This window comes from Humulus lupulus, chromosome 9 (assembly GCF_963169125.1).
Source record: "Humulus lupulus chromosome 9, drHumLupu1.1, whole genome shotgun sequence".
Classification (NCBI taxonomy): Eukaryota; Viridiplantae; Streptophyta; class Magnoliopsida; order Rosales; family Cannabaceae; genus Humulus; species Humulus lupulus.
In genome coordinates this window covers 18,610,283-18,682,371 of record NC_084801.1, presented here as the reverse complement: position 1 = coordinate 18,682,371, position 72,089 = coordinate 18,610,283, and the positions used below count along the sequence as shown (strand labels likewise).

Sequence of the window (72,089 nt, the reverse complement as noted above, 5' to 3'; positions counted from 1 at the left end):
TCCAAAGGCTTACCTCAAGTATTGGTGTGATCCTTCTAGCCCCTTGCCAACCCTTCAAGCTTAGCTTAGTATTCTTGTTACTCATCTTAACCTAGCGCCCTTCTGAGTTTTGCTCCAAGAAGAATGAAGAGAAATGGTGAGAGAACCACAAACCGACCCTAAGAAAACTACTATGTTTTCCTCCCTTTTCTTTTTCTTTCTTTTCCTTCTTTTCTTTCTTTCCTCAGCCTTCTACCTTTTTCTACAATTCCCACTAAGTATAAAGCCTCAACATACCTATCCCTTGCAAGCCAAATGACCATAATGCCCTCCCTTTTAATTTTAAACCTTTAAGTGCATGTAGGGCGTTTTTGTCATTTCACCCCAATTCCCCCTAATTCCTCGAGTGTCTCTAATATTTTCTGCTTACCTCTCGATACCTAATTAATCACCAATTATATTCCTCATTATCAAAATTAACCTCAATATATTCTCTAAATTCCCATTTATACCCCCAGGCTTGCCCCGAGCCGGGTATAAATCTCCGCCGTGACTTTTTCGCTAATCTGCTCACTAGGATCATCTCGAATCACAAATCATAGATATATCCACATAATAATGTGGTCTCAACAATTATCACATATATATACAGTTATGCCCGCAACGGGCCAAAATTACGATTATGCCCTTCTAACCTAATCAGGGCCTACATGCATACTAATACACATAGTCATGCATCTCAAGTATTCAAATAGTCATATAACATGCTTTAAATCATTAAATCACATATATTCCAATTATGCCCTCCCGGCACACTAATCAAGACCCTTAAGCCCTAATAGTAAATTTGGGTCGTTACACTAGTTTTCTTGTTTGTTAGGGTGTAGACAGATCTCTTGATATGATTCTATTTCTATGATTTAATCCAAAGTTTAATTTAGTCCAATATTGTTCTTGTGTTCTACTTTGAATCATTGTTTCTATAATTGTTATTTTTATATTGTTTTTGCAGTATATAATTATAATTAGGGCTATATTTATATTGTGAGAATTATTAGTCGAGAGGGGAACATTTAAACAATCCGCCAGCGGGGATAACAACTTAGATTTTGTGAGATCGAGAGATAAGCATGGATCTAGGTAACCGAAATAGTTCTAGACTGTAAAATCGAGAGTTGGAATATTTAGAATTGTTTCTAGGGTGGAACCTAATGAAGGTAAGGATAATTGGTCGTATAGAAATATAGGCTAGTTGTCACTTACACATTCTTTATGCGACACTCGAGAAAGGGTATAGAGATAAAACAATTCTCTAGGTTCTTGAAAATATTGGATTGAATTAGACACATTAATTATTAGGATTACAATTATTAGAGAGTGAAGTTGAAACCTTAACAATTGTTCTTATCTTGAGTTTATTCCTATTTAATTATTTATTCCTTAAAATTCATATTTTATTTTAAGTTTTTATTATCTTTCGAAACTGATTTTTGAGATAAAGTTAGAATTCAGTATTTGTTGTACTTAATTTATTTAATTGATTTTAATCTTTGTGGGGTGATATCAATCTTTGGACTACTTTACTACGTATTCGATTTGTGGACTTGTAAGCATACTATTTATTTTTCGCAAAAAATACCAACTTACACTCTTATAGTTTAATTATTTTCTCTTAATGATTGCAGTAGTAAAACATCTCCCCTTTTGATATCTTCCAAGACTATACAGCTTCATGACTCACCCTCCATTAATACACTGTTGTTGTTTAATTAAATTATGGGAATTCGTTATTAGAATTTTTGGTGTGTGGAAGGTTAAGAATCCACGACAACATCATCGATAAAAAAATCTTATACAAAAAATTATAGTATAAGGGTGGCTACCCTTTTATAATAAAAAATTGGCGCCAAAATTACACAATCATAATTGTAAACTAGTTAAAAAGAAAAAAAAATTATACAAATTTTATGAAAAAATTATAAATAATGGATTATTAAATAGAATTCATTTTTAACTTTTTATAAATTAAAGTATAAATATTTCCTTATATCTTTTGGATGTGGGACTATTCTAATTTGAGATATCTTTTTATATAAAAAGTGTGTAGATAACGAAAATTCTTAATTTTAACGGTTTTTTATTAACTTTAACGGAATATTCTAAATATTTAACAGAATATACCTTTAAAACTAATTAAAAATATATATTTATTAATTATATTAATATAAATTCAAATATTATTATTATAATAATATTTAATATAAGACTACATATTTAATAATTATATTAATATAAATTCAAATTCAAATTCAAATATTAGAAAATATCATTATTATAATAATATATGATACAATACTACATATTTAATAATTATATTAATATAAATTCAAATTCAAATTCAAATTTAAATATTATAAAATATCATTATTATAATAATATATAATACAAGACTAGATATTTAATAATTATATTAATATAAATTCAAATATTATAAAATATTATTATGATAATAATATATAATTCTAATTGTTTTACTAATTATATTAATATAAATTCAAATATTATAAATATATTATATATAGATATCGTATACATATAAATAGTATGAATATGTAACTACATAAGAAATTAGAATAACACTTATCTTCTATAAAAAAAAAATTAAACAAGATTATTCTCCAATCATTAAGGTCTACTTTGAATAATATAATGAATATTTTGTACCTTGAATATGGTAGTTTTTGATCTAAATGATTATCATATTATATGTTGTTGACGTTAGGGCTGTGCATAAATTTTTACAACCCGCCCAACCCGAATAATCTGCCCAAACCAACCTGAAAAAACTGCCAAAAAACGCAACCCGAATAAACCAAGAAAAATTTAAACCGCCTAATTGTTACATTGGGCGGGTTGAAAATAATTATCAACCCTCCCAATATAACCCGACTCGTCCAATTAAGAACTTACTATTTTTTAATACATTTAAATATATTAATATATTATCTACATAATTAAATTTATATATTTTTTAATTGTATTTGGAATTTAGTTTGTAATTGGACTTTAGACTATATTAATTTTCCTTTTCATTTTAAGGATATATGTTTGTTACTTTGTTTAATACTTTTAATGTTGATGCAATTTGTTTACCCAAAAAATGGCTCTTGATGACGTGGCAAGATTGACTTACACGTGGCTGGCACGTGGTAGTTTCAAGTGAACGAATCCTGTTCGACCATCGACTAGAGAGTTATTGATTTATCAAGCCTCATGCTAGGGTGCGACCAGTCTGGTCGCATACTTTCGTTTACTTCCTTTTGGATATGTAATCTTTTTTTTTTTTTTTGATCAAGAAGAATAAAAGAACTTCATTGAACAAATGAACAAAGCAGATTACAAAGACTCAATCAAAAGCAGAGACACCTGCCTAGAACAGAACATACCAGCAGCTTAGTACAATGAAGATGCCGAATATACATTTGGTTTTGAACCAAATTCTGTCTATGGGACACTAAGTAAAGTCTATATTTGGTTGTATATTTAACTTCCTAAACTAGAGACATTACAGATGAGGAATAACCATCATAAATGCATCTATTTCTGTTTCTCCATAAACTGTAGATGACAGCAGCAAAGACCATATTAACAATGTTAGATTTTATTCCACTTCGAGTTCTAGTCAGCCAAACCATCCAGCAATCAAAATCCAGAGGCCAAGCTACAAACCCCAACCATTTAAAGATACTGTTAACCAGCCGAGTAGAGAGATTACAATAAAAAAACAGATGAGTATGACTCTCAAGACAACTCTCACACACCGAGCATAACAGTGAAGTCATAGGAATATGCATCCTATTGAGATTGTCCCTTGTTAACAACTGTGAGTTAACCACCTGCCAAAGCATAAATATGTGTTTAGGGAGAATGTTTTTACTCCAAACAGTCCTAGAATACTCAACTCTTTGCTGGATTAGAAGACTATTATATAATCTCGATGTCTGAAATTTCCCATGCATACCAGCAGATAAAATGGCAGCAGGTCTGAAATAGTCCTTGAGACGACAAAGTTTCCGCCAGTACCAGCTACAGTCTCCTTTCATTTCATAATTCCAGATATTGTCTCCTTTCAGATAAATGGAATTAATCCATTTAACCCATAACAAATCTGGTTTGGAAGATAAAGCCCAAACATACTTTGCTAGGACAGCTCGGTTCCAAATTGCTCCATCTCTGAATCCTAAGCCACCATAAGCTTTAGGGAGGCAAACCTTTTGCCAAGAAGGGATGTGTAACTTGCTTCTCTGCCCATAAATTCCCCACAGAGAACCTCTACAAATTTTTGCGATTTCTTTAACTCTACTTTGAGGCAGCACAAATATTGTCATCCAATAGTTCCGAAGCCCAAGTAAAACAGAGTTTATAAGTTGAATCCAGCTTGCAAATGAGAGATGTCTACTAGCCCAAGTCTGAATCTTTGACCGAAACTTCTGAATAAGCACCTCACGATCAGCATCCATTTTGTTGGCCACATTGGAACCCCAAGGTACGTTAGCGGAAAAGTACCTTCTGAAAGATTAATCTCAAGAGCAATCTGGGCTCTATCCGAGCTTGAAACTCCACCAAAAAAAATTTGAGATTTTCCAGAATTGACAAAAAGACCAGAGGCAATAGCAAATTCATCAAGAACCACCTTAACACTTCTAACAGCTGGGAGAGTACCCTTACAAAAGATAAGCAAATCATCCGCAAAACACAGATTAATAAGCTTAAGACTTTTGCACATCGGGTGAAATCTAAAGGGGGAATTAAGAGCTACATGTTGTAAACTTCTAGTCAAATATTCCATGATGAGAACAAACAGTAGAGGTGACATAGGATCACCCTGTCTTAGCCCTTTCTCACCTTTAAATTTTCCTTGAATTCTCCCATTCATCACCAGAAAATAGGAGGTACTCCTATCACAAGACATAACCCAACCTATGAATTTCATAGGAAACCTACGAGCTTTTAACAGGTTCTCAAGAAAAAGCCAATCTACAGTATCATAGGCCTTGCTTAGATCTATCTTAATGGCACTTCTCGAAGAAGTAGAAATTCTCCCATAGTTTTTGATAAGATCTTGACATATCATTATATTATGGGCTATGGTGCGACCTTGAACAAATGCTCCCTGATTGGTCTGAACAATATCAGGAAGAACAGCAGCCAGCCTCTTACAAATCAACTTCGACATGCATTTTTACAATGTAGAGCAGCAGGCAATAGGCCTATAGTCTACAGCCCGAGATGGATTAGCTACCTTAGGAATCAATGATAAAGTAGTTCCATGAAGCTCAGAAGGGAACCGACCAGACTCAAAACACTGAGATATAGCATCACAAACCTCATCACCTATATCACTCCAGACAGCTTTGAAAAAACCTGAACCATACCCATCAAGACCTGGGGATTTGGTAATTGGAATACTAAATAAAGCCTCCCGAATTTCCTTTTTAGAGAATGGTCTCAAGAGCATCACTTGCTGCTCCACTGATAGCTTCAAGCCCATCTCTATGTTATGAATATTAACCCTGCCTGTAGCCGAGCTAGGACTGCCTAAACAAGCTCTGAAATGACCCAAAAAATGAGAAAGAACTTCTGAATAGTTTTCAACTAACTGCCCTTCTGCTGTTATGTAAGAGACTATCCCATTCTCTGCTTTACGTTTCTTTAAAAAGGCATGAAAGAAAGAGGTGTTCAAGTCTCCTTGTCTCAGCCAAGTGATTCTACTCCTCTGAATTAAGAAACTCTGGTACAATTTTACCTGAACCGAAAAATCTGCTGCTGCTTTCCTCTCAACCTCTTGATAGCATAAATCGTGGGGATGAGCTTGAGCAAGCATCTGAGCATCTTGATAAGAATCTTTAGCCTTATGATAATTAGACTTAAGATCACCTATTCTGTCCATATTAAAAGCTTTCAAGCAATGTTTTAGTCTCAATAGCTTGAGATAAATCGCACTGCAACCAGTAGCTTTAATCGGGGTTCTCCAGCTTTTTAACACCTGACCAAGAAATTCATGATGTTCTACCCAATAGTTGTAAAATCGAAAAATTTTGGACCCTAACTTCTCTGAATTTTGAACTCTAACAAGACAAGAGCAATGATCTAAGATGACTTCCCAGCTGAATACGGCTGAAGACTGAGAAAATAAATCATACCATTTTTCATTGATCAGAGCATGGTCTATTTTAGAGTAGATCCTAGCTGCACCATCTTGGTTGTTAGTCCAAGTAAAATATGACCCTATATTCTTTAATGGCTCAACATGAGCACCTGCCAGCCACTTAATAGAATCACTTAGCTCTAAATCTGTGTAATGACCCAACTACTCTAGACTTTTCCATTAACGAAACTATACATACTAATCCTTAATAAAACTTACATTGTGAAAATACCATAATTTTATTAGGAAACTTGTAGACATAAGAGTTACTTACATAAAATATCAAGTAGGATATGGGATCCCATTGTTTTAAAAACAAAACATAATTTAAAATAAAAAGGAGTTACATAGCAAATGCGGAAAAATACATGTAAAACCATAAAAACAAGACCACATCCTCGAAAATCGAACTCTCGACTCCTTGAATCCATTCACCACCGATACACAATCCCCAAGCATCCACGAACCTTACCGCCACTACAACTATTTTCCTGCACATATAAACAAAAAGGAATGAGCCTAATGCCCAGCAAGGAAAATCTACCACATAGTTCATATACATAAATTTCATAAGAAACATAAAAACATAACATTACACTTATTTCATACACATACTATAATGGCCATTATTACTTGGGGTCCCATAGACTAAACAAGTCATATGCCCATTAGATTAGTGGGGTCCTACTAGCTAAGCAGGTCATATGCCCATAATCTATTTGGGGTCTTGTTAGTCATATGGGTCATATGCCCAAGCCTACAAACATACATAACATAACATATTTCATAACATAAGATAACATATATAAAGCATATAACATATAAATTCTATCCTATTTTCCTTACCAAAATACCGGGATAAGAGGACAGAGGTGGGACTTTGGAACACTCCTAAGAACCATTTGAAAAAGAGTGAGTATAGAGAAAAAGAGAATTGAAAGGAATGGAAGGACTAAACCATTGAGAAAAATACTTACCAAAAACTTATGTGCAAGTTCTTAGATTTCCTATCCAAAATAAAGATTATGGTTAGAATAAGTAGAAGACTATGAGAAAGAAAATAACATAATACCAATGAACTAGAGTGTGGAAATACCTTGAAGACTTGTAAGACCAATCTAACCCTCGAACCGAAATACTATGAAACCTTACTTCCCCAAGTGTTTGATAAGCTTATGATGATCAAGCTTATGATTTCCCCACCCAAGTGTTTTAACTCTCACACTCACCTAGCAACTTGCAGCCTCCGAACTTAGAGTAAAAGGTGAATAATGGCTGGGTACTAGGTCCTATTTATAGAGTTTAGGAATGAAAGGATCTTAATTTCACTTGAATAAAAATAATGGCTTTTTAGGTGAAAATAATTTGAATAATCGTTCAGCAGAGGTTGAAGACTCGTTCAAAAAGGTGCTGGACTTATTAAGAGGTTGAATGGCTGAATGGAAAAAAAATTCAAAAACTTTCAAAATATGCTGAAGGAGGCGATATATCGCCCCCTATAGGCGATATATCGCCTGGACCAATATGCCCGAGGCAAACGTGCATCGTTTCGTGTTTTCCGTATCTACGTGCTGCGATATATCGCTCCCTATAGCTGCGATATATCGGCATTTGCTGATTATTTAAACACGAAATTACACATTTTTAGCTAAGTTTGAATGGAGTAAACAACCTTGACTAAGCCCTCAAACGTATTCAAAGCTGCTGACTGACCTTAGAGAATTCAAACTTTACCCTTATTAAATTTAATCCTCAAAATACTTAATCCTTAATCACCCATACATAACATGTGCTTAAAATCCTATTGGTTCTTATCTAAACCTTATAGTATAATAAATATTATCCTTAATATCAGTCATATTAATCAAACCTTAGGTTAAAATTAATATTCTTAAACTATAGGTTAAACTTAGAAAATCTACAAGTACTACTATGAGTGTCCAAATAAATCCCGGTCTGAACCATAAATCCATAGTCATAAAGATAATACTATAAATACTATAATACTACTATCTAACTAGCTAAGTAAAGTTCTTGGACTCTACAATCTAATATTGGCTTGCAACCTGTTCTGTCCTTGCCTGAAAAAGGGGCATTAAAGTCCCCTAAATATAACCAAGCTTTATCCAAATGATTTGGCCTTTGTAACCCTTCCCAAAGACTTCGCCTACCTTCAATTGAATTAAGGCCATAAACAAAAGTGACACCAAAATCCTGTTGCATTCCAGTCATCTTCACCAAACAATGAACAGCCTGAGTGGACTCCTCTAAAACGATGACTCTAACAGATAACCTTCTCCAAACGATTAATAAACGGCCTTCAATGACAGAACTGGTGTAATAATCCCAGTTCGGAAACTGACTTTCCATGAACCTGCTTATTTTGCAACCCTTCATTTTAGTCTCTAAAAGACCACAAATTCCCACTTTATTTCTACTACAGAGATCACTAACTGGGCTATGTTTATTAGAACTATTTAGCCCTCTTACATTCCAACTTAAAATATTGCAGCTATCCATTGGAGAGGATTGGAATAGAACTACCTTCCTTACCATTCACCAATGGCTCTTGAAGCACCACAAACTTGTTTTAGTTCTTATTTTTATGACCTACTTTATTAGCCTGAGCTTCTAATCTTTGTCCCTCCTTAACTTGAACAGCAACACATTTTGGGGTAAGCCAAGGTTGCTTAGCCTTAACTCTAGTATCAGTCTCAACCGAATCCTCTTCATTTGGTAATATAGCCACATCTGGATCTGCCTGAACTTTGCTAACTTCCGAACTTGCCTGAATCTCACTTTGTTTCATCTTTCCATCCTTACGATCACCAGGTCCCTGCTCCTCCTCCAGATGAGGTTCTAGTTCCTTCCTAGCCCACTAAACTTTCCTATCTTTCCTACACTCTGCCATTGAGTGACCGAAACCAGCACAGGTCTTACATTTTATCAGTAACCATTCATACTCAACCCCCTACTCCATGATTTGGCCATATTCATTGATGAATTGTATGCTTTTCGGAGGATTGTCAGTGACTTCCATTTCAACCAAAACTCGGCAAACTGAATACGTGAACGCTCCCTTGTAAATTTGTCCACCATTATTGGCTTACCTAATGTGCTTACTAATGCACTGAGACATTTACTACCCCAATATTGGAGCCCCAAATCTTGAAGAAGAATCCAAAGAGGAACAGAATGCACAAGATGAACCGCACTCAGATCCGCCGTCCAAGGCCGAACTATTACTGGTTTCCTATCAAAGTGGATAATGCCATTTTCCAGGACATGATCCCTTGTTGCAACATCATTGAATTTTACCATAGTTAAGCCCATCATCATTCTTGCTATCTAAGCTATCCCTAGATGACCCCAAACCCTCTTTATGAAGCCTTCAAAGATAGCCATAGGTGGGTTGGCACCTAGCACCATGCATATAACTGCTGAACTCCAATTTGCGGACTGCAATTTAACCTCCTCAGCATCAACTTTAGCAAACTTCTGTCCTTCTCTATACATCGGTTCAGTGAATTCAAGCTTCTGGTTCGAAAATGAAAGATTACCTGCCTTGAATTTTTGCCATTGTTTCTGAGCGGAAACTTGAAAGTCGCCCTCATCCACCTTGTCCTCCCACGAGTTCTGCTTAGAGGTCAAACCAACCTGTCCGATCACTTCAGTTTGAAAACCCTGGGTATCGATGTCTCCCGACCCAAAGATCTCGTCAAATTGACGATTCAAATCCTCTTCTGTAGCCTTTTCTTCTTCACCAGTTACAGCAAACTCACTGCCCTCATCCAATCGATTATTGTCCAAGCCACGAATTGGAGACTTCTATTCTAGACTAAGCTGTTGATCTTGCTTTCCTACCGGAGAAACTGGCTTACGCAATGGCTTCTTCCTCTTTTCCATGGGAGAGAAAAAACCAGCACTCAGCCTTTTGGATATGTAATCTTGTAATATTAGCATTTATTATATTTTCTTTTATTGTCTTGATACGCAAATATTAATTGTAATTAAGGCCCATCGGCCCATGTAACCCCCTTAAGCCTATAAATAAGAATCAAAGGGCTCAAGGAGGGGGCTTTTGGAACTTTTGAATCTTTGTACTTAGAGAAAAGCATACAGTATAATTATTCACTGAAATTGTAATCTTCCCAAGGTTTGTGAAACTCGTGAACCCTAGTTCATTGATCATAGTGTTGGGATTCAATATCAATAAGAACACTAAGTGGACGTAGGTCATTACCATCCATTGATGCTGAACCACTATAAATCCATTGTGTTGTTTAATTTCCATTTGATTCTCTTCTTGTTTTCCTCTCATTCTTATCGTTTATTTGACTACATGTCGTTGACCAATTTGAGGGTCAACATTTTGGTGCTTTCATTGAGAGATTAATCTAAAAATTCAAGAAGATAAAATGGCTAAGACATCCAAGAGGACAGGACAGACTTCCGACGCTGCAACCCTGAGGAGAAGGATGAGATGGATTCAGAAACCCTGAGGACAACACTGAGTGTGTTGCAAGAGGAGTTGGTCAATCTGAAGGCCAATCAACAGAATGCGGCTGAGACGTTGGTGCTGCAACAAAGAGAAATCGAATGACAACGCCAAGAGCTGAACGAGCGGCAGGCAGACATCGACCGCCGGCAGAGAGATGCCATTGCCGCCCTTGAGGCAGCCATTCAGCTGGCCCAGGGGCAAGCAGCGCTGGCTTCTCAATGGGATCAGCCACCAAATGCACCACCACAACGGGCCCCAAATCCGAGTCCTCCGCTTCAGCCAGCGAGCCCTCAAAGACCGGAGTAACCTCCTGCTGCTCAACAGGATGTCCCAATTCAGGATCTTGAGCAGCAGCCACCTTCTCACGCTGGTCAATATAATCCTCAGCGCCAGAGGCAGAATAGGGTCGGGCAGCCTCCTCGAAGCCCTAGACGCCCAGTGGCTGATGAGCCAAATCCATCGAGCAGGGGGCAACATCCTTCTGCCAACAGAAGGTACGCCGATTCAGGATCTGCAATCAGGGAACCCCCACAGCATGATAACGCTCGGGGACCTACCGACCAACGCAGGTCTCCCCCTAACGCTCGCGAGATGCCAGCTCAAGGAGGGAACAACATGACAAGCCGGTCGCGTAATAGTCAGTCGTAGTTTAGGGACGACCATGACTATAATGAAGCTGACTCCGACAGAATGAATGCTGGTCGAAGGCAAGAAGAAAGAGGTGGAGAAAGAAATCCCCCACGAAGAGACAATAGGCTTGCAAGCCAGAACACTGGAGGGTAGCCTAGACAGCCTAACGTCTTCGATCGGTTAGGCGCCAACGAGCAACGACATAGGGATGATGACTTAAGGGACGTGCTCAATGACAAACACGAAAGGCACGATGAGAATGCCTCTCCAGATCCAGTTGCCCCACGATCCCAGACGATGTGCAGGCCCAAATCGATGCATTAAATCAGGCTGTGTAGCAGCTGGTGGGAAGCCGAACATCCCACATTGAGTATGATAGGAGAAGAGGCACTCCATTCATACAAAGGATAGTTGTGGCCAAAACCCCCAGCAAATTCAAAATGCCAGTGTTACCAAACTTTGATGGGTATGAGGACCCAGTATCTCATGTTAATAAGTTCGAGATACAAATGGACATCCAGAAGGTGTCGGATGATGCCCGCTGCAGGATTTTTCCGGCCACCTTATCTGACACTGCTCAGGAGTGGTTTTTTAACGTAAGGACCCAACTAATTCTAGACCTTGGACCATTAAAACTACTTATACATATCCAATATTCTTAAGAAAACATACATATGAAATAGTCATAACTTTATTAAAAACTGTAAAGCAAAGGTTAACATACATAAAATTCGGGTATGATGTGGGATCCCATTGTTTGAAAAGAAAACATATCTTAAATTATAAATAAATTCGTTACAAAATTAGGTGCGGAAAATACATAGAAAACGTAATTGAAATGACTAAAAACAACTTCATCCTCGAATCGTTCACGCAGTCCACCGAATCCATCATTCCTCAATACACAATCCCAAGCCGCCAAGAATCTTCCCGCCACCATAATTATTTTCCTGCACATATAAAATAAAGGAATGAGCCTAATGCCCAGCAAGGAAAATCTACTACAAGCATATAAACATATAACATATACTATAAACATATGCATACCACATAAGACTACACTATTAATGGCCATTATGACATGTGATAAACCATCTATGTCCCCTGTCTAATATTTGAGGTAGGTTAGATCACATGGTAATATATGATAACCCATCTAAATCCCCTGTCTAATATTTGAGGTAGGGTAAATGATATGGTAGTATATGATAACCCATCTGGATCCCCTGTCTAATAACTAAGGTAGGGTAAATCATAACTACAAACATAAAAATGATAAACACTAGGGCACTAAGCAACTATGAGCCCTAGGTAAAACATAACATAATGTACTATAGCATAAACATATTATACATAAACATACACATAAGCATATAGAAACTATCCTATTTTCCTTACCAATACCAAGATGTGAGAACAAGGACGGATTTTGGAACACTCCTAAAACCAACGATAGAAAGGTGAGTACTTCTAAAAGAAAAGAGATGAAAAGGAATGAACTAAACCACTGAGAAGATACTTACTGACAAGAAACCTCAAGTTTAAAAGAACTTAGATGCCTAACCAAGAATGGAAAATATTAAGTTAGGATTCGAGTAGAGAAAAACTATAAAAACTAATGAAATATACATAAATGAACTAGGAATAGGAATACATTTGATTGCACTATAACTGAACTACACCTCGATATCGAAAAACACACTATTAACCTTACTTCCCAAGTGTTTAATAAGCTTAAGATGATAAAGCTTATATGTAGAGTCCAAGAACTTTACTTAGCTAGTTAGATAGTAGTAGTAGTAGTAGTAGTAGTAGTAGTAGTAGTAGTAGTAGTAGTAGTAGTAGTAGTAGTAGTAGTAATAGTAGTAGTAGTAGTAGTAGTAGTAGTAGTAGTAGTAGTAGTAGTAGTAGTAGTAGTAATAGCTAGTAGTAGTTATAGTATGTTTATTACTGTGGATTTTGGTTCAAGCCGGGACTTAGTTGGACACTCGTAGCAACACATATAGATTTTATAAGTTTAACCTATAGTTTAAGAATATTAATTATAACCTAAGGTTTGATTAATATAGTTGATTATGAAGATGATATTTATTATACTATAAGGTATAGATAGAACCCATAAGATCATGACACTTGTCATGTCTATGTTTATTGAGAAATTAAGTATTTTTGAGGGATAGTTTATTAAGAGTAATATTTGAAAATCCCAAAGTCTGCCAGCAGCTTTGAAATCGCTATAGGACTCAGTCAAAGTTGTTTACTCAATTCAAATTAGGCTGAAAAAGTGCAATTACGTGTATAATATTTTAGCGTATGCTGATATATCGCCACTTCGGGAATACGAAAAACACGTAACTTCGTACAAACACTTCGACGAGCCTCGGGAACATAAGCCCAAGCGATATATCGCCTAGCATGGGCGATATATCAGCTCTAGGGCATTATTTTTGTAATGCCCTGGTTGCCTCAGAACAGTTACGGTGAACGGTGGATCGGAAATTTGACTCGCTACCCGAGTCCTTTGGTCAAAAACGTGCTCTAAATGTAATTAACAGGTTAAGGTGTAAAACCAATAAAAAGGAAATGGAGATTTTCATTACAAACTGCTCTGCAGAGCTAAACAATACGTTTACAAGTTGTTCTCAGTACAAAATGGTCACTACTGTTTCAAATTTACAATCCCGCCGACCTAAGCAGCAAAAATAGGGTAAACCCCCTAGTTCCTCTGAGAACTCCTTGGCCGTGGTGGTCAAGCGGCCGCATATGTACACATCACCACATCAGCTCTCCACTCAAGGCTAGGTGAGCTTTTCTTTCCCTTTACCTGCACCACATAGCACCCATGAGCCAAAGCCTAGCAAGAAAACATAACACTTTGCATAAACATTATCAAATGATTATCATTATAATCACACTGAGCATAACGCTTTCAAACAAATGAGTGAACATCACATGAGGTTCCGATAAACCATACTGAGTGACTGACAAGAAAGTCACTAATTCAAATGGAAGAGTGGCTGCTAGATAAGCCACTAGCCTCCAACAAGTTCTGGTAAACCATACTGAGTGACTGTCAAGCATGTCACTGTTTCAAGTGGGAGAGTGGCTGCTAGGTAAGCCACTAGCCTCCAAGCGCTTATTTCATTCATCGACCCTCGGGGTCGGTCTGGCATTAATACTCTTTGAGCCATTCAATGCTGATAGTTGATTAGATCTAATCTTGTTGGCTTGCGTTAACACGCTAAGGCCGTCCTGACTAATGAGCCAGCTCAAAGTGACCAGTGCCCAATACCACTGCCGAACCTGACTAATAAGTCACAGCTTCACAGTTGATACTAGCACCTTTGCCAAATCTGACTAATGAGTCAGTACCATGCGCAAGTGAGCAACATATGCTAAACATTCTTTATTCAATCCAAGTCCATATTAACACAACCAACATGCCTCATGAATATCCATGCATGTCACACTTGGGGTGCATTTTTCTTACCTCTGGTTCGAGCTAGAATGAGTAAAAGAACGACCCTTGAGAACGATCAACCTTTAGATTCCTTAGCGGTTACCTAATCATAACCAATTATAATCCATTAATAAAATAAATTAATAAATGGTTCACAATCTAAAACCACACTCCCGGGATCAATCCCCCACTCTCGGGATTCTTAATATACTCAAACGGGGCAAAGGGACCAAACCCCGAGCCTTAAGGATCATTCCGAGCCCTAAAATAAGTTTGCTGAAAAATGGACTAGCGATGCAGCCCTACCAAATGGCGCTGCAGCCCTACTGAGTGGCGCTGCAGCCCTATTTCCAAGTTAGAGAGCCCAGCTCTGAGCCCTGCCTAGCGCTGCTGCGCCCTAAGTGGCGCTGCTGCGCCAATTACAGACCAGAAACTTTCTGGTTCATCTTCTTTGCGATTTCCCTTGAAACCAAACCCTCCAAACCAATCCAAAACCTTACCAAAACACCCAATTCAACCCCTAAACTTCATCTACATCATACCCTCATCAAAACCCAATCAATCTTTCACAAAAACTCCCATTGATTCCAACTATCCACACCAAAACTATAAGCTGAAAACTATAAAGTAAAACAGAGTATGGCTTGTTTTTCATGGATGAATTCTTACCTCAAATGGAATTAAAGTCCTTTTCAATGGATGAACTGAGTCTACAACTTCCAAGCTTTGATTTCCTAGCTTGTATCTTCAAATTGGGACCAAAAACTTCAAAGGAAGAAAGAGAGAAATGGATGTACGGGAAGGGTAATTCTTGCTCTGTTTTTCTGTTCTGTTTCTACAGCCATCCAAAGCCATATAAATCCAAACCCAAATGACTAAAATACCCCTAGGTCTTTAAAAGTTTCTAAAGCCTTCCCAAGGGCAAAGTTGGTACTTTCGAACCTATACCGTTAATCATAATTAACGCTTCCCAATTCCCGCTATTCTCAAAATTCCCAAACACCAATAATTCATGTCCCGTTACCCTTTTTACTCCCGGCAACATTCTAATCATTAAAACATCCCGAGACTCACCCCGAGCCTCGAACTTAATCCCATTATGACTAAACCGCTACTTTAACACTTAAAGATCGTCTCATGCCAAATAGCTCGAACAAATCCACATTATAATGTGGCCTTGAAACATATCACCAACATGCATCCAAATAAACAATTTACCCTCAACGGGCCAAGTTACCATCACACCCCTGTAATTAAAAATATGGACTCACATGCATGCATTTCACATCATATTATAATATAATCAACATATACATGCATTTTATCAATTAATAACACGATTAAGCAAGTATGGCCCTCCCGGCCTACTATTCACGCCGTTAAACACATCGCAGAATTCGGGGCATTACAATTTTTGTATAATTTTGAAATCGAGCTCATTTTATTCCATAACCTCTTGATAAGCCTAGAATCTTTTTGACCGAGTCTTAAGCCTCTGCTAAACGAATATTCAAATCTTTTTCAATTAAAAAGTCATTATTTTTATTCAAGCTAAAGAAGTTCTTTTCATTCTTGAACTCTATAAATAGGACCAAGTACCTAGCCATTTCTTTCATTCTTCAAGCTGAGTTCAGAGCCTTCAAGCTGATAGATTTACTTTAGAGTGTTAAACACTTGGGAAGTAAGATTAATAGTGTGATTTTTTATAAAGGTGTAGTTCGGTCATAGTGCATTCAAAGGTATTCCTATTCCTAGTTCATCCTATATATTTCATTAGTTTTTATAGTTTTTCTCTACTCAAATCCTAACTTGCTATTTTCTACTCATGGTTAGGAAATTAAGTTCTTTGAACTTGAGGCTTCATTTCGGTAAGCTCTTCTTCTCCGTGGTTTAGATTTATTTCCTTTTTCATCTTCTTCTTTTAGAAGTACTCACCTTTCTCATTAATGGTTTTTAGGAGTGTTCCAAAATCCCGTCTTTGTTCTCACATCTCGGTATTTGGTAAGGAAAATAGGATAGTTATTATATGCTTATATGATTATGCTATAGTATGTTTTATATATGTTATTATATATGTATGTTTTGGGTCTTATAGTTGCTTAAATAGCAAACCCCAACACTTTTATGTTTTTGGGGCTTATAGTTGCTTAGCTAGCAAACCTCATTGTATTTTGAGGCTTATATTTGCTTAGTTAGCAAACCCCAATAGTTATCATGTACATGGTTATAATTATGATATATGTTTATAGTTATGTGTTATATGTTTATAGCTTATGTTTATGTTTCATAGTAGATTTTCCTTGCTAGGCATTAGGATCATTCCTTTGTTTTATATGTGCAGGGAAATAGTTGTGGCGGCGGGAAGACTCTTGGCGGCTTGGGATTGTGTATTGAGGGATAATGGATTCGGTGGACTGCGTGAACGATTCAAGGACGAGTTGTTTTTAGTCATTTATTATGTTTCTATGTATTTTCTGCACTTTGTTTTGTAACGAATTTTAAGATTTAAGTTATGTTTTATTTCAAACAATGGGATCCCATATCCTACCCTGAATTTTTATGTATTTCAGTCTTTGCCTTACAGTTTTTTTTATAAAGTTATGAATATTTCACATGTGTGTTTTCTTAAGATTAGTATCTATGTATAAGTAGTTTTAATGGTCCAAAGTCTATAATAAGTTGGGTCATTATAGTTGGTATCAGAGAAATGGTTTGTTCGCATGAAGTTCTCCTCGATACACACACTCAAAGCTCCGAATCTGACCGCCAAGTAAGTGTTTAAGTTATAGTTATTATGTTTATATGTATAGCTAACGAGTTTAGTCTTTATGTTTTCAGTTAAGAATGAATGGAGCATTAACTTATGAGGATATCCGAGCCATTAAGGCATTAAAAAGAATTAGAGAACCCCGAAACACCGTAGGAGAGCTAGAAAGAATCACTCGAAGACTACTTTTGTTCCACAAGGAGATAGGTCACATCCAAGAATCTAACCAGATCATGATGAGATCCATGGAGCAATACGTTTTAGTAATTAGACTCTTTAGAGATTATCCTACTGTGATTGCAGCCTTAGAAGAAATTTGGGAGACGACAGATGACGAAGATGAATTGCCGGTACCTATGAAATATTATTTTCTCATACTTAGGTTCACTTAAAAAATGGAATTTCAGTTTACAAATGAACAAAAACATAGAATTTTTACGAATCTTCCTCGAGGGCATTTTGAGGCACAAGACAATGATGACTATGAAGAGATAGATGACGATATGCTAGATGAAGGATCGGATGTAGAAGATCCCGATTTTTAGAATAGACTAGTTTTAATTTATTAATTGTTTTCTTTTTATGATTGTAAATAGTGAAAACTTTCTTTTTCCAAATTAATATCATGGTTATTTTGTCATCATGTATGAGTTTGATTTTTCTTTTGCAATCATAATAAATAATAAATAAAATAAATAATGACTAAGTTCAGTGAGGGTGGATACAAATCAATGAACCAAGTTTCTATATTGAGAGTTAGGGGGCCATAGTAGTGGGAACGATTTTACTGATCCCAGCCCTCCCTCAATATGGTTAACTTTGGAACAACGATCAGTTTCGAGCTTGAGAATTAAGTCATATAGGATGATTAGAAACAGACTTAGAAAATAATAAAGATGGCTTATTTTTCTAAGTATAGAAACCCACTCTAATAATAAAGAAGACTTATATAATTTTCATAAGAAGTCATAATTAATAGGTCTGAGTTATGTTTGTTTAGATTAAATTTTTCCTTAGAGCCTATTAGGGTAAAGTTCTGACATGTTTCTCTCAACTGTTATAACTTTGCTGTGATGTCGCTCCTAAGGTCTGCTCGCACCAATGGAAATGCCTCCAACGCTGCTCCGGTGAACAATGAAGCCCCTACAGTTCACAGAAGGGGAGTGCGTGCTATTGCCAGCCGCAATGCACCGCCGCCACCGCCAATTGACAACACTGCGAAAATCGCCAGACTGCGACAACAAGTTGAGGAACTATTGCAGCAACAGTGACAACAGGCTCAGCCTCCGCCTCCACCACAGCCTCAGCAAATGGCCCCAGCACCCCAACAAGTTCGTCCATATGGGGGATGGTCGGTGGCGAACTATGCGCCATATCCAGTTCAACATATGGAGCTAGTTTATGAGCGGTTTCGTAAGCAACATGCTCCAAATTTTGAAGGGACTACAGACCCCTTCGAGATAGAAGAGTGGCTCAAGAATGTGGAGCCAATCTTGACGTGCATGAATCTAGGCAACGCGAACTGCATATCTTGCATTTCATCTCTGCTCAAGAAAGATGCCAAAATATGGTAGGACTTAGTCCAGTAGACGCATGATGTTGCCACCATGACTTGGACCCGATGTAACGCCCTGGATAGCCAAGATCGTTACACTGTGTGTTTATAAAGTGCTAGACTTGCTAATCAAGTCATTTAATTAAAAACGTGTTACTGAAACTATAAAAGTACTAGGGTTTAAATGTTTTGGTCTCAAAAGTCACATTTTTCATAAAAAAACATTTCCTGTTTACACGGGATCCCAAAAATGTTTAAGGTTAAAACTGTTTACAAAAGATTCAAGGACTAAATACAGTATTAGCCATATTAACGCAAAACAGACAATTAGGCAATCTCTGTCCTGATCCACTCATCGGTCATGGCGACCGAACAGCTGGCTATGCACATCCCACCCCGCAGCCCTCCATCTCAGGATTGGTCCAACTTGCCTTTGCCTTTACCTGCACCACATAGCACCCGTGAGCCGAGGCCTAGCAAGAAAACATAACCACAGAGCATAAGCAATCAACAGACAAATCAATATCTCATATCGCATCACATATTCTTAACCATATCAACATTCAGAATAGTCAAGTATTCAGCGTACTAAACATATCAATTTATAGCATACACCAAATCACATATGATAACTAGGGTTAGCGCCCTCATGCCGCACCCTCCGTTATCCCACTGACTTCGGTCCGCTTAAACCGAGCTCAGTGAATATTAAGCTGTCATCGGCTACTAGTGGCCAAGCCGCGCCCTGTGCGCAAATATTGTGTACGGCACCCTTAGGCTGCCATCACATGTCCCATGGCATAATACCATCATTGACATAATAAAAATATCGGGAGCACTTAGTCCCATCAGAAACATATAACCAGGTGCAGTTTTCTTACCTTTCGATTCACTAGCTTTGATCACTTGACTCCTTGAGCACGGTCCCTCTCGAGCCCTAGCGCTCACCTAAACACAACCATAGGCCAAAGTCATCACCAAACCTCAAGTCCAAAACCTAGCCTCGGGACCAATCCCGATCCCCCCGGGAAGTCCTAGTTCCACCAAACAAGGTGGTGGAACCAAACCCCGAACCCTTGGTCAAAAACCCTTGAAAACAACCCTAAAATCCCCTTCTGGAAACAGGGCAGTGCTACAGCGCTCTTAGGAGGGCGCTACAGCGCTACAAGTAGAACCAAAATCCCCTAGGAAGCATGGCCTAGCGCTACAGCACCCAAAGGCTAGCGCTGTAGCGCTAGTCATAGACAGCCAACCTCCCAATTTTCCTTCATGCGATTTCCTCGAACCAAACTCAACCAAAACTTCTCCAAACCTTCACCAAACTCAAAAACAAGCTTATTAACGCATTCCACTCATCCCAAGCACCCCAAATACTCAAAACCCAAGCACATGCATCCCTAATCCCAAAATCCACCATAGCCACTTCTAGACTTCAAAACTTAGCAGAAACCAGTCAAAACATCAAAGTTAAAAGCTCAGAATTTATACCTTTGATGGAAATTCGACCTCAAGTTTCCTTTAGACCTCTTTATCTTGCTCTTCCTCAACCCTTGGCTCCAACTTCCCTAAAATTCCCCATCAACTCAGCTTAGATACCTTAGTTAAACACCAAAACCAGAACTGAAGGAACTACAAAGTTTTACCTCAAGTGATGGCCTATCCTTGCTAAACCCTTGCCAAATCCTCAAGCTTAGCTCAGAAACCCTATGGCTTAGTTGAACTAGCTCCCCTCTGGGTTTTGCTCCAAGAAAACGCCCAGAAATGGTGAAGGAGATCACCAACCAACTCCTAGGAAAATAACTCTGTTTTCTTCCCTTTCTTTTCTTTCTTTCCACAGTCTTTTACCTTTCTCTACAATTCCCACTAAGTATAAAGCCTTAACATACTTATCTCTGAGAAGCCAATTGACCAAAATGCCCTCCCTATTAATTCTAAACCCTTTAATCCACTTAGGGGCATTTTAGTCATTTTACCCAATTCCCGCTAATTCCTCGAGTGTCTCTAATATTTTCTCGCTTACTTCCCAATACCTAATTAATCACCAATTATATTCCTCAATATCAAGATAGACCCCAATATACTCACTAAATTCCCATTTATACCCCCAGGCTCATCCCGAGCCGGGTATAAATCCCCGCCATGACTTTTCCGCTAAACCGCTCACTAGGATCGTCTCGAGTTACAGATCACAGATATATCCACATAATAATGTGGTCTCAACAATTATCACATATACGTATACAGTTATGCCCATAATGGCCAAAATTACGATTATGCCCTTCTAACCTAATCAGGGCCTACATGCATACTAATACACATAGTCATGCATCTCAAATATTCAAATAGTCATATAATATGCTTTAAATCATAATCATGCATTTTACTTATTAAAGTCACACATAATTCCCATTATGCCCTCCAGGCACACTAATCAAGGCCCTTAAGCCTTATTAGCGAATTTGGGTTGTTACACCCGATTTGTGGAGCTGTTCCACAAAATGTACTACAATTCGACTGTCATCGTGTCAAGAGTCGAAGAGTTTGCTGGCCTAAAGCAAGGGAGTTTATCAGTGGCAGAGTATGCTCGGTAGTTCGACCGATTAGCTAAATTCGCACCGGAAATGGTTCCAACTGACTATCTGAGGGTGTCTAAGTTCGTTTGAGGACTTCGACCGAAGATCGAGGTAGGGGTTAAGCTAGCAAACCCAGAAAATACTACATATTCCGATGTTCTAGAGACGGCAATAAAAGTAGAAAGGCTACAGGCTAATGTTAGTAAAGAAGAAGCCAGTAAGCCTGAGCCTAGACAGCAAAGTAAACCTCAGACTAGTCAGAACAACAACCATAATAACAACAACAATCAGTCCAGCAACAACAATAATGGTCAGAAAAGGAAGCATCCTGAAAATAAGCAGTCCAATAGCGATAAAAGGGCACAGACAAACAATGGAAGCAGTAGGTCAGGTTATGTAGAGTACCCACAGTGTACTAAGTGCCAGAAGAAACATCCTGGTGAATGACGGGCAAACACCAAGGGATGTTACAACTGTGGTCAAGAAGGACACCGGAAGAAAGAATGTCCTCACCTCAAGCCAGAAGGAAAAAAGGAAGACAAGATGGTTCATGCCAGGGTATTTGCCTTAACCCATGGAGAGGCTGATGCCAGCAATAAAGTGGTCACAGGTCAGGTTTCTATCCTCAATAATATATGTTCTGTATTATTTGATTCAGGAGCCACTCATTCGTATATCTCGTTAGGAATGATAGAAAAATTAGACAAACCTTGTGAAAGATTTAGAACTAGGTTTGTAACTGAGTTGCCTTCGGGCAAAGTAGTTTTATCATCACGGATAGTACGAGGTGTACCGAACAAGATTGAGGATGTAGAACTAGACGGAGACCTGAAAGAACTGGAGATCAAAGACTTCGACATAATACCAGGCATGGACTAGCTAGCAAGGCATGGTGCAACCATCGACTGCAAACGCAAGAAAGTGACGTTCGAGACTCCTGAAGGCTAGAGACTATGCTTCATGGGACAAGTTTTAGGACTACGTACCCCGCTAGTATCATCTCTCAAAGCTCAAAGGATGATAGAAAAAGGATGTCAAGCATTCTTAGCCAGAATCACAGATGTATTAAAGGAAGCACCGCTTAAGGTTGGAGACGTCCGCATTGTACGAGAATTCCCAAAAGTATTTCCCGATGACTTACCAGGGTTGCCGCCGACACGGGAAATTGACTTCACGATAGAATTAGTGCCGGGCACCGAGCCTATATCCAAGGCACCATACTAGATGGCACCTACAGAACTCAAGGAGTTAAACACGCAGCTACAAGAACTCCTAGACTTGGGTTTCATTAGACCGAGCCATTTTCCATGGGGAGTACCGGTTCAATTTGTGAAGAAAAAGGACGGAAGCATGTGGATGTGCATAGACTACCGCGAGCTGAATAGGTAACGATTAAGAATAAGTACCCGCCACCCCGGATTGATGACTTGTTTGATCAACTCCGAGGCGCGACCATATTTTCAAAGATTGATTTACAGTCTGGGTACCATCAGCTCAAGGTGCGGGGAGAGGATATTCCTAAGACAGCTTTTAGAACTCGTTATGGGCATTACGAGTTCTTATTTATGTCCTTCGGTCTTACCAATGCTCCAGCCGCATTTATGGACTTAATGAATAGGATCTTTAAGGATTACTTAAATAAATTCGTCGTAGTGTTCATCGACGACATCTTAGAATACTCCAAGGACGAAGTCAAGCACAAGGAACATTTGAGGTTAATCCTATCACGACTAAAGGAGCATCAATTCTACGCCAAGTTCAAGAAATGCGAGTTTCGTCTTACGCAAATGGCGTTCCTTGGGCACATTATATCCAAGGATGGAGTTGCAGTAGACCGATCCAAGGTAGAGGCTGTGAAGGATTGGCCAAGACCAAAGAGCGCATCCGAAGTAAGGAGCTTTCTTGGATTAGTAGGTTATTATTAGAGGTTCATAGAGGGCTTTTCTAAAATAGCCACTCCGCTCACCAACCTGACCCAGAAACAGCAAAGATTCAACTGGACTGATAAATGTGAAGAAAGCTTCCAGTTGCTTAAGGATAAGCTTTTCTCAGCACCAGTACTCTGTGTACCGACACCCAACGATAAGTTTGTAGTCTACTGCGATGTGTCGAAGCAAGGGTTGGGTTGCATGTTGATGCAAAAGGATAAGGTGATAGCCTACGCCTCAAGGTAGCTGAAGGAGTATGAGCAACGCTACCCAACTCACGATATGGAGTTGGCAGCAGTGGTCTTTACTTTGACAATCTGGCGCCGTTATCTTTACAAAGAATGGTGCGAGATTTATACGGACCACACAAGTTTGAAGTACTTCTTCACTCAGAAGGAGCTCAACATAAGGCAGCGTAGGTGGTTAGAGCTAGTGAAAGATTACGACTGCGAAATAATATACCACCCGGGAAAGGCAAATGTAGTTGCCGATGCGCTAAGTAGGAAGAATTATGGAAGTTTAACAACACTAGCCAGAATAGAAAAGTTGCTGCAGCAAGAGCTGATCAATGTCGGAATAGAAGTAGTTGTCGACAAGCTGGCTAATTTTTCTATCCAGTCAAATCTGCTAGAAGATATAAGGATTGGACAAGAGCATGATGACACATTAGTAGTGCATATGGATGCAGTTCAAGAAGATAAGGCCACAGATTTCTCAATATCAAGTCAAGGGTTATTGAGATATAAGGATCGGGTATGCGTGCCAAATGATCAAAGGATTAAGATGACGATTCTAGAAGAAGCGCATAATACCCCGTACTCAATTCACCCAGGGTCGATCAAGGCAATGTATTGGTGGCTAGGGATGAAGAAGGACATAGCGGAATTTTTGTTTAAGTGTTTAGTATGCCAGGAAGTGAAAGCAGAACATCAGTGGCCTACAGGCATATTGCAACCGCTTAGCGTACCAAAATGGAAATGGGACGATATAGCTATGGATTTCGTGACAGGTTTGCCACGAATGAATAAGCAGCATGATTCATCTTGGGTAGTAATGGATAGACTAACCAAGTCCGCTCATTTCCTGCCTGTTAAGACTTCATACACAACGGACCAATACGCAAACACCTATGTCCAAGAGATAGTACGGTTGCATGGAATCCCTAAGACAATAGTGTCTGATAGAGGATCGGTGTTTACATCAAGATTTTGGGGAAGTTTACAGCAAGCCACGGGTTCTAAGTTAAGTCTTAGTATGACATTTCATCCTCAGACAGCCGGTCAGTCTGAGCGCACTATACAGATTTTAGAAGATATGTTGCGCGCTTGTGTACTTGATTTCGGAGGATCATGGAATAAGTATTTTCCACTGATAGATTTCTCTTACAACAATAGCTACCAGTCAACAATTGGGATGGCGCCTTATGAGTTACTTTATGGAAGAAGGTATCGATCATCGTTACACTGGGACGAGGTAGGAGAAAGGCAGCTCCTTGGTCCCGAAGCTGTTAGAAAAGCTCAAGAAGCAGTAGCACTGATTAGAAAGTGTATGCTCGCTGCTCAAAGCTGTCAGAAAATCTATGCAGATGCCAAGCAACGCGATGTGGAATTCAAAGTCGGAGATCAAGTCTTCCTGAAGATATCTCCTATGAAAGGCGTAAAGCGGTTTGGGAAGAAAGGCAAGCTTAGTCCCCGATTTATAGGTCCTTTTAAGATATTGGACAAAGTGGGAGTAGTAACGTATATATTAGCCTTACCGCCAGCCCTAGCAGATAGCCACAACATGTTCCACATCTCAATGCGACGAAAGTATGTGTCAGACCCATCTCACGTCCTCAAGTACAATACGATAGCACTCCAGAAAGACTTGAGTTACGAGGAATGAACGGTTAGCATCCTAGATAGAAGGATGAAGCAGTTACGGTCCAAGAGTATTCCAATAGTCAAAGTCCTATGGAGTAATAGTTCTGAACGAGAGGCAACATGGGAGTTGGAGGAAGACATGCAAGGCTGGTATCCGGAATTGTTTGGTAATTAAATTTCGAGAACGAAATTCTTTTTAGTAGGGGAGAATTGTAGAGTCCAAGAACTTTACTTAGCTAGTTAGATAGTAGTAGTAGTAGTAATATCTAGTAGTACTTATAGTATGTTTATTACTGTGGATTTTGGTTCAAGCCGGGACTTAGTTGGAGACTCGTAGCAACACTTATAGATTTTATAAGTTTAACCTATAGTTTAAGAATATTAATTATAACCTAAGGTTTGATTAATATAGCTGATTATGAAGATGATATTTATTATACTATAAGGTTTAGATAGAACCAATAAGATCATGACACTTGTCATGTGTATGTTTATTGAGAAATTAAGTATTTTTTAGGGATAGTTTATTAAGAGTAATATTTGAAAATCCCAGAGTCTGCCAGCAGCTTTGAAATCGTTATAGGACTCAGTCAAAGCTGTTTACTCAATTCAAATTAGGCTAAAAAAGTGCAATTACGTGTATAATATTTCAACGTATGTTGATATATCGCAGCTCTAGGGGCGATATATCGCCACTCGGGGAATATGAAAAACACGTAACTTCGCACGACCACTTCGACGGCCTCAAGAACATAAGCCTAGGCGATATATCGGCTCTAGGGCATTATTTTTGAATAATTTAGAAACCGAGCTCATTTTATTCCATAACCTCTTGATAAGCCTAGAATCTTTTTTACCGAGTCTTAAGCCTCTGCTGAACGAATATTCAAATCTTTTTCAATTAAAAAGTCATTATTTTTATTCAAGCTAAAAGAAGATCTTTTCATTCTTGAACTCTATAAATAGGACCAAGTACCCAACCATTTCTTTCATTCTTCAAGCTGAGTTTAGAGCCTTCAAGCTGATAGATTTACTTTAGAGTGTTAAACACTTGGGTTGGGGTTATAAGCTTTATCATCTTAAGCTTATTAAACACTTGGGAAGTAAGATTAATAGTGTGATTTTCTATAAAGGTGTAGTTCGGTCATAGTGCATTCAAAGGTATTCATATTCCTAGTTCATCCTATATATTTCATTAATTTTTATAGTTTTTCTCTACTCAAATCCTAACTTGCTGTTTTCCACTCATGGTTAGGAAATTAAGTTCTATGAACTTGAGGCTTCATTTCGGTAAGCTCTTCTTCTCCGTGGTTTAGATTTATTTCCTTTTTCATCTTCTTCTTTTAGAAGTACTCACCTTTCTCATTAATGGTTTTAAGGAGTGTTCCAAAATCCCGTCCTTGTTCTCACATCTCGGTATTTGGTAAGGAAAATAGGATACTTATTATATGCTTATATGATTATGCTATAGTATGTTTTATATGTGTTATGATATATGTATGTTTTGGGGCTTATAGTTGCTTAAATAGCAAACCCCAACACTTTTATGTTTTTGGGGCTTATAGTTGCTTAGCTAGCAAATCTCATTGTATTTTGAGGCTTATAGTTGCTTAGTTAGAAACCCCAATAGTTACCATGTACATGGGTTAGAATTATGATATATGTATATAGTTATATGTTATATGTTTATAGCTTATGTTTATGTTTCATAGTAGATTTTCCTTGCTGAGCATTAAGCACATTACTTTGTTTTATATGTGCAGGGAAATAGTTATGGCGGCGGGAAGATTCTTGGCGGCTTGGGATTGTGTATTGAGGGAGAACGGATTCGGTGGACTGCGTGAACGATTCAAGGACGAAGTTGTTTTTAGTCATTTTATTATGTTTCTATGTATTTTCCGCACTTTGTTTTGTAACGAATTTTAAGATTTAAATTATGTTTTATTTCAAACAATGGGATCCCATATCTTACCCCAAATTTTTATGTATTTCAACCTTTGACATAATTTTTTTTTTTATAAAGTTATGAATGTTTCACATGTGTGTTTTCTTAAGGTTAGTATCTATGTATAAGTAGTTTTAATGGTCCAAAGTCTGTAGTAAGTTGGATCATTACATTATAACCCCAACCCAAGTGTTTAACACTCTAAAGTAAACCTAGCTGCTTGAAGGCTCTAACTCAGCTTGAAGAATGAAAGAAATGGTTAGGTACTAGGTCCTATTTATAGAGTTTAAGAATGAAAAGATCTTCTTTTAGCTTGAATAAAAATAATGACTATTTAATTGAAAAACATTTGAATAATCGTTCAATAGAGGCTTAAGACTCGGTCAAAAAATCCTGAGGCTAGCTTAGAGGTTATGGGTTGAATTGAGCTCAGTTTCAAAATTATTCAAAAATATTGCCCTTGAGTCGATATATCTCCCATGGTAGGTGATATATCGCTTGAGCTTATATTCCCGAGGCTCGTCGAAGTGTTCGTGCGAAGTTATTTGTTTTTCGTATTCCCCAAGTGGCGATATATCGACATACGCTGAAATATTATACACGTAATTGCACTTTTTCAGCTTAATTTGAATTGAGTATATAGCTTTGACTGAGTCCTATAATGATTTCAAAGTTGCTGGCAGACTCTGGGTTTTTCAAATATTCCTCTTATAAAACTATTCCTCAAAAATACTTAATTTCTTAATAAACATGCACACTACAAGTGTCATTATCTTATTGGGTGTATCTAAGCCTTATAGTATAATAAATATCATCTTCATAATCAGCTATATTAATCAAACCTCATGTTATAATTAATATTCTTATACTACAGGTTAAACTTTATAAAATCTATAAGTGTGGCTACGAGTGTTCAACTAAGCATACTACTACTACTACTACTACTACTACTACTACTACTACTACTACTACTACTACTACTACTACTACTACTACTACTACTACTACTACTACTACTACTACTACTACTACTACTACTACTACTACTACTACTACTACTACTACTACTACTACTACTACTACTACTACTACTACTACTACTACTACTACTACTACTACTACTACTACTACTACTACTACTACTACTACTACTACTACTACTACTACTACTACTACTACTACTACTACTACTACTACTACTACTACTACTACTACTACTACTACTACTACTACTACTACTACTACTACTACTACTACTACTACTACTACTACTACTACTACTACTACTACTACTACTACTACTACTACTACTACTACTACTACTACTACTACTACTACTACTACTACTACTACTACTACTACTACTACTACTACTACTACTACTACTACTACTACTACTACTACTACTACTACTACTACTACTACTACTACTACTACTACTACTACTACTACTACTACTACTACTACTACTACTACTACTACTACTACTACTACTACTACTACTACTACTACTACTACTACTACTACTGCTACTGCTACTACTGCTACTGCTACTGCTACTACTACTACTACTACTGCTACTGCTACTACTACTGACAATTCTACGCTGGTCGTGTGCACCCGACTGAGGCCAATCAACTGGTCGAGATATGCCAAAAGGAGGGAAAATCCTTAAAGGAGTATTTCCAGTGTTTCATGTGAGCAGCTTCTGAGGCTAAAACTGTCGGAGATGAAGGGAAAATGATGGCCCTAACTGCTAAGGTGAGGCGCCATTCTCCCCTCTGGAACAGCTTAAGAAAGAATGGGGTGAAGAGTACCTAGGAGTTTCTTAATCGAGCAGATTGATACATTAAGCTCGAGGGGAAATCGCCTGCGAAAGACAAGGGACCAAAGGAAGATCGCACTAAAATCGCCAACGGGTTGGATAAACACAATGGCAACAGCAAAGGCAACAGGAATGGTAAAAACGGTGGAAAAAAGGCGAACAATGAGCCATCAACGTCCGAAAATAAGCGCCCCAAAGGCAATAGATACGAGCCAAGATTCACCAAATACATGGCCCTTGTCGAAAGCAGAGCGGAGGTTTACCAGGTTACCAGCGCCAATGTCCCTTACAAGAGACCAACGCCTATAAGGAAGGATATCTACAAGAGAGATACAACAAAATTTTGTCATTTTCACAACAACAACAACGGTCATGACACTAATGAGTGTAACTAGCTGAAGGATGAGATCGAGCTCCTTATTAGAAAAGGACACCTAAGGAGACACGTGCGAGCCACGGAAGGTTCTTAGCGAGAGGTCCAAGGAGGCAACGAGCAGGTGCCTGCACGCCAAAGCTCGCCACATTTATAGCCAGCTCCTGTGGCAGGTACATTACTCACCATCTGTGGCAGTCCACACCTTGCAGAAGATAGTGGGAAGGCAAGGGAGCGGTACGCTTGGACCTTACGCCACGACCAGGACATCGAGATGCTGAATGTGGAGAAGCAAGCGCCCAAAAAAGCTCGAACAGAGGGAGAGTTAAGAACTTTCTCTAAGCTTGATGCCCAGCACGTCCGATTCCCACATTCGGACCTGCTGGTCATGGATGTCTAGGTTGCCAACATGATGGTTAAGAGGGTGTTGGTTGACACAGGGAGCTTGGTCAACATCTTGTACAAATCTTAGCTGGAGAGGATGAAGTTGTCTGTAAAGGACCTGCTGCCATGTAACCAAACCATTGATGGTTTTCTTGGTGAAGGGCTCATACCAACGGGGTCGATTAGGCTTTTGATTACAGCAGAAATTGCGCCCGCGAACAGGACATTACTCACTACTTTCATAGTAGTTGATTGTCCTTCCGCGTACAATGCTGTAATCGAGAGGCCTATTCTGGTTAACCTGCGAGCTGTGACCTCGGTGTGGCACCTTGCCATGAAATTCCCAACTGACGCGGGAGTATGATGCGTATTGGGAAATCAGCGAGAAGCGAGGGAATGCTATAATTCCTCGATAACTAAGGCAAAGAGAGGTGGATCGAGGGAAGACACCAGGAAAGAGTTGCAATTGGCCAATGAAACACAAGCCCAATCAGGTGAGCATATCACCAAATAGGGTGTTGCCCAAAGTGAGGATAGGGATTTGGATCCTCACTTTGGGGATTTTGAGGAAGAAGTATGACCAATCGAGGACCTCGAGGAGGTCCAACTCGATGAAGCAGATCCGACCAGGGTTGTGAAAGTCGGTAAAATCTTAGAGACAACGGCAAAACAAAAGCTAGTGGAATTTTTGAAGAAAAACCAGGGAGTCTTTGCCTGGTTGCATAAAGACATGGTTGGGATTGACCCAGCAGTTATCAGCCATGTTTTGAATATAAATAAAAGTTTTCCACTAGTGCAGCAAAAAAGAAGGCTCCTCGACAAAGACAGATTGAGGGCTCTGAAAGAAGAAGTCGAGAAGCTAAAGGAGAATGGATTCATCAGGGTAGCATTTTATCCATCGTGGGTCTCTAATCCCGTACTAGTACCCAAGCCGAATGGCAAGTGGAGAACATGCGTGGATTTCACAGATCTTAATAAAGTCTACCCGAAAGATTGTTTCCCTCTCCCAAGGATCGACCAGCTGGTCGATGCCACTTCAGGGCACGAGATCTTATCATTTATGGATGCATACTCTGGGTACAATCAAATAAGTATGTACCCACCTGATGCGGATCACACTAGCTTTCAGACCGATACAGGGATTTACTGTTACAAAGTAATGCCCTTCGGTTTGAAAAACGATGGTGCGACTTACTAGCGACTAGTCAATCACATGTTTAAAGAACTGGTCGATACAAACATGGAAGTATATGTTGATGACATGTTGGTTAAGTCGAAAAAGGCAGAAGAACAAATTGGGGACTTGCAAGAGTGATTCAACGTCTTGAATAAATATAAGATGAAAATGAATCCCCTCAAGTGTTCCTTCGGAGTTGCATCATGGAAATTTTTGGGATTTATAGTGAACTCACGAGGTATTGAAGCTAATCCCAAAAAGATCAAAGCCCTGGTCTATATGAAATCGCCAACAAAGATAAAAGACGTCCTAAGTTTAATCGGGAGAATCGCCGCTCTAAGTAGATTTATCTCCAAATCGACGAACAAGTGCGTCCCATTTTTTAATCTACTCAGAGGCAATAAGAAATTCGAGTGGACGGAGGAGTGCGAACAGGCTCTCCAGGCTTTAAAGTCCCACAAGTCGCAGCCACCGATTCTATCTAAGCCGGTTGAAAAGGAAACTTTGTTCATCTAATTGGTGATCACAGAATACGTTGCTAGTGCTGTTCTAGTCAGGGAGGAGGAAAACACACAAAAATTTGTATACTATGTAAGCAAATGGCTAATAGAGGCAGAGTTGTGGTATCCGCCCATTGAAAAATTAGCCTATTGCTTGATTTTAGCCTCCAGAAAGCTGCGGTTGTACTTCCAAGCTCACCCCATCACAGTATCAACTGACCAGCCCCTACAACAAGTTCTGCAGAAGCCAGAAGCTCCTGGCCGATTATTGAAATGGGCAGTCGAACTTGGGCAGTTTGAAATTTCTTACTTACCATGAGCAGCAATAAAAGGGCAAGCTTTGGCCGACTTTGTCGCAGAGCTCACTGGGCTTCCAGACAATGAACAGACAGAAGAGCCTGAACCTCAAAGCCAAACTCCCTCCTAGAAATTATTTACAGACTGTTCTTCTAATGAGCATCACGCTAGAGCCGGAGTGATCCTGGTAACGTTTGAAGGACATAGATTCCACTGCGCAATCAGATTCGACTTCACAGCGTCCAACAACGAAGCTGAGTATGAAGCCCTGCTCGTAGGTTTACGATTAGCCAGGGACATGAACATAAAGTCACTTGAAATCTATAGTGACTCCTAGTTGGTGGTTAATCAAATTACTGGAAAGTATCAAGCCCGAGGTCTGAGGATGAGTGCTTACGTGAACAAGGAAAAAGATCTGTTGGCACAATTTGAAAGGTACATCCTCCAGCAAATACCCCGTGACCAGAACTCAAATGCTGATCCCTTGGCCAAATTAGCGAGTGCAAAGGATGCCGACACGCTGAATATAGTGCCTGTTGAACGACTGTCCGAGCCAAGCATCATAACAGAAGAAACCTCTCTGGTAATTCAGGTAGCAGATACATGGATGACACCTTTCATTGAGTACTTGACGCATGGGATATTACCGACAGATAGAAACAAAGCAAGGACCCTTCAAAGGAAGGCTGCTCGGTTTATCCTGGTCGACGGAATTCAATATCAAATGGGGTACTCAATGCCACTCCTGAGATGTGTCTCAAAAGAAAAAGCCAAAGAATTAATGCGAGAGGTCCATGAAGGTTTCTGTGGGGACCACGCTAGGGGGCAGAGTTTATCGAAAAAGATCCTAAGGCAAGGGTACTTCTGGCCAACAATGAATGAAGACTCGGTGGAATTTTTTCGAAAATGCGACAAGTGCCAAAGGTTCTCCAAGATTCCACGAGCAGCCCTAATGAGCTAAAGCAGATGCAAAGTCCGTGGCCATTCGCAATATGGGGAATAGACCTAATCGGGTCATTGCCTACAGGATAGGGCGGCGTCAAATATGTCGTGGTGGCTGTTGATTACTTCACAAAGTGGGCCGAAGCTGAGCCACTTGCAACCATAACGACCAAGAAAGTGCTGGATTTTGTGGTCAAGGACATAGTGTGTCGTTATGGATTACCAAGAAAAATTGTCTCAGACAACGGCACGCAGTTTGACAGTGATCTGTTCACGGATTTTTGCGAACGGCATGGAATTATCAAAAGTTTTTCTTCGGTTGCTCATCCATAGGAAAACAGACAAGTCAAGACTATAAATAAAACACTAAAAGATACTTTGAAGAAAAGGCTTGAAGAAGCAAAAGGGGCGTGGCCAGAGTAGTTGCCTGAAGTCCTCTGGTCGTATAGAACTTCCCATCAAACAGCAACAAGCCATACTCCATTTTCCTTGGCCTATGGATATGAAGCTATGTTGCCTGTTGAGTTAAATCCGCCATCGCATCAGAGGATGGCATACAATCAAGGCTCTAATAGCCAGTTATTGCTGGAATCTTGGATTTGGTCGATGAAAGTCGTGAACAAGCCCAACTCCGAGTAGCAGCTTACCAGCAAAAGGTCGCTCGGTATTTCAACTCTAAAGTACGTGAAAGAAAATTTAATGTGGGAGATCCGGTACTCAGAAGAGTTTTCCTTAACACCCGCGATCAAGTTGCTGGAGTACCTAATTGGGAAGGACCATACTAAATCGAAGAAGTCCTCCATCCAGGCACTTATAAACTTTCTCGCTTAAACGAAGATCTCGTTCCTCATTATTGGAATGGAGAACACTTGCGCAAGTATTATCAATAAACAATTCTTCTTAAATAATTGTCTTGTATTAATTTTACTTTTTACAAGTTTATGAACAAAGGTTAGTCATTTTTGTGACTGATCACTTATAAGTGTAAGATCATATTTTTGATCACTCGTACAGACACGATTTTCCATCTATTACGATAACTAAAAGGGACTGCGCACAGCCAGTCAATCTTGCCAACTATTGTATTTATTATAAGTATTTGCTAATTACATGTGTTGTTTTTCTATAATAATCATTGTTTATACATGTCTCTATTACGAGCAGAAATGTTCGAACAGGTCCTAGTCTAGGCAAGTGACCGAGGACCTAAAGCTCCTCAATCACTTGGGGGGCATATAAGGTATCTAGTAAGCAAATCATATCAACATGTATGTAAACACACGAGAAAAATAAGTGAAAGCATGCTACGGTAGTTAGAGTATTTTTCAAATTTTTGTTATTTTGTTAAATCAAACCAAAGTGCTATGCTAAGTTCGGTCATGCGAACATATGTTATAATAAAAAAATTATAATATCAAAAAAGGAAACCTTTTACACCGCGAGCAGTTACTGCTCGGATGTAATTGTCTGTTAAAAGGAAAAGCTGCCCGTGCAGAAATAAAAGTATAAATTGTCTTTACATCACGAACAGTAGGTCGTGTGTCTCAAAATAAAACTTAAAGTAAAAACAGATAAAGTTACGAAGCTACCGGAGGATCCTGCTAAGGTTCTTATGGCTGCTGATCGACGGTGATTCCAGTGTCTTCCTGGGCACCCTCAATGCCTGTTGCTAGAGAGATCTCGGGAGACCCTTGAGCCTTATCTTCCTCTAAGCGAGCAGAGCACCTTGCCAGCTTAGCCTCCCTTATATGATCTGGTAGATAAGAAAAGTTGGCGTTGGGATTGCATTTCCAGATTATATTGAAACATCGAAACGCCACCCCCTCGTATTTTTCGAGGTTGCGGGCGTTCGCCTCCTCCAGATCGGCAGTCTCCTTGTGGCTTATCTCCAGCTCTGTTTGGAGTTTGTTGGCTTCCCGATAATTGATAAGCGAGGCCTCTTTATACTGCTCCTTGGAAGCAGAGATTTTGGCAATTGATGCTTCCTTCTTCTTCAACTCCTCTTCAAGGGAGGTGAGTTTGGCCTCAGCCGTTTGCAACGCTTCAGCATGCTTCACCTCGATCTCCTTGACCAACTCGGTATGCTTCGCCTCAACCTCCTTGAGCTGCTTGGCGTGCTTAGCCTCGACTGTTTTGAACTGCTCGCCATGTTGGGCCTCGGCTATGCTAAGTTGATTACTAAGCCTTTTTTCGAACTGAGCAGACAGTACCCTTGAGCTCCACCAACCGGAGCTCATGGTGAGACCTCCCTGTGACCAGAAAAAGATAAATTTGTTAGTAGGAATAAATTAACAAGGTAAATTGGTAAAGAATGGTAAGAATGACGACTTACGCTAAGCACTTCGTTCAGTGCACGGTTGAAGATCTGGTCGATCGCCGTAGAGCCAGTCTCGTGGATGGCCTCCCGGCTACGACGGTGATTTGTTATCTTGGTCAGCTTATCTTTGGCTGAGTTAAGCACCACGCTCGTGAGATCCTCTCCTGAAGCTTTTTCTGGATGATCGGAAAGAGTCTGGTCAGTGGAAATTGGAGGAGTGATGTCAGTAGAAGCTGCAGGAGGAGTTTGTTCGACCGAATCTGGTGGGTTTTGATTGACGAGAGTTGGGGGAGGAGTTGTCTCTTTGGTAGGAGTTAGCACAGGAGGGTCCGATGTTCGAACCCTCTTTGCAGAGGGGTTGCTACTGCCCTCCCCAAGTTGGCGCTTGCTAGATTTTTTCTTGCTCGCCGGATTGGTGTACAGGTTGAAAGCTCTCTCAGCAGGCATATCTGCAAGGAAGAAAACATGCGAACAGTCAGGCGATATAATAAAAGGAGCTTGCTAAGTCAAGGAAGTAAGAGCAAAGAAATTATAAGTAAAATACCCAATCTACAACTACTGGTCGCTACACTATTTACTGTACTACTGCTACACTCACTCTCTGGCTTGAAGAAGTCTAAATTTCAATTAGGCATGTATATAAAGTTGCCGTCCCCGTCAAATAAATGACAGGGAATGGGAAAACTGTCTAAAAGTGAGAATTTAGTACCGTTCTCATCTGAAGACTCTAGAATAGGTTCGGGGTGCTCAGAAGCCTTCTGCTTTCCCTTTCTTAGTGGAGTTGGAGCAGCAGCTGCTCGTGGGGTGTTGGAGGGTTCCCTGATGGTCACACCTGTTGCCCTCCTTGTCAGGGGTTGTGACACATCTTGGTGTTGCTCGAGGACTTCTCCACCGGTGGCACTCCCAGTTGTGAATTCCCTCACATCCTGGTGAGGTGCCAGAAGGTCGATCAGCCTTAGATTGGCCTCTATGACCAGCTCTTTGACACTTTTTTCGATATTGGTCCTGCTGGCCAAAGATGCTGCTTATATCTCCATCTCTGGAGTAGGAGCTGGTCGATGCCATGGACCTAAATGGCATAATTTTTTTAAAGAATGTGCAGAAAAGATAAAGGAAATTGAAGCGACCAGTGAATCGATCATTTACCTCCTTCAGTGAAGGCCAAGTTGTTGGCGACCAGGTTTGTAGTAAAAAAGTACTCCTGGAAGTACTTTCCCAAATTGGATTTGTGGGTAATATTGCTCAGGAAAGTGTGGGCAGATTCCTGATGACAGAAATGAAAAAATCCAGTGTTGTTTTGATTGGGGTTGGACTTGAGATCGAATAGATAGTTGATCTCTTGTGGCGTGGGAACAGGCCACTTTTTATGGTTATAAAGGATATAGAGAGCAGAAAGCACTCTATACCCATTTGGAGTTATTTGGAAGGGAGTGACCTCAAAGTAATTGGCCACTCCCTGAAAAAAAGGATGGAGAGGCAAGATTGCTCCTGCCTCAATGTGGTATCTCGACCAGGCATTGAAGGCGCCACCAAGCAAGTTTGCCCGCTGGTCGATGGTGGGCTTGAGTAGGGCTATCCCAGGAAGTCCATACTTCTTGAGATAATTCCCTACCATCCTAACGGTAATGTTGCTAGGAGGTGCAATGTACCATTCCACCTCTGGTCAAACGAGGTCCCGAGGTCGGGCTTTCATTTGGATTCCTGGCTCAGGGGTGTTTTCGGCTTGTCCGCTGGTCAAAGGAATTTCAGCCGGAGGAGCAGGCTGATTTGCAGGAGGGTTGGTTGGTTTCTTTTTCTGGGCGGTGGATTTTACTCGGCCCATGTCTGATGGACTGGTTGAAGGTCTATTAGATGGGGTATGGGAAAAAGGAATCTCCGGGATAAGTAACGACGGTTGATCCTGACCTTCAAGCAACTGGGCGAGCAATTCGTCATCAATCAGCCTCTCACCTCCCCATGGATTGTGCATGAAAATCTGCGAACAAAGAAGTGGAGATGAGAATCTACGACCAAAAGACCAAGAGGTGTAAAGAGTTGGAATAACGTTGCTCGTGTATAAAAGTTAAGCTTTTATACGAACAGCAGCATTCTAACAAAAACACTACATTCTATGCGAACAATTTGGAAAATGGATTAAAAAGCAAAAGTGAAAAGTTTTTCGGGAAAAACTTTTCGACTCTGAAGGGGCGGAAAAAACCCATTTTTTTCTACAAGCTTAAAAATCAAAAATTCGAATTTACGCCCTAAATTACGGATCCTAAATACAAAACTGATTCCTAACCCATGCAAAGTATTAGTTTCCTACCATATTAAGCTCAGATCTATGTGCCCTCTTTACCCCGAAACAATTTCTTCAAGAACAGTAAAAAACATTCAAGAACAACAAATATGAAATAGATATTACATGGCATCTCAATAACTGAAAGGTTTGAGCAACTTACTTGGATGAATATTGGAGTAAATTTCTGAAACATAAAGTCAAATTCCAGGGCAGAAGCTTCGTAAATCGCAAAGGTTGTCTGAATTTCTGGGCTTTCCATGTTCTGTTCTTCGGTGTTCTTGAGGAGCGAGTAAAAGATAAAAAGTAATTTCGAAGGGTTACTTATATTGAGCAAGGAGAAGTTACCTAGGCAATCATAAGGGGTAACTTCCCAAGGCATGGGTAAGTGTAATAGCCGTCAGACCATTTTTGGGAAACTGCAATGATGTGATTAGTTGCCTTTTTTCGAGAAGGCATGGATGGCTCTGACAGATTTGATGGGGCATACGAAAGGACAGTCGTCTAAGTTTACTTTATGCTGGTTGCAGTAAAATAAACTTAGGGGGGCAAATGTTTACCCAAAAAACAGCTCTTGATGACGTGGCAAGTTTGACTTACACGTGGCTGGCACGTGGCAGTTTCAAGTGAACGAATCATGTTCGACCATTGACCAGAGAGTTATTGATTTATCAAGCCTCATGCTAGGGTGCGACCAGTCTGGTTGATGTAACGCCCTACTACCTTAGAGTTGTTATTAAGTGAGTTTATAATGTGCAATTAACTCTCTAATCGAGGTTTTAGGACAAAAGCGTAATAAAACCATAATCAGAGTCATAAATTTGAAAAATAAACCTTTCATTGAAAATTATAAAGTGTTTAACATTTGGGATCCCAAAAATACTGTTTAGAAATATTTATAACTCAAAACATAACCAGAGTCGACTAAACGACAAAACTTAAGTTTAGTACAAACATCCCCCAAAGGTACCTCTGGCTGTGGCAGCCAGGTAGACCAAACATGTACGCACCGCTCGTCACGCTCACCATACTCAAGGTTGGTCGACTTTCCCCTTACCTTTACCTGCACCATAGAGCACCGATGAGCCGAAGCCCAGCAAGAAAACCCTCACAAGCAGATAACATATGCATAACAACACTTAACATATAAACATGCCATCATCAGGCTATACATGTACGGTCATGCCGTCCCAGGCACTTTACCAGGCCCTGGATTTGTGGTCTATACCGTAAGGATATCCCAGGTATCCCTTGGGGTCTCACCCTGGCAACTCGCACTCCGCGTGCTAAACGCTGTTCCAGGCCCCTTGCTGTTCTCGGCCTTCGCCGTTCTCGGCCATCGTCGTTCCATCATTTATATACACACATAATATAACTAAACAGATATTTAAACGCATATAAATTCAATCAAAGGGCCACACTCTGCAACACAGACATTTAGGGCCGAGCCCTGCAACTCAATCATATATAGTTGAGCTCTGCAACACAAGCTCTATGGGAATAGTAGTTTTCTTACCTGCGTCCCGAGCTTTCCAGGCACCGATGTCTTGAGCACAGTTCCCTAGTTCGAGCCTCGCCGAAGCCCTAGTCACAACGCATTAACAATATCCACCCATCAAGTTCTTATCCATTAAATAGCTTTGGGTTATAATTCTAATCTCCAAAACGTTGAATTCTATCAATCCGGGTGATAAAATCCATCTCGAGCCTTAACCATGAATTCCCGAGCCTAAAACCTCTTAAAAACCCAAAAAAATGCACTGAGCACCGCGGCCCTAAGATCCCATGGCACGGCCCTAAGCTCAACCAGAGGCTCAGCCTCTTTTCTGCCAACACGTGCCACGACCCTACTATAGGGCGCCGCGGCGCGCCGCTTCTATCAGGCCGCACCATTGTTCTAAAGGGTCGCGGCTCAGTAAGAACAGGGTCGCAGCCCGACCCCTCGAGCCTAGAAAAACTCACCATTTTCACCCAAAAAACCAATCTAATTATCCCCAAAATCAAGCCAATAATCCAAACTAATCATCACAGAGGTCATACTATAAATTCAGCAACAAAACCCAACAAGAACTCAAGCCAAAAACCTCATCAAACTCAAATTCAATTCTTCACCCAACACACATGCATACTCTAAGAAAACTAGCAGAAACTTCAAGCACAATTCAAATAATTTAAAGGCTTACCCTTGCTTAATTAAGTCTTTGAGCTGATCTCCTAAGCTCCAAGCTCCAACCCTCAAGCTCCCCAAAATCCCAGCTCCAATTCTTTAGTTTTTTACTAGTTTCCTCCAAGATGTCACTAGGCCTCCAAGCTTCCAAGAGAAAAGATGAGAGATGGAGATAGAATAAGTGGGTCGGTTCCTAAGTTCTGAGTGTCTCCTTAACTTTGTATTATTTAACTTAAGTCTATAAGGTTACCTCAAGGCTCGGGGTACCAAAAACGTCCCCGATGGCAAAATGGTAAATTTTCTCAATATTCCCTCCTAGGCATTGTAGCCTCAAATATATCTCCAAATATTTATTTCCATAACCCGATAATCCCATAAAATGACTAACACCTGAAACACCCCTCGACTCGCCCCAAGTCGGATTTTCGACCCCGTTGTGACTTTCTAGCTAACCGCTCCCTAGAACTGTCTCAGATCGTGCAACACAGATATATCACAAGTATATCACAATTATCATGTTTATACCCTCAACGGGCTAAAATTACAATCATGCCCCTAATAACCAAACAGGGCCCACATGCATATTTAATTCACCTAAACATGCATCACTAATCACATATTCACATAAATTCACATATGAAATAATAATTCACTTATTGCCCTCCAGGCACGCTAATCAAGGCCCTAAGTCTTACTAGCAAATTTGGGTTGTTACAGTCGCATACTTTCGTTTACTTCCTTTTGGATATGTAATCTTGCAATATTAGCATTTATTATATTTTCTTTTATTACCTTGATACGCAAATCTTAATTGTAATTAAGGCCCATCGGCCCATGTAACCCCCTTAAGCCTATAAATAAGAATCAAAGGGCTCAAGGAAAGGGACTTTTGGAACTTTTGAATCATTGTACTCAGAGAAAAGCATACAGTGCAATTATTCACCGAGATTGTAATCTTCCCAAGGCTTGTGAAACTCGTGAACCCTAGTTCATTGATCACAATGTTGGGATTCAATATCAATAAGAACACTAAGTGGACGTAGGTCATTACCATCCATTGGGGCCGAACTACTATAAATCCTTTGTGTTGTTTAATTTCTATTTGATTCTCTTCTTGTTTTCCTCTCATTCTTATCGTTTATTTGACTCCGTGTCGTTGACTAATTTGAGGGTCAACACAACTACTAATATATTGTTTAATATATTGCCAATTAATCCAAATAAATATATAAATTAATTAAGTTTTGTTTTATTTTTTTTACTATAAAGTCAAAATATTGTTTTAAGCTTAAAAAGATAAATTTCACACTATTAGTACTAGTATTTAAAGGAAAAAAAACTACAAAAATGTAATCTTAAAAAAAATTCTTCTCACTTCGGTTTGGGCGGGTTGACCCGACCAACCCGCCCAAACTATTTGACGGGTTAAAATGATTTTTTTCTTATTTGGGCAAGTTACGGGTTTACTTTTCCTAACCCGATTATGACATTGGACGGGTAAAAATATCCTGTAACCCGACCAACCCGCCCAATGATCAGCCCTAGTTGACGTCATTTTTCGTCAACTTAATTATGAAGAGCACTAAACAATAATTTAGAAAAAATAGAGGAAATCAGAGGTTTTTAATGTGGTTCAACAGTTAAAATCTGTCTACGTCCACGAGTCACTACTATTATGAACACTTTATCAAAGCTTTGGATGAAAGCAATTTGGCTGAGTCTCTTCTTCGTACCAATTTTGTGTGTGAATACAACTAATCCAGACTATTTATAGACCTGGTTGTAGGAATATCTTACCCTCAATTCAAGGAAATTACAATCAAATGTTTAAATTTAAATAAATATTTGCATTAATAATACAAATTAAATGCGGTAAATAAGTAATATCACATGAAAATAGGAATTCAATACACGGTTTTAACGAATCCCTAAGAAATAGGGATTTCCTAACAGCTTTATCGTGTGGTAAATGTGTCATTAAGCTCGAACATTGTGTTAATGCGCTTTCGAAACTAGCCAAGCTTCGAGCTCATCACTCCAGTTGTTGCCTCCTCCTCATTCACTAATTTAGTCGAACTTATTCCTCGGAGAAGGTTGGTATCTTCGAGCCTGCAACTCGTGCTCGAACGTTGCAGCTTATGCTCAAGCGCTGATAGCAGATTCAGAACCATTCGACAATTTGTACAAGTGTACTGCTAACACTTGTCAATCCCGAGTTTAACCTTTTCGAGGCTATCTATTTAATCTCGAATTTTGGGTGTAACATGTGTATATTTTTTAAGAAACCATAAACTATGATTTAGTTTAATTTTTTTTTAATATGTTTATGTAATTTTTTTTATATATAGTATTGTTTATTTATTTGAAATTTATATAAAAATTATATAAATTTAATAAAAATAATTAATAAATTTTATAATTAAAACTAAAGAAACGTGCATCCTTGTATCTAGTATGTCTAATACACTTAGAAATAAAGTCTCACAATTGTTGTTCATGTACACAAATATATATACTCTTACGATCGGAAACGTTTTAATTTTACTTAAACAGTAGAGTTCAACTTAACCTGAAAGTTCAACGACCTGAAATCCGAGATATGGAGGCAGTAGCATTGGACGTAGTGGATGAAGCAGTAGAGGTCGAGGTGTCTCCTCGTGGCTTTTGGTTAACATCAACGAAGACAGGCCTAGTCGGTGGCCGAGAGTCCTCCATTACTGATGATGAGTTCTTCGTTTTGAGCAAAACGACAACTTCAGACATTGTAGGCCTCATGGCAGGGGATGATTGTACGCACATAAGAGCAATCTCTATGATTTTCTTCACTGTTTCTCCTTCGTACTCGTCCACTTCCAAGTTTTCGTCCAGCAACTCTATGTGCTTGTTACTCTCATAAAGATTCCATGCCTATACATATTTGAGCAAAATCCAAGTAAATTTTTCAACTAAATTTTATACATGAGCAGTAATTGAATGATCTCTTTGATTAGGAAAAAAATATTAATTATTACCCGTTGAAGGAGGTATTGACCATCTTGTTCACTCTCTTTAATCTCAGTGCTCTTTTGGCCACTTATGATTTCAAGTACAACCACACCATAACTATAAGTATCAGCCTTCTCTGACAACTGCCCATGAATTGCATATTCAGGTGCTGTATATCCCCTGATATATATTATATTATTAGTTATTACTTAAGAGATTATGTACATGAATCATTTGAATTAGGATCCTCAACAAATTAATTAATTAATTAAGGTGATCGACTTACAAAGTTCCAGCAAATCTGGTGCTGAGATGAGATTGGTCTTGAGGCAAAAGTTTTGCCAAACCGAAGTCAGCAATTCTAGGGTTGAAATCATCATCTAAAAGAATGTTACTTGTTTTAATGTCTCTGTGTATTATACACACATGGAATTCCTCATGTAGATAAGCAAGACCCCTTGCTGTCCCCATTATTATATTATGCCTTTGACTCCAATTCAGATTTCCTCTTCGTTGGTCTCCTGCAAGGATGCATGCATGGTCCATGCATATTATATGTATATATATATATATATATTAGAGAGAAAGAGAATAATTTTAATAATATCATTATATACCGAATAAGAATCTGTCGAGGCTGCTATTGGGCATGAACTCATAAACGAGAAGAAGCTCTCGGCCATTATTGCAACAGCCAAGAAGTCGCACCAAATTGCGGTGATGAACGTTGCTTATCAGCCTCACCTCACTCTCAAAATCAGCTTTTCCTCTTTGTGTCTGCCCAATTGCTAGCCTTTTCACTGCTACAATTTTCCCATTCCCCAAACTCCCCTGTTTATTAATATATATTTATATATAGGTTATTTCATTCCAATCAAACAAACCAAAACTAATATCAGCACTTAATGTTTAATTTATTACTTCATGTCGATGATGATCTGAGCAAAAACTCATATTTTTATATTTTCATCACCTCACCTTGTAAACGTCTCCAAAGCCACCCTCCCCAAGTTTATTTTCTTCACTGAAATTCATTGTTGCACTTTTCAAATCCTTGTACTTATAATTGACAGGGCCTTGTAATTCCGTACCTCCCAATATGTTACCTGTACGAAGGGATTAATTAATATGCTAAATTTCTATAATAGCTAATCTTATTAAAAATTGAAAATAAATTAATTAACCTTCTTTAAATTAATGCAAATCTTTTAGGCGGGAAATTCTGTCTTTCTGTATGAAGAATTCATCCATTAAAAAAAATATTTCTAATCTAACCATGCATGTAAATATTTATTTAGAAGGTATTGATGATTAATATATATCTCTTATTTAAATTACCTCTGGCAACTGCCTGTTTCTTTTTCGAATATCGTTTAAACCAAATGAAAATTCCAACTATGATCAAGAGCACTAGAGCACCTACACCTCCTGCTACGCCTCCAATTATGGCTTTCTCGCTTGAACTACCTGCTGTCAGAATTAATTAATAGATATGTGTAATACTTATATTATTTATTGGACGAAGAACACATCTCAAAGTGATTAAAATACAAAACATTCGTTAATATGTGCACTCAAAACTAAGTACAGGTTTCCCTTTAAATAAATATAGTGTTGCTATATGATACCGAAAACCATTAGATGTGATGATGCATTGGTGATTGATGCAATTTAAAGATTTCACATATTTTATTTTAAATTTAAATATATTGTATCATGTAGTCTAATGATATTCATAAATATAACTAGATGAGAAAATATATATATACATATAAATGTCAATTCAAATAGGTTAAGAAAAAATGACTAACCATTGTTTAAGAAGGGAGCCAAATTTGTGGTCTGATTATCTGCAAAAAAGGAAGCATTGGAGTACCTAAGGAAACAGCCTGCATCGACCGCCCTACCGTCGGAGTGAGGAAGGCAATGTTGGAGGTTGGCAAAGGCCACTTTCAAGCAATCAAGGCAGCCACTGCTACTCACTGTCTGCGCGCATTGTGCCACCCCACACACCGTCAAGTTTCCGCCACCTGTGCTTACTACCTTCTTTTCTGCCGCGAAGAAACCGTTAATCTTGGGCGTTGCGGCTTGAAGAGTTGATAAAACATTGTCGACAGCGGAAGTGAATGCGGCGGGGCTATGTGGTATCGTCTGCTTACCGCAAATTCCTACGTTGCCTGGAAGAGTGGTTTGGTCGAAGAACCCGTTGGCCTCGTACCTTCATTTTACCATTATGTTATTATTGCATGCATGCATATCCATTATAATTTCATCAATTAATTTTTTTTTTTTATTTTGATGAAATTAATCAACTCAAAATTCAGAATTAATTTACATTAACGTTTTATTGGAAATTTTAGATACTAGAAATTTTATATAATATGTATATTTTTTTGGGCACGTTTGTAATATATTGTATTGTATATATAGGGGCTTCACTTTAAGCCATACTGGTAGGACTTTCAGTGTTCTCGATTTTTTAACAGTTTTTTGCGCGATTTTTTTTATGGTCGTGTATATTGTAATTATTTAGAGCAACGACACCATTTTTAAAAAATTTTGAATAGTTTACAATACCGAAAACTAGGTTCAAACATGTTGTACGCGTGACTAATTTTTTTTATACGCGTGGAAAACAACATGTTTGAACCTAGTTTTGATCTTATAAACTATTCAGATTTTTCTGAAAATTTGCAAAATATTTTAAACAACTATAATATCACTACAAAAAAAGCAGGTAGTACCGAGGACAAAACACTGAGAACATGTCCTTGGTACATGTATTTTGACAAAGGGAGGAGACGTTCGCAGGGTGGGAAAATATTAAGTTCCTATACCGAGAACATGTTCTCGGTATAGGGTCTTAGCATAAACCCATGAACAGACCTCTTCTTCCCATTCTCGACAGACTCTCTCTCTCTCTCTCTCACTAAAATCTCACTTTCAAGTGCTAAATCTCTCACAAACTCAGTTTTCTACTCTATTTCTGAAGGTAATATATATATTTCTCTATGTTATGTATATGTATATACCCATTTTTTTTGTTTTGGGGTTTTTTTGTTTTAAGGTTTTCTAGGGGTGATTTTCTCATTCCAATGGATGATTTGAAGTTTACAGCCACCTTTGGGAGGATTGAGATACATTTGAAGGGATGTTTTTTATTTTTTCTTTGAAATTTTTCAATTTTTTTATATAAATTTTAATCCGAAAATTTGTTGTGGTTTTGTTTGTTTTTAGGGTTTTAAATTGGCATTTGGTGTTTACAAAACCATAAGAACAACTCTATTGGTATTTTTTTTTTCTATTTTTTTTATCTTTTTTCCTCCATTTGGTAATATATATATATTTATATTGTTAATTAAATAAAAATATGATTTTAGTTTAGTTATATTTGAGTGTTAATTTGAAATATTTGAAATGATAAAAATCAGATTTGAGTTTAGTTAGATTTGAATTATAACATTCGAGTGTTCATTTTGAAGATTTGGTTAAATAATGTGTGTTTATTTTTGGGTGCTAAATTTAGTATGTTGTTGCTGTTACTTTTTTTTGTTATGTTAGTAGTAAAGGATTAGATTTTATGAATATTGATGCTTTGTTGTTGTTGTTAATTTTTAGTAGAATTATGATATTTTGAATAGAAAATTGAATAATTAATAAAATTCAGACTAATAATTATAAATTATATAGTCGTTTACAATGTATTTGTATTGCTTTGTGTATAAACTGGGGCTGGATATTTTTTATGTGTTATTTGTAGGTTTTTAAATTTTTGGATACATGGAAATACAGTCGTTATGTTATCAAATTTTTTATAGAATTAAAAGTACTCAATAAAATTTCTAATTTAATAAATAGTGAATTGATAAGTAATATAATATATTTTTAATTATAATTAAATAAAATTAACAATAACATTATGCAACCAAATTTTAATAAAAATAAACAATAATCTTGAATATTAATTAAATAAGTAATAAATCCTAAAGTAATTAAATAACTTTGAACCAAATCTTAGAAATTTTATGTAAATTAATTAAACTATTCAATAAAGCATAAATAAAATATGTAATTTAATAAATACTGAATTAATATGTAAAAAAATAATATTTGTTAGTTCTGATTAAATAAAATTATAACAAATATATTATTAGAAAACCAATTTTAAACATAATCTTAATAATTATTAAAATTAATTTAATTGTAAAAGATTAACCATTAATTGTAATTAAAATTAAAATTTGAAGTTAGAAAAAAATATGTCAAATTTAAATAATTTTAATAATATTTACACTCAAATATATTATAGTTAGCTATCATAAAACAACATAATTAACTTCAAAGAGCATAAGACATTATAAAAATAATTTTAATTTTATTTATTTTTCTTTGGTAATAAGAAATTATTATCAAAGATATGATAGTGTGTAATTATCACCTAGTGATCATTTTTTATTTTATTAGTGTTCATCGCAAGAAGCCTTAGACCCGTTTGGAGAGGGTGAGTCATTGAAGACTCTTAAATTTGCCTCTCTCTGAATTAGGACACACACACAAATTGATTGTAAGTTTGATGATAAGTGTTCCGTGCAGTGCTACACTCATTCAATGTCGATCGACAAGAGCTGGATTAATTTGACAGATCGACTATCTGATGAGTACGAGGCTGGTGTGATGGATTTTCTTCAGAGAACTAGGCAGTGCGTTGACTCAATGGGATTGGTGAAATGTCCATGTACGAGGTGTGTCAACGTAGAATTTCAGACGATTGATGTATTAAAAAATCATCTCTTTGTAAATAGTTTTCTACGGAAATATACCATTTGGCATTGGCATGGAGAGGATGAAATAATACCAATGAGGAAAGTGATAGATCAAAATGATGAAGATGAAATGATGGATGTTCTCAATGATGTTATGCAAAATGACAATGACAAATATGAAGAGAATGAGTGCGATCAAAAGATACCTACATCAGACTACAGGGGTGGGCAACATTATAATGATTTGTTTGCTGAGATCGAGGCAACATTATAATGATTTGTTTGCTGAGATCGAGGCTCCATTATTCCCCAGGTGTCAAAATTACACATCATTGAATTTCCTAGTGAAGTTAATGCATTTCAAAGTGTTGGGAAAAATTCCCAACAAAATATTTGATGCATTTATAGCCCCAAATAAGCTTCCAAAATTGCATTGTGCAGCGAAAAGGTTTTTGCGTAAACTTGGATTGGGCTATGAGTCAATCCATGTCTATAAGCATGATTGCGAAAGAACATGCTGGAAAAAGCAAATGTCCTGTTTGTGGGGAGGATCGGTGGGTGGACAAGAACACCAAGGGCAAGAAAGTGCCTCATAAAGTGATGCATTATTTTCCTTTAACCCCTAGGTTAATGTGAAAATATGCATCGAGGAACATTGCTCAACATATGAGATGGCATCACGAGCAACGTATAAAAGAAGATGGTGTATTGCGTCATCCTGCTAATGGGAAAGCTTAGAAGGACTTTGACCGAAATAATCCAACGTTTGCAATAGAACCCAGGAATGTGCGGCTTGGATTGGCTGCAGATGGATTCAATCCCTTTGGTAATATGAGTCTTTCTTATAGTATGTGGTCGGTTGTGTTGACGACATATAACTTGCCACCATGGTTGTGCATGAGAGAAACTAATTTCATGTTCAACTTATTAATTTTGGGACCTCATTCGCCAGAAAAAGATTTTGATTTTTTCTTAAGACCATTGAATGGTGAGTTAAAAGAATTATGGGTGACCGGTGTACATACTCGAGATGCAGTCGATGGTAGTTTCTTCAGTCTTCGAGCAGCTTTGAATGACCGGTGTAAATAATTAATCTCTTTAACAAATGGTTCTTCAACTCGTGTTGCTTCGTACCCTGGGTGTGTTGTAAATGGAGTTAGATTTTTGTGTTATGACAGGGACAAGAATCGCAAAACTCAAAATCGTGGAGTCTCTATAGCGGGAGTTGAAAATAATACTTATTATGGCCAGTTGGAAGAAGTTTTAGTGATGTCATATCTTTCTGGTTGTTCTGTTGTATTATTTAAGTACAAATGGTTTGACACTAATTGGTCTTCAGGATTAAAGTCTGAGTAAAACATAACGAGTATTAAAACTAGTTCGAAGGCCTTCAGAGATGATAAATTTATCTTAGCAGCTCAGGCTAACCAAGTTTTCTACATTGATGACCTTAAAAATAAATCTCACTGGAAATTCATCCAAGTAGTGCATCACAGAAATGTGTGGGACATCCCACTAGCTGAAGAACAAGTGGAGTATGTAGAAGTATATGTTATGCACGACACTAGTTCCTCTGATTTCCAATTATTCGTTGATCTTGGTCTGTTGCCACAAATCAACTTTGAACGTACAGGGGCTCCATTACAATTTGTTGAGATAGATAATGTTGTAATTGAAGAGGAGAGGGAGGAGGAAGAGGAAGAGGAGGAGGAGGAGGAAGATGATGGGGAGGAAGAGGAAGAGGATGGGGAGGAAGTTGAATATAAAGAAGAAGATGATGAAGAGGAAGATGAATACATGGAAACCGATGGTGATAGTGAAGATTATTATAGTGATGATTAAGTGGTAATTTCATAATATGTTGAAGTAGTTATGTTTTACAATAATTGATTATTATAGTTATTCTGTTTAGTATAAATGTAATTTTAATATCGATTAATTTGACAGATATGGCTGACGTTATTGCTCGATCTCACGGGGTGGATGGTGGAGGATGCGATCCTCCACGTGGACCGTCAGATATCCCAGTTGATTGTGAACGAGATAATACACTACACATTGATACACTCCTTAAATTTTAACAATTAATACGTATTAATTTTAAAATACTAAATTTGCATATAATAGCACATCCAAACAAGCGTGGACGCCACAAATGATTGATCACGCAGGAAAAAATGGAAGAGTTGGAGGTCCTCTCTTTCTCGAGTGGGATGTGCGAGGGAGAACATATAAAGAGATCGGAGATTACAACTCAAATTTCTCAAGAGAGCTGGGATTACTTGTTCGATAGTACATAGATCCAAACTGTCCTCAATGGTCAAAAGTATCAAATGCCTCGAAACAAAGAATACTTGTACATTTGGAGGTAAGTAATTTCTGTATTTATGTTAATTCTATTTAATTATATATCATATTTACTAATAAAAATTTGTAATTTAGGATGATTTGTCTGATATCGGGCGTACCAGATATGGACAAGGGCACACGCCTGGGATCTTGAGAGGCATTGATACATCATGTGCTAAAAAATATTTTGATTGGAAGTACAATATTAAAGAACTTTTAACGATTAATGGACCAGAAAATCGTTATGGTGGTTGCACAGATACGCAGTGGCAAAAAACCATTGAATTTGTTCTACGCCCAGAAATTATGGTATTAATTTCTTGCTAAACTTAACTCTCTTAATTAAATATATTACTAACAAAAACTTTTTGCAAAACGTTCTGGGGTCAACAAGGAAAATAGGAAGAAACTAAAAGGGCTTAGCTACAGAGATTCTCAGTCAATCCCAACGCTACGCTATAAAAAAGTTAGTTAATTAATTATTTTTAAGTTTGTTTTTCTTATTTATGTTTAATTATTATTGTTATAAAAATATATGTACGTGATAGCGCAATTTAGAGACTGGGCAACTTGAGCCGATCCCGGATAGCTGTATGGATACTCATCATAAATCAGGCACAGGGTGGGTGACAGAAACAGCCAAAAAACTTGGGTACGTTAAGTTTTTTAAAACATTTTAAATTTTTTTAATTGTTTGTTTACTATACATAATTACATTATATATTGTATCATAGGAGGAATTGTGTGCATATCACGACACACAACAAACACAGACAACTGATACTGAGAATTCCACACCAGTTTCAAGTGCACCTGAAGATGACGACTTATCTTTGGTACAAACTGTCTTCGGAAAACGACATGGCCACCAGAAAGAATATGGACATATCCTTAACATAAGGGATCGAACTCCATTTACTATTGATCCTCCACCAACTGAAGATGAAGAGATGATTGAGATGAGAAAGCGTGTTCGACAATTAGAGGAGCACATCTGAACTCATTGTATCACCCCTGGGATCTCAATGTGCCCCACCACCGCCTGATGATCCCGATGTTGGAGCACTGAGTCAGTAGGACTTATGTATGAGTTTTATTACTATGGACTTTACATTTTCATGTTTAGGACAACTCTTTATTTTGATTGAGCAAACGTACTCTTATGATTTTATTTATATGTTTAATATAAGTGTTTTAATTTTATGCTATTGTTTTATATTTAATTCAAATTAAATAAATAAATATTTAAGTGAATAAACATTGCACATATAAAAAAAAATCTCAACTCAATCTATACCGAGGACAATGTCCTCGGTATAGCTCATCCATATGACAAAATTGGACAGGTTGTACCGAGGACATTGTCAACTCTATACTTAGGACAATGTCCTCGGTAGAAGTTTTCCTCTACCGATGCGACTGTACCGAGGACCCACTACCGAGAACATGTTCTCGGTAGAAGCTGTACCGAGAAAATTCGGGCTTCTACCGACGACTTTTGTTCTCAGTATAGACCTTGTTTTTTGTAGTATATACACGGTCATAAAAAAAATCGCGCCAAAAACTATTCACGAGTCGAGAATGCTGAAGAGCCCCACCGGTAGGACTTAAAGTAAAGCCCCTATAGGAGAATTGTCCTATGACTATATTGTATGGTATTATTTAGCACTATGATTGATATTGACTTTGTATTAAAATGTTATATTAAATTATATTATGTTTTATACACAATTGTATTGTATTATATTAATTAAAACTAAATAAAATAAATATTTTCAAATGATATCATACGTGATACTACCTCGACCCCGACTCCGATCCCACGACCCTGATAGTCCCCGACCCTTGACCCTAGCCTCGACTCCGACTCCACAACCCCAACCTGACCCCCGACCCCAACTCTGACTCCACAACCCCGACCTGACGCCAGGCCCCAACCCCACCCAACCTCAGCCTCCGGCCCCGACCCCGACTCCAACCCCACGACCCTAACCCCAACCCCGCCTAGCCCTAGCCTCGAACCCCAACCCGATCCCCGAGCCCAACCCCCTGCCCATGCCCTCGGCCTCGACCCTGATCCCTATTCAGACCTTACCACAATACAACCTAATTTTTAAAAAAAATTACTATACAAGCTAACACATATCATTTCTTATATGTATTGAATAATACAGTTGGTATTATATTAAAATTGTTGTGATTGTAATAATAAATACAATACAAAATTTAATCCAAACTTAGTGTTATACTTATTTAATACAATACAACTTCCTTATATACGACATGTTAAATGTGCAATTTAGGAACAAAATTGTACGTTATATTTGTGATAATATCATTTAGTGATCATATATATAGGGGACTTCTATTATTTTGTGGTAGTTCCCCTTAAAAGGACCTACCGATAATTTTTTTTTATGTTTTCATCACATGGATAAGTTGTAACCTAATTTTTTATTATATAATAGCATACATTATAATGTTATAGGGACCTCTCCTAATCCTTTTGATTTTCAATCTTTTCCTAACATTACCATTTTTATTATCCCAAACACTCCTCTAAAATATTTTATTCCATTAAAAAGAATCTTAATTAAGCATGGATCTTATTAATACTAAGAACACATTTATTTAATACACTAAATGTACGTATACAAGGATATTTTAAACCACGTTGTAATTATAATATTGGAGAATTAAAATTCATGAATAAAAATAAGGATAAGTAAGTGCATAGTTAATAATTTTTATTATATAGTGGTAAAAGTGAAGCCCAAATAGAAGAATTGTCCTATATATATATAGAAAAATTCTTATATATATAGGACAATTTTTCTATAGGGGCTTCACTTTAAGCCCTACCGGTAGGGCTTTCAGTGTTTCTCGACCCGTGAAGAGTTTTCGGCACGAACTTTTTTTATGACCGTGTATATTGTAGCTATTTAGAGCATCTTGCAAATTTTCAGAAAATTTCGAATAGTTTACAATACCGAAAACTAGGTTCAAACATGTTGTTTTCCACTCGCATAAAAAAAATTAGTCACGCATGCAACAACATGTTTGAACCTAGTTTTCGGTACTGTAAACTATTCGGAATTTTCTGAAAATTTGCAGGATGCTCTAAATAGCTACAATATACACGGTCATAAAAAAAGTTCGTGCCGAAAACTCTTCACGGGTCGAGAAACACTGAAAGCCCTACCGGTAGGGCTTAAAGTGAAGCCCCTATAGGAGAATTCCTTTTTTTTATGACCGTGTATATTGTAGCTCTTTAGAGCATCCTGCATATTTTTAGAAAATTCTGAATAGTTTACGGTACCGAAAACTTGGTTTAAACATGTTGTTGCATGTGTGACTAATTTTTTTTAAGCGCGTGGAAATCAACATGTTTGAACCTAGTTTTCGGTACTGTAAACTATTCAGAATTTTCTAAAAATTTGCAGGATGCTCTAAATAGTTATAATATACAAGGTCATAAAAAAAATCGCGCCGAAAACTGTTCACGGGTCGAGAAACACTGAGAGCCCTACCGGTAGGGCTTAAAGTGAAGTCCCTATAGAAAAATTGTCCTATACATATATAATATATTATAGGTTTTAACTAACAATTTAACAAATATTAATTATTACATATAACGAGAAAGAAAAAAACCAAATACATAATTATGAATTCCCAAAATAGCATATATTGCTTTATGATCAATATATAAAATATTAATTAATTATTTATGATCTTAATTTTATGAGAATATAATCACATAATTACCTTGATAATTTGATGATGACAATTTTTATAGCAGTTTCCTAAAACTGTAACTACCATGCATATATTATTATTCAAAACTCTTTCATATATTATATATACTAGGTGTTTAGTTTTATTTTGAAAATTTAATAATTATTTTCATTTTGTTTTTATGGTTGCCTTATAATATTTTTTAAATAAAAAATATTATATATTAAAAAGACCGATACAAACATATTAAAAGAATTCAACCAAAACATTATCTATGCTTTTAAAAAAAAAACAATAATATCGATAATCTTTTATTTCACAACTCTTTTATTATTCAAAACTGTAACTACCATGCATATTTTATTATTCAAAACTCTTTCATATATTATATATACTAGGTGTTTAGTTTTATTTTGAAAATTTAATAATTATTTTCATTTTGTTTTTATGGTTGCCTTATAATATTTTTTAAATAAAAAATATTATATATTAAAAAGACCGATACAAACATATTAAAAGAATTCAACCAAAACATTATCTATGCTTTAAAAAAAAAAAACAATAATATCGATAATCTTTTATTTCACAAACTATCATATTTGACGTACAAAACATTCATGATATTATTCTACAATCAGCTTATACACTTTTCTCTAATTTCCTACTTATATTTCTTCTTTTTTTAATCATACCCTTTTAACGGTTCATAGAAATCTTTAGCACGATTGTTCGTGCTTTCCCTTCGTCTTTTCAAAATTTTCAACGTAAATTTTGCGACTTTGATCTAGAACTCAATGAAAATAAAATAATTCTTCGATTTGGAAAATGTTTAGGTATCACTTCGAGGGCTTGGAGTACAATCTCCAACCATATGCATCAGAGAAGTCTATTTTCAATTACGATTGCGCCTAATACTAATGCATAACAAAACATGAGAAGAAGATAATTCTAGTAAAGAGGAGAAGTCAGGGGAATTAAATTAGAACCAGAAATAGAGCGGTGATTTTGGAAGGCCCGTCTGCGAAAGGGTACATAATTATCATTTGTATAAATTGATTCTATGAACTTTTATTTTTGGTTTAAGACATTATCTAACCATGTCATGTTTTTGACCTTTTGCAACCAATTTCTTGTTTGAGTTTTATTTTGTTGATAGCAACGGGACTGACATTATCTTCTCCTATGATATGGAAAAGAAAAAAACATATTGAAGGTAGAATAGTATCCGATTGGTAGTGAATCCAAATCTATATTTATCATTTTGAAAAATAAAAATTATGAGGTTCATAAGAATAAGTGATTGGCTGGTCATTTTTGTTAGGACTGAATATATGCCTAAGCACAGTAGTGAGTCACCAATTCTGTTATAACTGTTTTATACCAGACTTTGGTTGTTCATTAGCTGTCCTATTAGCTACTGTAACTAATTCGATTGTGACGGATTTCTGAGCTCTTTAGCTCATGTTATATATATTGGAATGAGTCTCAACGTTTAGGGTTGAGCTCTTCATTTCACTTCTCTCTCTAGTTTTACATTCTTTCAGCCATTGTTTTCTCTTGTTCTGCTCTTGAGTTCAATGAACTCTTACATGGTATCAAATTCTCCTACCATGGCATCTGATGGTACTAACAACTCTATAGCTAATCAGAATGCTCAACAAGCTCCTCCTCTTGCTGCTCCGATCGCAGCTCCACCTCCGACAACTGATCTTGTTAGCCTTCCCAAAAACAACCTTCTTCCGCTTAATCGAACCAACTACTTGTACTAGCGCGCTTTGGTTCTTGCTGCAACGTATGCCTACAATCTTGATGGTTACATTCTTGGCACAAATCATTCGCCTCCGATTACTCTTGCAGGTAACAAACCTAATCCTGCTTATCTTCAATGGATTCAATTTGATCAATTTCTCATGCATTGGATGATGAACTCTGTCACTGAGGTGATGCTTGGACATGTGATCAACTGCCGCACATCTGCTGAGATCTGGAATGCCTTTGCTCGACTGTTTGTCACAAAGTCCAAAGCTCAAGTACTCCAACTCAAAGGCCTTCTTCAGTCCACCAAGAAAGGCTCCTCATCCATTGATGAGTACATATGGAAGATGAAACAGTATACTGACACTCTCTCTGAAGCTGGTGAATGGATCTCCGACGACAGCCTCTGTCTCTACATTCTTGGAGGCCTTGTTCTTGAGTTTGAAGCTACCGTCGTCATTCTTACCAACAGAACTGAGTCTCTCAATATCCAAGATGTGCAGTTCAGTCTACATAGTCTGGAAATGCGACTTCAACAACACACCAGCTCCACAATTGACAATGTTCAGGCAAATTTTGCAAGTTTGTCTCTCTGCGGAGGTAATAGAGGTTAAGGTCGTACCAGTCGCTATTTCAGTAGAGATGGCCGATCTAACTATGGTGGATGAACTTATGGACATGGAAACAAGTTGATTTGTCAATTGTGTGGTCGCCATGGACACACTGTTCAGAAATTCTATCATCGATTTGATTTCAACTATACTGGCACTTCACCTTCCCTTGATTCCTCCTCATCAAGTGCTACTGAATCACCTCAAGCTTACATCACAGAGTCACACATTCCTAATGCTTTACCAAGTCCTTGGTTCTTGGACAGCGGTGCTACCAAGAAACTATAAACTCTAATCAGTCTATAATTCTCAAAGAAATTCTTCATGTGCCAAATGTCACTAAAAACCTTCTTAGTATATCTCAATTTACAAATGATAACAATGTAGTCTTAGAATTTGACTCTGCTTGTTGTCTTGTTAAGGACAAGTTCACTAGGCAAGTACTTCTTCGGGGTTCCCTCAGTGAAGGACTTTACAAACTTCATGTCTCATCATCCATTACCAATGTTGTGTCCAATTTGAAGTCCGAGTCCAACACCAAAGTCTCATGTACTACTTTAGCTTTAAATTGCACCACCACGAGTAATCCAGTCCATGATAAGTCCAAAATTTCCTATGTTTGGCACTGTCAACTTGGTCATCCTTCCAAGTATTTATTAGCTAAAGTTCTTTCTGTAGTTACACCTAAAGTCAAATGTACTACTAGTTATTTCTGTGATGCATGCCAAATAGGCAAATTATATCAGTTCAGCTTTAAAAGCTCAATCAATAAAACTACTCACCCCTTTGAGTTGATACACTTAGATGTTTGGGGCCCCTCATTTTACTCATCTCTTGATGGCTATAAGTACTATGTTAGTTTTGTTGATGATTTTACAAAATATGTGTGGATTTTTCCAAAGCAAGCAAAATCTGAGGTTCAAGTAATTTAATGCTTTTGTTGAGAGAATGTTTCAGTCAAAAATTAAGAGTGTGCAAACAGATTTAGGAGGCGAGTACCGACCACGTTATACATTGTTTCAAAATATGGGCATTGTTAGGAGAAATTCCTGCCCTCACACTCATCAACAACAAGATCGTGTAGAGAGGAAACACAAACATATTGTTGATATTGGTCTCACAGTTCTTGCTTAAGCTAATATGCCTCTCACATTTTGGTGGGAAGCTTTTGCCTCTGCTACTTACCTCATAAATAGACTACCAACGCCCATTTTTGGTCTTATTTCACCTTATGAGAAGCTGCTTCCTAATGTCCCAAATTACAATTTACTCAAAGTTTTTGGTTGCTCATGTTTTCCCTTACTCTGGCCATATCAAAGTCACAAAGTTGCCTTTCGCTCTTCCAAATGTGTCTTCATTGGATACAGTTTGTCTCACAAGGGATATAGATGCTTGCATCCTAGTGGTAGAATCTATGTGGCTCGAAGCGTCACCTTCAATGAAACTGAGTTTCCATACTCTAATCTCTTTAAACCACCAGCTACTTCTCACACAACCCAAACTCAGTTTGTCGATGTCAACTCATATCAAGTTCCACATGTCGCTACTTCACGTGTCTATCTCAATCCTTCCACTCCCACAACCACCTTTTCAGTTTCAAATCCCAATCATAGTAACCCATCACCTATTATGTCCCCCACCTCAAGTTTGTCACCATTAATGCATTTACCAGTTGAGTCTTCCATGTCCACACTATCTTCTATCGACACACCACCATATATTCCCATTACAGACTTACCAATACACTTGCCCATTCCACCAGCCACACAAAACAATCAATCTATGGTCACTCAGTCCAAAGTTGGAACTTTCAAGCCCAAAGCATATCTTGCTCAAACTTTAACTGAATTAGAAACAATAACTGTTAAACATGCTCTTGCTAACCCTTGTTGGAAACAAGCTATGCAGAATGAGTTTCAGGCTATGGAGAAAAACAACACTTGGACTCTTCTCCCAAACACCCCTGAGATGACCGTTTGTGAACAATAGGTGGATTTTTCGGGTTAAACACAATGTTGATGGGACTGTTAATCGATACAAAGCTCGCCTTGTAGCCAAAGGCTTTCAACTAACTGCTTAGTTAGATTTCTTTAAAACTTATAGCCCTATTATCAAACCATCCACTATACGGGTGATTTTTACACTTGCCTCTACTTTTGGATGGGATATACAACAAGTATATGTTAATAATGCATTTCTAAATGGACAGTTTACATGAATCAGCCACAAGGCTTTGTCAGCTCACAATACCTTACTCATGTTTGTAAACTCAATAAGGCATTGTATGGTCTTATACAAGATCCACGGGCTTGGTTTGACAAGCTCAAACATTCATTGTTACTGTGGGGCTTCACCAACTCCAAATCCGACACAAGCTTGTTCTTCTCTCGCAGAAATGGAAAATTGTTGCTTATTTTGGTTTATGTCGATGACATCCTCATCACAGGTGATGATTCAACACAAATACACAATCTTAAAATGGATTTGAACCTGCATTTTGCGTTGAAATTTCTTGGTTCTGTGCATTACTTTCTCAAGTTTGAAGTGTATCTAGATGCTACATGTATATACTTAAATCAGAGGAAGTATATATCCAAGACTTACTGCAGAAAACAAACATGCACTACTACATAAAAAGGCTTTTTAGGACTCGCGGGGCGCGAGTCTTCTATTTGAGAGCCTTAAAAATTGATATTTTTTAGGACTCGTGTTGCGAGTCCTAAAAGGAGTAAGTGGCGGCGCCACCACTCCACGGTGGCCATTGGGTCTAATTTTTTAGTGGGTTTTGAAGCCCAAGATGCAAGGAATATGGTGGTTGTGGTGATTCATCTCGTGGTGGCTCGAGGTGGCCGAAAAGTTGTCGAAAAGTTTGGGAAAACCCAAAATTGCATAAACTTCGACGAGTACTTTGAGGGTCTTAGGTCGCGTGTAAGGGGCTGAGCTCCAGGGATTGGAGGTTTCGGGGGGCGGCGGGTGGCGTTCGGCGGGGACAGCAAGGCGGCCATTTGGCCATGGCAAAGACGAGCTAGAGAGAGAGAGAGAGAACCGATGAGAGAGAGAGTGATTTGAGTTATTTTTGTGTTTTTTTTTTATAATATTGAGTGATTGAGGGATTGGAGGGAATTTGTGATTTTTTAAAATTCAAACTTTTAGGATACACATAAGTTTTTAGGGCTTGCACAGCTTGTCCTAAAAAGTTGAGGAGGTGTTTGTTAAAAAAAATTCAAACTTTTAGGACACACATAGTTTTTAGGACTTGCAATGAGTATCCTAAAGAGTCCAGGAGGTGTTTGTTAAAAAAAAATTCAAACTTTTAGGAAACACGTAGTTTTTCTGACTCGCTCCACGAGCCCTAAAAGAAATTCTTTAAGGACACACAATGCGAGCCCTCAAAAGTCTAGAAGTTGTTTTTAGGGCTCGCATCTAGGTGAGTGCCCTAAAAAAGTGTCCTAAAAGGGTGTTTTTGTAGTAGTGATGTCTGAAGCTAAACCACAACCTACTCCCATGTACCCAAGCACCAAACTTAGTCTTCAGATTGGTACTCTCTTAGCTGACCCAAAAGTTTATCGAAGTGTCATAGGAGCTCTTCAGTATCTCACAATGACAAGGCCTGATATAGCTTTTGCTGTTAATCACCTAAGTTAGTATCTAAGAGCACCTACTACAACACATTGCTCTGCTTGCAAAAGGGTCTTAAGATATCTAGTTGGTACTCCAACTCTTTGCCTATGTTTCAAGCCAGCCTCTGTTCGGGATCTTCAAGCGTTTACTGATGCTGATTGGACTGCCTGCCTAGATGACCGTAAGTCTACTTCAGGGTATTGTGTCTTCCTTGGTGGTAATCTAATCAATTGGTGTTCCAAGAAACAACAAGTCATTGCTCGGTCTAGCACAGAGTCCGAGTATAGGTCGCTTGCTCTAGCTACTGCAAAGTTAATTTGGCTACAATCTATTAGGGGTGAGCACGGTGTGGTTTGGGCGGTTTGAACACTTTTTAATACACCACGCCACAAGTGTGGTTTAGTAACTAGAACACACCATGCGGTGTGAATTGGTTGCACCAAACCGACCAAACCAAACCATTTTTTGCGGTGTAGTTTGGGCGGTTTTTCACGGTTTGTGTTAAAAAATATGTCATAATAAAATTTAAATTTTAAAAAAAATATTAAATCCTTAGTTCATAACAAATCCTTAATAAGTTCTAAACAACATCACAAGTTATCAATTAGGTTCAATGAAACACAAAAAAAATATACAAGTCTCCCATATTGGGTAACTATAAAAAATGGTATATATGTAAAGTTTTTTTTTTTAATATATTTGTAAGTATGCGGTGGAAACCAAAATTTCACACCGCCAAACCGCGCACCGCACCGCACCGCACGGTTTAGGTCAAATACAAACCATACCGAACCATTACACTTTTGACACCGCGGTTTGCGGTGTAGTATGGTGCGGTGCGGTCGGTCACCGCGGTTTGTCGGTTTAGATGCTCACCCCTACAATCTATCATCAATGAGTTGGACATTCGGTTACATTAGTGTCCAATACTTTGGTGTGACAATATGGGAGCTGGTTCATTAGCCTCTAATCTAGTTTTTCACGCACGAACAAAACACATTGAAATCGATCTTCACTTTGTCAGGGATCATGTTCTTGTCAAGCAGCTTCATGTTCAATATATTGACTTTGCTCACCAAGTAGCTGACTTCCTCACTAAACCATTACACATTCCTCAATTCAATATCCTTTGTAACAAGTTATCACTTAGTATATTCCCGTGTAACTTGAGGGGGATGTAAGGACTGAGTATATGGCTGAGCACAATAGTGAGTCACCAATTCTGTTACAACTGTTTTATACCAGACTCTGGTTGTTCATTAGGTGTCCTATTAGCTACTGTAACTAATTCGGTTGTAACAGATTTCTGAGCTCTTTAGCTCATGTTATATATATTGGAATGAGTCTCAACGTTTAGGATTGAGCTCTTCATTTTCTTCATTTTACTTCTCTCTCTAGTTTTACATTCTTTCAGCCATTGTTTTCTCTTGTTCTGCTCTTGAGTTCAGTGAACTCTTACAATTTTCTAAAACTATTTTCAAATTTGAGATTGAAAAACTAAGCCAAAAATTGGAAACAGAAATATCACGTTTTCCCTTTATTGAATCCTAAAACTCAGAAACTCTATTATCTTTCTTTCTCCCCTCACATTTCATTTCTCTTCCTTCTCTTTTCCCTATTCACAACTCTCATTCTTCTCTTTCACAGCTCCTAATTGAAATGGTCTCCCCCTCTCAATCTAGTTCTGATATATTGTCGCTCTCAACTAGAAGGTTTTTTACGCTCTGTTTAATTCTCATATGGGATATGGGGTTTTGTTAATTCACTTGGCATATGTTTTGTGAGCCTTGAATTTCATTGTTTATGGTGCTTCAATAGATTAAAATTATCATAATTATATCTGGGTTTGAAGTGTTTGATGGGTTTACCAAGATTTGTATAAATAATGGCATTGGGGCTGCATGTTCTGTTGTTTCAGTGTCAGAATTTATTGAAGGTTAATAATGGATTAGATTTGATGAAGGTTTAGTGGAACTTCAAGACTTTTTCTCTTTTGGAAAATAACTAAAATTATTGCTCCTTATTGTTCATTCATAGAACTTTGTACCAAGTTTTTTCAATTTAAAGTTGAGTATTTTCTTTACCTTTTTGGGGTCTTGTTTTTAATCTATGTTTTGCTGGGTGGTGTTGGATTTTATATATATATATATATATATATATATATTCATAATGTCACATATTCATGCTTTATAAAAGTTTTGTTTTGGCCTTACTTTTTCTCTTTTGTTTCATGTACATACGTAGACATGTATATATACTATTGTAATTATGTGAAGAATGGATATACAGTAACAAGAAATATGAAAAATCCCCAGCTCAAAATGCTCCAACAAAGAAATAATGATGAGATGGTAGAGAGATCTGTGGAGACTAAAGGTGGACCAAAAAATTCAAATGTTGTAGTGGAAGGTGTTCCACAATTGGATTCCAGTGAAGTGCAAACTTAAACATACAGGTATGGATGTCCAACATGCTTGTTATCCTATTTTAGGCCCTGTGGGAGAGAGGAAATAAAAAAGAGTTGGGAATGTATAGTATGGGGTGGAATCAGTGCAATGGGCTCATCTTTCTTACTGCAGCAAACCTGATTGTATTATGAAAGATAATCCCACGAATAGCTAGGTGTAATGGTGTTTCATTTATCTTTTTATTGCAGCAATATTGTTAATTAATGCTATTAATTGTAATTTTAATTGCCTTAGAAACTGGCTATCAAAACTGTTTTTGGCGATATCAAAACTCAACTTATATTCTGTTGTTGTTTTTATTGAATTAAGAGAGTTCCAACAAAAGAAATTTGGCTAGCTATTTGGCACGCTCACAAGCATTGACACTACCAAGGTTATATGGTTTTAGTCAAATAATGATAATGACTTTCTAGTTATTGTGGCGATACAAAACAGTAGTATATATGAATGAAATAATAGGAAAAATCTGAGTAAATTTTATTGAAATTGGCTGTGAAATTTGAGAGAACATTTTTAATATTAAATTAAAATAGTTTTTAGATTCAGCTGAATTCATCACTATTGTTATATTTTTAAATTTTCTACCAATCAAACATTCAATTTTTTAAAATTAAAAAACAGTCAGTTTGTGAAATTAATAAAGGAATTAATTCAAATACTAGTAGTTTGAATGAATTTAATTTTGATTATAATAATAATAATAAGATACCACTATATTAAAAAAAACAAATTATATGGGATTATAATTTTAAAGAATTTATCATTAATAGAACTTGTATATATATAAAAAAAAAATGATGCAACTTAACACTATTTGCCTATTTATTAACGGCATAGATATATGACATAAAAAAAGAATGAAGAAAAAAACTCGTGCGAAAAGAGAAAGTGTTGAATCTTCCTACGAGTGCAACGTCATATATTATATAATCATATATGTTTGTTTTGAAACAAACATTTTTTTTTTAGAAATATCAAAAATTGATTATATTGTTGGATACATGTTATTAAATTTAATAAATTGCTTGTTGTAGTTATTAAAATTAAAACACGTTAATCGAACATCTTAGTTTAGTTATAATAACATGCCCAAAAAATTATTACTTAGTTTAAATATTATGTTATTATATATTTATATGTAAAACAAAAAAACAACATTTTTTTAAAGTGCACCTTAAACTTTATGTCTCAATAAATTAAAAACAATGAAATGGGTAGTTTGATGATAATGGCATAGTTGTAACAAAAATAAAAATTATAAATAATTATTTTGTAAAAATAGACATGGTTTAAAAGAAAGAGAAGAGTAGAATAGTCTTCCTAGAGTAGAATAGAGTAGAATAATGGTAGTTTAATTCTTGTTTTTTTACATATAGATGGAAGAAATATATATAATAAATATTTGTATTATACAAATTTATAATTCAAACTGGGTTTGAAATAATAATAAAATAAAAGATCCATTAGAAATTAGATTAAGATTAATACTTAAAAGCCACCATTTCATAAAGACACATCTTTTTCTTTTTTATTTTAGAGTAGGAATATTAATATTCATACATATACAAGAATATAAATCATCTTTTATAAATAGTTAATTAATTTTAAGTTGAAAATTCATGAATATGTATTGATAAGTAGTGTTAGTCCTTACTGTACATATTCGTCACTTGTAATTATACTTAGTATTGCTGTGTAATTATTGTTAATATAGTCATTATCTATTGTACAGGTGTCACTCTATTATAGCCTCACTATTGAGTATAAAGCTCAAATGATGTAACTGTAAATATTGAGTTGATTATTCAATTGAATATTTTTCCATCAATACTCTCTGTTTCTCTCCCCTCTTTATGGTATCAGAGCTATGGCAGAACACGATCTCTCTCAACTTTCTACAGGTCGCACTCCTGGCACCCAAACCAATCCAAACACCTACCTCAATGATGCAGCTCCTATTACTCAATCCTCCTTCCCTTCAATGAATCAATCCTTCTCTGTCAAACTTGATGAGAATAATTATCTCATCTGGAAAAATCAACTACTCAATGTGATTATGGCTTACGGCCTTGATGGCTTTGTGAATGGAACTCATCCTTGCCCTCCAAAATTTTTTCCTGAAGATTCAACTATCATCAATCCCGATTATACCTCCTGGAATCGTTACAATCGTCTCATTATGTCATGGTTCTATTCCTCTCTCACTGAAGCAATGCTCGGCGAAATTGTTAATTTCACTTCGGCCCACGAAATCTGGAATGCCTTGGAAGAAATCTACTCCTCTTCCTCCATGGCGCGCATCTCTAAAATTAGGGGTAAACTCCAAACAATCAAAAAATCTGGTCTCACCGCTGCTCAATACATTCAACGCATTAAAGGATATTGCAATCGCCTCGCTGCAATTGGGGAGACTGTCTCCCGCAATGATCTCCAGGTCTACTTCCTTGAAGGTTTGGGTCCAGCTTATGACTCCTATGTTACTGGTATCCTCAATCGATCTGAGAAACCGTCCATGGAAACACTGTACAACCTCTTACTCAGCTTTGATTATTGCATGGAACGGCACAATAGTGAGGATCTTCAGAGCTCCCTTCAAGCTAATATTTCTCAGTTGAATACTGGCAAAAAAAATTTCCAAATACCCATATCCGAATACTTCTCATACACACACCAAACCTTACTCTAATCAACTCTCCTCACCACCATCACATTTTTCCCCACCCAATTCCTTCTCTGGTGTACTGGGCTCTCGACCTGCTCTTCCAAACCCTTCTACAAATAGCTCCAAAATGCCTCACTCTCGTCCCTCTTGTCAGATATGTGGCAAAGTGGGTCACACTGCCAACATATGCTACCATCGTACCAATTTGGCCTATGTTCCTCAGGCTCCTCGCAATTTTAACACCATGATTAACTCACCAATCACGCCTTCGACTCCCTTCTCTGGGTTTATTGGTCATGACGGTTCCTCTACTCAATCGGCTCCATCCACTCTCTCTACAGCAAACTGGTTCATGGATTCTGGTGCTACTCACCATTTTACTCCGGATTTTCAGTTGATGGATCGGGCTTCTCCTTATCATGGGTCTGAGCAGGTTCAAGTTGGTGATGGTAAGTCCCTTGTTATTTCTCATATTGGTCATGTCTCTTTACCCTCCACATTTTATCCTCTCTCCCTTAATCATGTTTATCACACTCCTGGTCTCACAAATAATCTAATCAGTGTTTCGAAATGATGTCGTGATAATAATGTTCTTATTGAATTTCATTCCTCTAACTTCTTTGTCAAGGATCAGGTCACCAAGAGAATTCTTCTCACGGGGGTGCTTGATCGTGGTCTCTACAAAGTCCGTCCCTCCTTATCTTCCTCTTCTCCTGGTTCAGCCATTTCATGTCTTCTCACTCGGACTCAAGAATCTTCCCTTTGGCACAATCGTCTCGGCCACCCCTCTTCCAATGTTCTTTCTCATGTTTTTTCAGCTTGTAATTTTCAGAACAATGTTTCTTCTCAGTTTTCATTTTGTAATGCTTGTCAAATGGCTAAGTCACACAGATTGCCATTTTCGTTGTCTAACTCTAGAGCGACAGCTCCTTTTGACTTAATACATAGTGATGTTTGGGGTCCTTCCCCTGAATTATCTGTTACTGGGGCTCGTTATTTTGTATTGTTCATTGATGATTTTAGTCGCTTTTCTTGGATCTATTTCTTACAAGCTAAATTTGAAGTATTTCCTACCTTTCTTAAGTTTCAAAAAATGGTTGAAAGACAATTTGATACCAAAATTAAACGTGTTCAAAGCGATTGGGGTGGTGAGTTTCAATCTTTAAAATCGTATTTTGAGTCTCTCGGCCTTGTCCATCAGCTCTCTTGCCCGCATGTTCCTGAACAAAATGGCCGTGTTGAACGAAAAAATCGTCATGTTGTGGAAGTCGGTCTATCTCTTCTTGCTCACTCTCATACTCCTTTAGCTTATTGGCCATATGCATTTTCTACTTCCATTTACCTTATCAATCGCCTTCCCACTCCTGTGCTCAACAATCACAGTCCCTACTTTACTCTTTATCATAAACTCCCTGGTTATAGTCTTTTGCGTGTGTTTGGCAGCTCTTATTTCCCTTTCTTACGACCCTATAATGCCCACAAATTACACTTTCGATCTCAAGAGTGTGTATTCCTTGGCTATAGTTCCCAGCACAAAGGCTATCTTTGCCTTTATCCTTCCACAGGTCGCATTTACATTTCTCGTCATGTCATTTTCAATGAAACCTCTTTTCCATTCGCTTCCTCTAGTTTCTCCTCTTCTTCACCTCCCCCTTCTATCTCTCCTTCTGTTCCTCTTCTATCTCCTCATGTTGCTTCGCATCCCTCTCCCTGTCTTCCGCCTTCGTCTCCTTCCGTGTCTTCCGCTGTTCCTTCTCCTTCTTCCTCTTCGTCTCCTCCTGCGTCTTCCTCTTCCTCTCCATCTTCTGTTGCTCCTGTTCCTCTAGTGGTTGAGCTTCATGACCAATCTGAGAATGCCATTGTACCACCTTGTAATGCTCATCCTATGATTACGCGTGCCAAGGCTGGTATTCATAAGCCTCGGGTTCTTTTCAGTGTGATTACTGATGCATTTTTTGAGCCCTCTACTTTTAAACAGGCAGCAAAGTTTGACCATTGGAATCAGGCCATGCTCACTGAATACAAGGCTCTTCTCGCCAACAAGACTTGGCATCTTGTTCCTCGGCCTCCCAATGCCACTGTCGTTGGTTGTAAGTGGGTTTTTCGGGTTAAACTCACTGCTGATGGTCAGATTGATAGGTACAAAGCCCGGCTGGTGGCTAAGGGTTATCATCAACAGGAAGGGCTTGATTATTTTGAAACCCTTAGTCCCGTTGTCAAGCCAGCTACCATCCGCATTGTGCTGACTTTAGCCATCTCTGAAGGTTGGTCTCTTAAGCAACTTGATGTGCAGAATGCGTTCTTACATGGAGACCTTTCTGAGACTGTGTATATGCAACAACCTGCTGGTTTTATTGATCCAGATTTTCCTGACCATGTTTGCTGCCTAGACAAGGCTCTATATGGGTTGAAGCAATCACCCCGTGCTTGGTACAACAAACTTAGCTCTTTTCTCTTGTCTTGGGGGTTTGTCAATTCTACGGCTGATTCATCTATGTTTCTGTTTCGGGCTCCATCTATTTTCCTGGTATTGCTAGTGTACGTGGACGACATTATTTTGACTGGCAACAGCTCCTCTGCCATCTCTTCTCTTCTTGCTGCTTTCCAGTCCCAGTTTGCTATTAATGACTTGGGCCAGCTTCATTTTTTTCTGGGCATTCAGGTTCATTCCACGCCTACTGGTCTTCATCTTTCTCAGCACAAATACATTCAGGATATTCTTCACCGTGCTGAAATGCTTGACTCCAAAGACTTTCATACACCTATGTCCACGACTTCCGTTCTTTCTGCACATGCTGGCACTCCCTTACCCGATGGCACTCAATACCGGAGCATTGTTGGTGCTCTCCAATATTGCACTATCACACGGCCCGACATTTCATTTGCAGTTAATCGGGTCTGCCAATTTATGCACTCTCCTACTGATTCGCACTGGCAGGCCGTTCAGCGTATCCTCCGTTATCTCAAGGGCACGGCTCATCATGGTCTCACTCTTCAGTCTTGTTCTGACTATAATCTCACCTGCTATACTGATGCAGATTGGGCATCGTGTCCTGACGATCGTCGTAGTACAGGGGCTTATTGCATTTTTCTTGGTCACAATCTGGTTTCCTGGCATTCGTCCAAGCAGAAAGTAGTTTCCTGTTCAAGCACTGAATCTGAATTTCGTGCTCTTGCTGATGGCGTTGCTGAACTCTCCTGGGTGCAATTTTTGCTTCGTGATCTCTGTATGCATCAGCGCGCAACTCCTGTTGTTCTTTGTGACAACATTAGCACTACTTATCTCACTGCAAACCCGGTATTACACACCAGAACCAAGCACATCGACATCGATTTTCACTTCATCCGTGAGCGTGTGGCCTCCAAACAACTTGTTGTTCGATTTCTTCCTTCTGAGGATCAACTGGCTGACTGCCTTACGAAGGCTCTTCCCTCTGCCCGTTTTCTGCAACTTCGATCCAAACTCACAGTTTTTCACCGACCTATGAGTTTGCGGGGGGATGATAAGTAGTGTTAGTCCTTACTGTACATATTCGTCACTTGTAATTATACTTAGTATTGATGTGTAATTATTGTTAATATGGTCATTACCTATTGTACAGGTGTCACTCTATTATAGCCTCACTATTGAGTATAAAGCTCAAATGATGTAACTGTAAATATTGAGCTGATTATTCAATTGAATATTTTTCCATCAATACTCTCTGTTTCTCTCCCCTCTTTATGTATTGATCTCTCATAAAATTAGCCAATTTTGTCATATCGGATTATTAAGAATAATTTTTTTTTGTTCACTCTGAATGCTTTTCATTTCATTTATTTTTGAGCTTCAAGTTTTGTTTTAATTTTTTTTTTGTCATTGTTTTGGATCGTAACAAGTTTATTTGTCCTTTACCTTATGATGCACTCAATGATATCATTCTATCTTCACAAGATATTAAAACCATATATATTTTTTTGTATAATTTATATATACATTATACAGTTATGTTCCTAGAAATTTACTGATAGCGATTTTAGTCTTTAGAATTTTCTTGAGGTAGAAAACTTTTCTAGGGGAGAGTCTACTTGAATGGTGTCCACACATATAAATATAGGTTTTGAATTTTCTTACATATAGCTGCCACTGGCAAACTGACTCACTAGCTACCACACAAAAAATTGAATATATCTTACAGATTACTTTTTTCCCTAATCAATTTTTATCGTTTTCCTTATTTACACCGCTTTCATGTGAAAAAAAAAAAAAAACACTAAGACTGAAATTTCGTCCAAAATAAAATAATAAAAAGAATGATTTTGCAAAAATATATATAAATTAACATCATTCTCTCTAATCTTGATCCAAGTAATAATAAATAACATATATTCTTAAAATGAGTTTATATTTGTTCGAAGAATGTGTTTTGTCTCGTTACCTCATTGGATCATGTATTTTAACAAATTATTTTTTAGATTTTGTGTTTTGTAAAATTGTTCAAAAAGATTCATAAACCTGATTTTGATTAACACAAAATTGAATATAACAACACATTTGTTAAGCAGAATAATTATGTTTTTTTTATGAGTTGTTAGTTTGATGAATTATTTGTAATTTTAGTTCAAATTTTTTTTATTAGAATCGAGTTCAGAGTCTATTTAAATAATTTTACAAAACACATAATCCAAATAATAATTTATCAAAATACAGAGTCCAAACAAATAATTAGACAAAACACAATGTCAAAAATTGTATAATCCCAAATTTAATTAAAAAAAAACTACATTAGAAGTTCTCAATTTTTAATTATTTGAAATTTTCTCTATTTTTTTGTGTATACATTTTTGACCTTATATTTTGTAAAATAGTTCAAATAGACTCATAAACTCAATTTTGATGAAGAAAAAATTAAACATAACAACATTGTTGTTAGGCAGAATAATTTAATTTTTGTTATGAATTGTTAATTAGGTGAATTATTTGTGATTTTAATTCAAAAAACTTTAACAAAAATCGAATTTATAATTCTATTTAAATCATTTTACAAATCATAAAGTTCAAAAAACAATTTGTCAAAACTCTAATCGTACAAAATACAGTTCTAAAACAGAACCCTTTTTTTCAGTAAAAATTCAAATTTAAAGCTCAATTTTTTTTTTTTTAAAAAATGACAAATTCCATAAAAATAAACTTAAAATTATAAATAACCCCTCAATGTTTATGTTTATGGTGTGTTCATTTTTTTTAAGTTTAACGATGGATTCAATAAAATTTATAGTTAATTGTGTTAAACAACAAAAAAATAATAGTGATAATTACCTGAGTAAGCAGCCGTCGTAAATGACGCGAGCACCATTGGCTGCGGCGCAATTGCGAATTTGCTTCTCTGCGGCTGCAAAGCAAGCAGCGCAGTCGGCTGTGGAGAGGTAATCCCTGCACTGCGCCATGGCATAAACGGGGTCGGATCCCCGCGCCTGCTGCGCCGTCGCGAAGCGCTTATCGCCGCCGCGGAGCTGTGCCCTGAGGTCGGAGAAAGTGGCGTTGAGATTGGCGAAGAAATCAGTGAAGTCCGTGGCATTGTACTGGCTGCATCCTTGGTTCAACAGTTTGGTTTGTGGATCTGCGGAGCTACTGATCGGTCCCAAACTCAGCACCTGCAGCCATAACCAGTACCACCCAATTATTATTACTACAGGTTTTGAAGCCATATCCCTGGGCGAATTAAGTTGTAGTTTTACTTTTTGATCTTAGATATTTACATATATATTCCAAACTCTGAATTTGTGACATGAAAAATATTGTTCTTTTCGATATATTTATATATTATATATATCTATACTATATATATATAAATATGCGTGGATACGAGTTTAAAGTCATCCTTCTTTTTTGTTTTTTTTTTCTCAATTTGTTTTTTCTGTTAAATAATATCTCTATACTATATATATATATATATATATGCATGGATAAGAGTTTAAAGTCATCCTTCTTCTTTTTTTTTTCTTAATTTGTTTTTTCTGTTAAATAATATATATATTATATAAACTGAATATATCATCTTATTCGTAATTGTATTTGTACAATATACATTATATTATATTACGTATACTAGGTCATCTTTCTTTTTTGTTTTTTTCTTAATTTGTTTTTTATGTTAAATAGTATATATATATATATATAATATAAACTGATTTATATTATGTTATTCTTAATTGTATATGCATACATTATATATATTAAGTCTACGGGGGTATTTTTCTTTTTTGTTTTTTTCTTAATTTATTTTTTCTATTAACTAATATATATAATATACACTAATTATATGATGTTCATTCGTAGTTGTATATACACAATATACAATATAGTATCTATATATAAATTTAGTATGTATGATTATATTGCATTTAGTCCATTGCATTTATATAGTAATATAATAAAAGGCTATCATCATTTATTGAATATTAATACATACGAATGCAACGTGGTTTAATGCATATGTGAAAGTTACACGTATTGATAGGCTTGTTGCTCGAGTCATACTATGCTGGTGTGTTGATCACACATATACGGTCATCCTTCTTTCTATAAACAAAAAATAAATTATTAACTGTGAACTATTTATTTATATTATTATATAATTTTTTCACGAATTCAAAACAAAAATATATTATTTTTATAAAGAGTAAAACATAAAAAAAAAAAAGTAACAGTGGAACCGAGTTGCTGGTGCAAGGCACGAGTCACTCTCACTAGTGTATATATATATATATATATATATATAGAGGAATGACATGAATGTACATAGTTTTAATTGGCTAGCGTTGTCCTAAAATCCTTCCACCAATGAGAAAGCCGGGTGTGGTTAATGTTGGATAGTATTTGAATAATATGAGAAAATTGTATAGGAATAACAATAATGGACTTAGTTAATTATTGCTATCCAAATATTACTATCCACTAGACTATTCACAAAAAAAAATTGCAACCGGACCAACCCATCTAAATCAATCTAAACAAATTAACCAAAAACATAATTAGAAAAATCTAAGCGTCTAATTGGTATAGTATTCCAATCCATTTTATTATTTTAAAATTTTAAAAATAGTGGGACCTACAAAAATAATTGATTGGTAAGATGATTTTAAAAATAAAATTCAATTCAGTATTTTAATTTTGTGTTCTAAAATCAAAAATAAGAAAATCAAATTTTTTCTGATTCCAAATCATTGTATCCCAAAATCCTACAATTCTATTACTTTTTTATATTTTTAGATTCTCTATCAATCACATATTGAGGTTTTTAAAACTCAAAAAACAGTTTTCAGATACTGAACCAATCACATATTCATAAACATGTTTTCAGACTTTAAATTCATAATTTTATTTCAGAAACACACTTTTTGAAAATGCAGTTTTTCAATTGCAAACCAATCAGGCCCTAAGTTTTCTTTTTCAAACAGTCCAATGTAAAGTTGAAACTGCCAAATGTAAC

General features: G+C 37.3%; 1 protein-coding gene across 2 annotated transcripts; it reads right to left on the bottom strand.

The window, feature by feature from the left end:
- Window positions 1-42,057: 42,057 nt before the first annotated feature.
- On the bottom strand, window positions 42,058-70,425 carry LOC133802146 (cold-responsive protein kinase 1-like). 2 transcript variants are annotated; one of them, XM_062240417.1, is made up of 8 exons: window positions 69,917-70,425; window positions 44,465-44,871; window positions 43,992-44,123; window positions 43,632-43,759; window positions 43,271-43,484; window positions 42,940-43,174; window positions 42,680-42,833; window positions 42,058-42,575 (listed from the first exon to the last, which is right to left on the bottom strand). In XM_062240417.1, the coding sequence occupies exons 1-8, from the start codon at window positions 70,303-70,305 to the stop codon at window positions 42,246-42,248; spliced, it is 1,989 nt and encodes a 662-aa protein (XP_062096401.1). In that variant the 5' UTR covers window positions 70,306-70,425; the 3' UTR covers window positions 42,058-42,245. The 2 variants fall into 2 exon arrangements, with proteins under 2 accessions (XP_062096401.1, XP_062096402.1); XM_062240418.1 differs by having other exon boundaries at window positions 43,992-44,120; window positions 69,917-70,423.
- Window positions 70,426-72,089: the final 1,664 nt, after the last annotated feature.

Coding starts and splice junctions, on each gene's coding strand:
- LOC133802146 (XM_062240417.1), bottom strand. CDS start 70,305: ATGGCTTCAAAACCTGTAGTAATAATAATTGGGTGGTACTGGTTATGG. Junction 43,175..43,270: donor CCTCGACAGATTCTTATTCG/GTATATAATGAT, acceptor GCATCCTTGCAG/GAGACCAACGAAGAGGAAAT. Junction 42,834..42,939: donor ACCAGATTTGCTGGAACTTT/GTAAGTCGATCA, acceptor AATATATATCAG/GGGATATACAGCACCTGAAT.